Source organism: Eubalaena glacialis, chromosome 1 (assembly GCF_028564815.1).
Source record: "Eubalaena glacialis isolate mEubGla1 chromosome 1, mEubGla1.1.hap2.+ XY, whole genome shotgun sequence".
Taxonomy (NCBI): domain Eukaryota; kingdom Metazoa; phylum Chordata; class Mammalia; order Artiodactyla; family Balaenidae; genus Eubalaena; species Eubalaena glacialis.
In genome coordinates this window covers 65,434,914-65,506,592 of record NC_083716.1, presented here as the reverse complement: position 1 = coordinate 65,506,592, position 71,679 = coordinate 65,434,914, and the positions used below count along the sequence as shown (strand labels likewise).

The 71,679-nt window shown below is 38.7% G+C and overlaps 3 protein-coding genes across 5 annotated transcripts in view; all 3 read left to right on the top strand.

Annotated features, from left to right (window-relative positions):
- SRGN (serglycin) overlaps positions 1 to 2,102 on the top strand; it is a 17,960-nt gene extending 15,858 nt beyond the window's left edge. The window contains exon 3 of the mRNA XM_061197544.1: positions 1,211 to 2,102. Coding sequence (XP_061053527.1) covers positions 1,211 to 1,442 — 232 coding nt within the window. The 3' untranslated portion in view covers positions 1,443 to 2,102. The remainder of the gene's footprint in view (positions 1 to 1,210) is intronic.
- Positions 2,103 to 16,396: 14,294 nt separating this feature from the next.
- On the top strand, positions 16,397 to 42,016 carry VPS26A (VPS26 retromer complex component A). 2 transcript variants are annotated; one of them, XM_061197521.1, is made up of 9 exons: positions 16,397 to 16,482; positions 21,098 to 21,247; positions 28,383 to 28,458; positions 29,573 to 29,729; positions 30,363 to 30,527; positions 32,188 to 32,294; positions 35,509 to 35,577; positions 37,515 to 37,657; positions 40,272 to 42,016. In XM_061197521.1, the coding sequence occupies exons 1-9, from the start codon at positions 16,474 to 16,476 to the stop codon at positions 40,383 to 40,385; spliced, it is 990 nt and encodes a 329-aa protein (XP_061053504.1). In that variant the 5' UTR covers positions 16,397 to 16,473; the 3' UTR covers positions 40,386 to 42,016. The 2 variants fall into 2 exon arrangements, with proteins under 2 accessions (XP_061053504.1, XP_061053514.1); XM_061197531.1 differs by lacking the exons at positions 16,397 to 16,482; positions 28,383 to 28,458 and having other exon boundaries at positions 21,160 to 21,247.
- Positions 42,017 to 45,982: 3,966 nt separating this feature from the next.
- Positions 45,983 to 70,528, top strand: SUPV3L1 (Suv3 like RNA helicase). 2 transcript variants are annotated; one of them, XM_061197513.1, is made up of 15 exons: positions 45,983 to 46,296; positions 52,210 to 52,287; positions 52,978 to 53,085; positions 54,216 to 54,330; positions 55,482 to 55,650; positions 57,751 to 57,862; positions 59,907 to 59,984; positions 61,279 to 61,370; positions 62,353 to 62,533; positions 63,087 to 63,180; positions 63,920 to 64,139; positions 66,147 to 66,227; positions 66,584 to 66,760; positions 69,244 to 69,392; positions 70,051 to 70,528. In XM_061197513.1, the coding sequence occupies exons 1-15, from the start codon at positions 46,023 to 46,025 to the stop codon at positions 70,484 to 70,486; spliced, it is 2,364 nt and encodes a 787-aa protein (XP_061053496.1). In that variant the 5' UTR covers positions 45,983 to 46,022; the 3' UTR covers positions 70,487 to 70,528. The 2 variants fall into 2 exon arrangements, with proteins under 2 accessions (XP_061053496.1, XP_061053495.1); XM_061197512.1 differs by lacking the exons at positions 52,978 to 53,085; positions 54,216 to 54,330; positions 55,482 to 55,650 and having other exon boundaries at positions 46,211 to 46,296.
- Positions 70,529 to 71,679: the final 1,151 nt, after the last annotated feature.

Sequence of the window (71,679 nt, the reverse complement as noted above, 5' to 3'; positions counted from 1 at the left end):
TTCTCCTGTGATTAATATTTAATATGTTGGGGTGGCCCTAGCTCTGTCATGGGCTGCTTTTGTATCTGCATGCTTTTTTTGGGTGACTTCATCCTGTTCCATGGCTTTAAATACTATATGTGTGTGTGTGTGTGTGAGAGACAGAGAGAGAGAAAGAGACAGAGAGAGAGAAAGAGACAGAGAGAGAGAGAGAAACTACCAAATCTGTGTTTCCGGCTCTGATTCCTTTTCCCTGACCCCGCAGCCTAAACTATCCAGCAGGTCACCCTCTATTACATTATTCCACTTTGTTTCTCTGCATAACATTTAGCCCCACCTAATATTTTCCTGATTTACTTATTCACTTTTTATTGTCTGTCTCCCCGCCAAAGTTATAAACCTCTGAGCAGGGACCTCATCCATCAGTCCCCATTCTATCCCAGGCACTCAGAACAGGGATAAGATATTCGATAAATATTTATCAAATTCAGGCATGAAGGAAACTCTAATCTGTTGTATGGCCTGTGGTTTATTATTTTCATGCAGAAAATGACCCATAGGCTTTGAAACTCAACTTCTGTCTCTGATGCTTTGTTGCCTTATTCTGCCACTGATGGGTGGCATCATTGCTCTGGTCCTTTGGTGCTGAGTGGACTTCAAACTACCCCACTGAACCCAGTTGAATGAATGCACTTATTTGCAGAGAGGAGATTGAATGTTAACATGCTGGCAAATATAATGCTTGACTTGTTACAAAGAATTTCTTAAGCGTGAGCTTTGTTGAAGCTCTGTGAAGTTATTAGAGATTTTGCAGAATTTTTAAAATAGGAAAAATATATATCTAGGCTAACTTACTTGTGTGTCCTTTCTTTAGTGGGAGAAAGTGTAAAAATGGGATCTTTTCTGTAAAAAATAAATGACCCCTTAAGTAAATTCCAAATATAGGATTGCTATGTTAGTGATAAGAAAATTATCATTTTTATATGCATCTGCAATGAGTAGATGTGGAACTGATAAAGGCAACGAATTAGATACAGTAAGTATTGTAAATATGTGGAAAGGTCTGACTTATTTTTTGTTTTAAAACATTAAATAACTGGGAAACTTTTAACTTAAAATTTGAGCAACTGAGTGGCTACATTTACTTTCGTATCTTAAAAAATTTATTATGATTATCTTTTCATGTCTCAAACTTTAATGTTTTTTTTTCCATTTTTCTGTCATGCTTCAGAATGATGAAATCCAGGAAGCTGAATGATGTCTTCCCTCTTTCTGAGGATTTTTCAGGATCAGGCTCTGGAAGTGGCTCTGGAAATGGCTTCCTACGTGAAATCGAACAGGAATACCAACCAGTAGAAGAAAACGATGCTTTTTATTACAACTTTAGGTCTCTGGAGAGAAATTTGCCCTCAGACAACCAGGACTTGGGTCAGGATGGACCAGAAGAGGATTTTACTATATAAAAGAGAGGGTTTCCCACCTTGATGCCAGGCAATGTATTTGTGTACCATGGTTAAATGATTAATTTGAGGACAAAAAGCTTTATAGAAAATTTAAAACATCTGAAAAGGAAGTTTAGTTTTATTATCTTTTTTTCCTCATGAATTCTTAAAGCCTCCTTTATCTATCCTAATGTCCTGGAAAATACCTGCATTTCTTTTGTATTGTATTCAACAACATCACTATGAAGTTAACTAGACTCCCCATGTGTATAAAATTGTTTTAAAGAATAAATTATACTGTTCTTAAAATATTTAGTTTGAGAAACAAATTGACAGGCACTATTTCATATCTAAATCTTCAGGAAGCTGACTCTGATTATGAAATCTAGATATGCCTCTTTTTTTGTGAAAAAATACAGATGAAACATACAGTGAATGTACAGAGTGGGTATTTGACATGTTTTACAGTGTGAAGTTAACTGCTCTAACAGTACCCCTGGAGGTGTTTGCAGAGCTAGTGGACAGCGTTTGCTTAGAAGTGTGATTGCTGTCACAATTAGAAACTTAACACCCAGATTAAAGCACAATTGTGCTCTCAATACCTCATACTGCTTTACTTTTTTTCCTGGATATCTATGTATTTTCAAACATTACTCTATTAAAGCAGAAGTATAATCAAAGGGTCAAGCTGTCTGGGCTCTCTTGTTCATGAAGTAATTATTTGTTCAAATGTTTCTAGATTCCCATCAACAAAATATCTGTAAAGTTATTTTACAGTGAGACCAAATTTTGTAACTGGAATCAAATCCTGTTAACTAGCAGATGAAGAAAACAATCATGCTACAGAAAGAGGGTTACTCTTGTCCAAACACTTCCTCTTCTTGAAGGCTATACTATACTCATCTCTGTTCCCCTTAATTCTGAAAAGCCTGTCAGCATCATTGTCATGGGTCCTGTTCTGTACCATCTAGATCCCCTCTTCAGAACTGAGGACTTATTCAAATTAACCTCTGTGGAAGAGAGACACCTTGTCCAAGGCCACACCTCTTCCCACAGCAGCCTGCACCCAATGCCTGGTTGATGTGGGCATATGAGTGCCAGACCCCTTCTCTGAACTTGGAACAATTCAGCAGGGCAATCACAGATTCAGACCTCCCTGAGGAGTCATCTGAGGCTTTGTTGGGACTGTTTTGCAGCTCAGTTTCTTCCTTTACTTAGTCTTGCTTCCTTCCATTCCCCACTGAGAGAGCTCCCTTAGGAACTTTCTGCACACTAGTTTTCATTTCAGAGTTTGCTCTATGGAGAATCCAACCTGTGGAAGTTGGTGCCAGGATGGGTAGACAGCAGATGCTAAAATGGGATTTTGGAGCTGGATCACCTACTGTCTGGCTGGCAATGAGGACCCTATCACTGGCTGTAGGGGCAGAACAAGCACAAGGGAGCATTGCAATTGTTCAAACTTTCACTGATGATGAACTGGGATGGTGTACCAGTGGAAGGAAGTGCACCAGGGTGTGGTATATGAGGTATCTGAGAAATATGGGGAAGTAGTAATTATAGAGACAATGACATTGGATGGCTCTTGCTGGAGGCAATTAATGAAAGACCAAGGATGATTAATTAAAGACTAAATGTGAAAACTAATGGACCTCCTCAGCAGCATATTAAGAAACTCTCTTCTGCAGTGGAAGGGCAGGAAAAGCAGAGGCCCAGGACCAGGATATAATCAGAAGAATAGCAGAGTTCAAGAATGTTAAGTTGCCAAGCTAGCCAAGTCTGTTATGCAACATCAGGGCCCTGACTGGGAAAATACTGGACCCTCAGAAATGAAGACCTCTGGGTAAAAATGTATCTGGGTTGATACATTCAGAATTCGAATCCCCAGACTTCCTCAAACCCTCTGAATATATAGAAGAGGCCCACTCCTTAAGAATTAATGCTTTCCTCTGGCTTGAAGATGATTAAGAAGCCTCTGCCCTTTAAGACCACATGCACACTCCCTCAAGGTCTGCCCTGCCACCCTACCTAGCCACCAGATCCATAACTAAAGTTACAATATAAACCAACAGGAAAGTGTTGGGGCTGCTAAGGAGGAAAGGTGAAGGTTTCTGCAGAGCTTAGCTGTCATGCACCTCAGAAGCCAAGAAAGTGTCTATGTGCCTTAACTCTAAGAGTGCTAGATCAAGGGATGGAGGAAAAACATAAAGTTGGATAAGGAAGTGTTTATCAATATGGAAGTGCTAGGAGAACCAATGACCAAAACCACCTGCCCTGGCCAGGCATGAGAGTAAACACTTGCATGAGTTATCTTACAACAGGAGGTCCTGATAAGGAAGGACCTTACCACTGACAAGCTACCACTGACTGGAAGAATTTGGGAAAGGCCAAAGGAGAGAGGAGATGCCAGTCCATACGTCCCAGTATCCTTCTTGCTGGAATCCATCTTGGCTGAGCAATGTGCGCACCACCATGAAGGACCCTGAGTCAGAATGATTGGCAAGAGACAACCTGGAAACTAACCCCAGTACCCCTGAGACTATGGGCCATGTGGCAGAGCAGTTCTCCTGGGTTCCCTTACCCTGCTGCTCTCTGCCTGGGTGCCCCTTCCCAATAAAGTCTCTTGCTTTGTCAGCACGTGTATCTCCTCAGACAATTCACTTCTTAGTGTTAGACAAGAGCCTACTCTTGGGCCCTGGAAGGGGTCCCCATTCCTGCAACAGAAGTACTCTTCTGGGATAAAGGTTTTATCACCCTGGCAAGAACTCCGGGAGAAGGTGTTGACATGCTTCTAGAATGGCTCTTAGCAGCTTGGAAAAAGTGACAGCTCCTCTTAAGTAGAAATGCTAGAACTACTATGGCAGGCAGTGGAAAAGGGGTCAAAAAGTTTAAGGAAGTTAGCATGCTAGAATGGACAGTTTGTGTAAGCCCTAAAAACCTACCAAATGACTTTGTTCCGAAGGAAGGCCAAAGCAATGAAGAATATGCTGGTAAGAGGGACAGCATCTCTGAGCTATCAGTGGTAGCTCTCCTCTAAAGGGCAGAGGTGATGGTAGAATGTTGTTACAGAATTGGGTTCACAAATAGCAATGGGAATGATGGGGGGGGGGTGTCCCAAAATAATAGAGGACAGGTGGAGGTGTTCAGCCATCAGAAGCCAGGTGGTACAATTATCATAATGAGGAAGGTCAGAATGGAATGCAGGGCAAAGTTATAGAGTGGCATCTTCAGAGGTAAGATAGTTGGTAACAGTTCTGCACCCAATTCCATTGTGTGCTGGAGGGGGTGGGGTTGGCAGGGTAGGGGTGAGGAATTTCCCCACACCAACCAGAAAGTTTCTGACACCAGCTGGGTGTCCTACAATTCAACTCAATTCTGACACTATCTACCTGGAGCTAGCATCAGATTCCACAGGTTAAAGGCTCAGTCCCACAAGGCTTCCCTCCACTTCAGATGCCAATCGCAAACCGAGGTTGTTACCTGTGCTTCTGACCGACTGGCTGTAAAGTGGAGCTTCCAATGACCACCTCCTCAGGTTCAGTTAATTTGCTAGAGCAATTCTCAGAACTCAGAGAAACATTTTACTTACCTGATCACCAATTTATTATAAAAGGGTGTAACTCCAGCTAGATGAAGAGATACACGAGGTGAGGTCCCGAACAAAGGAGCTTCTGTCCTCGTGGAGTTTGGGGCCTGGCACGGTGGCACATGGAAGCTTCTGGTTCCCTAACCTAGAAGCTCTCTGAACTCTGTCCTTTGCGGGTTTTTTGAAGTCTTCATTACATAGGTATGATTGATTAAATCATTGGCCACTGGTAATTGAACTTAATCTCTAGCCCCTCTCCCATCTCTCCCTCCCTGGAGGTCATGGGTGGGACTGAAAGTTGCAACCCTTTAATCAAACAGTTGGCTCCAGTTTCCTTACCTGAGCCAGTTTTCAGACCTGGAACCCACTGACTAAAAGAGAGGTTAGGTGCTCTGGAATAAGACCCTGTGACACCATGGCAAGTATATACAGCACTGATTCCTCTAATGCTTACCCAAAGGGACTGATGGCCATTAACTCAGGTACTATATCCTGGGGAAAGGAGAGTATTCAGACATTTCAAGGACAGTCAGTTACAGGGTCTAATTAACTTTGATACATGGAGATCCAAAGCATCATCATGACCTCCCTGTTAGTGGGGCATTAGGTGATCAGGTATTAAATGGAATCTTGACCCAGCTCACAGTGGTCATTTTTCCAGTCCCTAAATGTGTAATTAGAATGGACATAGTTGGTAGCACAACCCCACATTGGTTTCTTGACCTGTGTGATAGGAGGTATTGCAATGGGGAAGACCAGGTGGAGACTGCTAAAGCTACCCACCCCCATCTGCCAACAAATCAAAAACATTTCATCCTGGGGGGAATGTCAGAGATTAGTAGTACCTTTAAAAACCTGAAGAATGCAGGGATACTAGTCCCCAGTGTATCTCCATTTAATTGACCAGTCTGGATCTTGCAAAAACCAGATGGATTCTGGGGGGTGAGAGTAGACTATCACAAATTCAACGAAGTAGTAGTTGTACTTGCAGCAGCTATGCCAGATATAGTACTTTTGCTGGAGCAGAGTTACACAGCTTCAGGTATGTGGTAGGCAGGCATCGAGCTGGCAAGTGCTTTCTTTTCCATCCCTATCAAAAAGGAGAATCAGAAACAGGTTATGTTCTCTTGGAACGGATAACAGTATACATTTAGTCTATTCTCAGGGCTATGTTAAATCTTCTACCCTCTGCCATAATATAATCTGAAGACACTTGGACTAGCTGGACATCTCAGAATATCACAGTGGTCCACTGTATCGATGGATCATGAGCCTGCATCCAGACCCCCATGTCATGGGCCACTGATGGACTGACATCTCTCCCTCAGCTCAAAACTATGGCCATATGGTGGGGGGTAGAGAGTGTTCTTTATGACTGACAAAGCAGGAATAAGATCAAGCTGGGTTCATAGGTGGGTTGGCCTCTTATATAGGTTCAAGTCAAAAATGGATGGCAGCTGCACTGAAATGCCAATCAGGGGTAGCCTTGAAAATAGCTGTGAGAGGAAATCCTCCCAATGAGCAGAGCTTCAGGTGGCGTACCTGGTCATTTACCCTGTGTAGAAAGAGAAGTAGCCCAAGGTTAGGATATACACAGTTTCATGGGTAGTGGTAAATGTATTGGTAAGTTGATAAGGGGCCTAAAATAGAAAATATTGGAAGACTGGGGAGTAAGAAGTCTGGGGTAAAGGCACATGAATGGACCAGTGAGAGAAGATGCAAAGTGTGAAAAATCTTTGTGTCAAATGCCAATGCCAATCAGAAAGCATCCAGTACAGAAGAGGTACTAACAACTAGATAGATTAAATGACGGGCAGGTATTAGTCAGCCTCTGTCACGGGCTACCCTAATGAGAGCACAATGAATTAATGGAGGAGTAGCCATAACGGCAGAGAGGGAGACTATGCATGGGTTCCCACTGACCAAGGCTACTTTAGCTACTGATGTTGCCAAATGTCCCATATGCCAGCAACAGAGCTCACTGCTGTGCCGCTGATATGGCACCATTCTTCAAGGAGACTTTGGTGGCAGGTTGACTATATTAGGCCCCTTCCATTCTGGATGGGCCAGAGATTTGTTCTAACAGGAATAGACATGTATTCTACGTATGTATTTGTCTTTCCTACCCACGGGGCCTCCAGCAACATCAGTATCTAAGGGCTTACAGAATATTTGATGCACCAACATAACTTCATATATAACATTGCATCAGACCAAAGGACCCACTTTACAGCAAGGAGATTCAGCAGTGGCACATGACGATGGGATCCACTGGTGACCCTAGATGCCACCAACATTATAGAATGATAGAAGGGTCTATCGAAGGCACAGCTGAGGTACAAGCTTGGATATGATATACCGAGGTTGGCACACCAACTGCCAGGATGCAGTATACATGCCAGCTCAGTAACTTCTATATTGTGCTGTGCCCTTAATATGTGGAGAATATATGAGTCCAGGAACCAAGGAGTGGAAGTAGGCTAGGACACACTTAACATCAAGCATACTTGGGGAATTTGTGCTTCCTATCCCTGCAACTGTGTTTTGCAGATTTAGATGTTATGGTACCCTTGGGGAAATGTTTCCACCAGGGGACACGGTAAGAATCCTATTGAACTTTAAGCTATGGTTCTCATCATTCAGGCACTTTAAGCCCTTTGTGCCAAGGGATGAACAGTCAATAAGAAGTAACCATCTAGGTGGGGGAAATGGACCTGATCATCAGGAGGAGAGAGGGCTGCTGCTACACAATGGGGACACGGACGACTATCTTTGAAATCCAGGTGACCTACTGAGGCTTCTCTTAGTACTTCCTTACCCAGTTTTGATGGTAAATGGATAAAGTTAGCAGTTAGGCCTGAGAAGTGCATGGTAACCAGGGGCTCAGATCCTCATGGTTGAAGATCTGGGTCAATCCTCCAACTAAGCCATCTAGACCAGTAGTGGTGTTAGCTACGGATGAGAGAAAACTACATTGATAACAAAGGAGGAATTTGACGAGTTTTGATTATATCTTGTTACCAGTTGCAGCAGAAGCAGCTGCAGTTCATTCCACTGACCCTCCCCTCATAAGTTTTCCCTAAGAACCCTCCAGTGTCCTGAAAAAGCTGCTTCCAGAATTTATATGAAGCAAATGGATCTAAGAGGCACAAAGGTGGACTGTTATGGATGCTGTGCTGTATTGTGTTGCCCAGATTCCCCCTTTAGAACTGGAGGACTTATTCCTCCAGGTACTGGGAAGGTTGGCTGATAGCAACAACTTCTTAGATGAAGAAGCCACATCATCCAAGGTCATGCTCTGTTCCCAGGATAGCTCACAGCCAAAGACTCATCTATGTGGGGGTATAAAGGTTCAGACCTCATGCTCCACTTGGGACAACTCTGAAGGGACAACTGCTTCAGAACTCTCTATGGTGTCACACGAAGACACCATATTGTGATTCCATTGCAGCTCAGTTTATTCCTGTCTAATCCTGCTTCCTTCCAATCCTCCACAGGCATTGATCCGAAGGACACTCCCTGATAAATTTCCTCTATGGGTTTGCGTCTCATAGGACACAACTCATAGGAATTATCTTTAGCATTTTACTTCTGGTGATAGTTGTTAAGTTATACCCTAATCTTTCCATTAATAAATCTATCTGTGATTATTTAACAGGAACTTTGTGAGTTTTTATGCCCAGTAGGACGTTACTGTCATGAGACCTATCTTTTGGGTCCCCAAAAATACATAGCAGAAAAAATAAGGCATGGTTTAGAAAAATATACATACTGTTTTGCATTTTCTAGTTAAGTGATAAGTTTTACACATTTGAAGAAGGGGTAGATAGTCTAGGCTGATTTTTATCTAAAAATGACACTTTTACTAAGAAAGATCTTAAACTTGCCACAAAGAAAATGTTGAATATTTCTATTTTTAGATAGGTAATTAGACTAATAAAAAAAGTACGAGCTTTAGAATTTCAAAGTCCTGGCTTAAATACCAATTTCACTCTTTATTAGCTTTGTAACTTAAGGCAAGTTACTTAATTTTGCTAATATTGTCTACGGAGGGCAATGTTGTGAAGGGGTTAATTGTGTGGCCTCTGAAGCCAGATCACCTGGGTTCAAAGCTGTCACTAACTAGGTAACATCAGATGAGTTAACTCATTTAACCTCTCTGTACCTCAGTTTCCTCCTCTTTAAAATGAAGATAATGATAGTGACTACCTTATAGGTTTGTTGAGATTAAATAAATTAATGTATGTAAAGTGCTTAGAACAATGTCATTGAGTGATGAATAAACTTACAAGCTGTTATCGTTATCTGTACTATAGGTTAACAGTATTTGCCCATAGTGTTGTGGTGAAGATTAAATGAGGCAATACATGTGATACGATTAGCTCAAAACCCCTAAAAAATTGTAATCATGAACATGTGTTATAGCTACTTCATTAGATTGTTTTAAAGATTCCTGGCATGGCCAGGTACTGTGCTAGGCACTGAAGATACAAAGGGGAACAAAGACACACCAGACAGCCTTTGCACTTGAGTTTAGAGCCTTAACAGGCATCAAGTGAGAGTGAATGTAATATGTTAGTCTTGCCTGGCCCAAAGGAAGGTAGATAGATAGAAGTAAATATTCTCAGGCAGGGCTTCCCTGGTGGCACAGTGGTTGAGAGTCTGCCTGCCAATGCAGGGGACACGGGTTCGAGCCCTGGTCTGGGAAGATCCCACATGTCGCGGAGCAACTGGGCCCGTGAGCCACAATTACTGAGCCTGAGCGTCTGGAGCCTGTGCTCCATAACAAGAGAGACCAGCGCACCGCAATGAAGAGTGGCTCCCACTTGCTGCAATTGGAGAAAGCCCTCGCACAGAAATGAAGACCCAACACAGCCATAAATAAATAAATAAATTAAATTAAATTAAAAAAAAATTCTCAGGCACACAGGGGAAATAGTATATAACCCATGTTCTTTCTCATTCTTACTCTTTTACCCTTTGGGTTCTATTTATCAATCAATCATTTGCCATAATTATAGAGTTTGAGGGAAGGGAAGGGGTTGGGCTTCTTTCAATTTGTACCTTTTGTACCTCTCTAACTCACAGTCACTTTTTCTCATATTATACAATCAACAAAAACCTACTAAGGACCAAGACACCAGGAATAAACAGTTAAGACTACTCACGATGTAGGGGGGGAAACAAATAAATAACTGTAATACATTACATTATAGATTTTTTTCCAATTTATAATAGTTATAAACAAAATGCTAAGGCAGCAAAGAGAAAGGGATGATTGATTTTGCAGAAGCTTTTTGTCTCCATTCCCTCAGCACGTAGTCTGTTTTACCACTCAAATCACTGCTTAAAATATTAATACGATTGATCTTTCAGAATTCTGTTTGTCTTCTTAGGTTTATACTAAACCAGGGTTTCTCAGCCTTGTCATAATTGACATTTTGGACAGGATATTTCTTTGTTGTAGGGGGCTGTCCTGTGCATTGTAGGATGCTTAGCAGCATTTCTGATCTTAGTAGCACTCAGCCAGACTTGACAATCAAGTGTCTCCAGACATTGCCAAATGCCCATTGCCCCTCTTGAGAACCACTGCACTAAATCAATGATTATTTGTGGACTACAGTCTTATTAGTTATGTTCTCACCTTATAATGGAATAGTAATTATTTATCAGTTATCATTGGTACATAGGAACTAGGGACTGTACTATCATGATCATTCAGCTACTTGATATGTGATTTGATATAAAGGAAATTACATCAGTGATTTATGCACAAATCTACATTTTTAGATGTTTATATGTTGACTACTGGATGTTTTGTTTCTTTATCTTCACAAGGACAACATGCTATTAAAATGGGACTGTCAGAGAATAAGAAAGAGCTCTTGGAAATCAAAAATATAATAGCATCTATTGGTTATCTATTGCTATGTGATAAATTACCTCAAAACTTAGTGGCTTAAAACAAGAATAAACATGTATTATTTCAAATAGAGTTGCCATATGATCCAGGAATCCCATTCCTGGGCTTATATCCAGAAAAAACTATAATTCCAAAAGATATATGCACCCCTATGTTCATAGCAGCACTATTCACAATAGCCAAGACATGGAAACAACCTAAATGTTCATTGACAGAGGAATGGATAAAAAAGATGTGGTACATATATAAATGGAATATTACTCAGCCATTAAAAAAAAGAATGAAATAATGCCATTTGCAGCAACATGGATGGACCTAGAGATTATCATACTAAGTAAGTCAGACAGAGAAAGACAAATATCATATGATATCACTTATATATCAAATTTAAAATATGACACAAATGAACTTATCTATGAAACAGAAAGAGACTCACAGATATAGAGAACAGATTTGTGGTTGCCAAGGTGCGGGGTAGGGGAGGGATGGACTGGGAGTTTGGAATTAGCAGATGCAAATTATTATGTATAGAATGGATAAACAACAAGGTCCTACTGTATAGCACAGGGAACTATATTTAATATCCTGTAATAAACCATAGTGGGAAAGAATATGAAAAAGAATATATATATGCATAACTAAATCACTTTGCTGTACAGCAGAAATGAACACAACTTGTAAATTAACTATACTGCAATAAAATAAATTTTAAAAAATAACATGTATTATTTCATAGTTTCTATGGATCAGAAATTTGGAAGTGGATTATCTAGGTGGTTGGGGGGGGTCCCTCATAAGATTGCAGTTAGAATGTTAGCTGGGGCTGCAGTCATCTGAAGATTTGACTGGGGTGGGAGGGTCACCTTTCTAAGATGGCTCAAACACCTGGCTGGCAAGTTAGTCCTAGCTGTTTACAGGAGGCCTCAGCTCCTCATTATGTGGGTCTCTCCATTGGGATACATGACATGGCTGCTGACTTCTCTCAGAGTAATTGATCCAGAAAAGAGCAAGTCAGAAGCAGGCTTAGAAGTCATACATCATCACTTCCACCTTACTCTGTTGGTCATACAGACCAACCTTGATAGAATTTGAGAAGGGACTACACAGAGATATGGATCGTTGGGCAGTATCTTAGAAGCTGTTTACCATAACACAGTAATAAAAAAAAGTTCTAAGAGCTGGAACATAAAATCAGGGAAAATCACCTAGAAAGGAGAACCAAAAGACAAATAGATGGAAAATAGTAAAGAAAAAGTAAGAAAATGACAAAATCAATCAGGAAGCCCAATATGACTAATAGAAGATTCAGGAAAAGAGGAGAGAAAAGAGAAGGGAGGACATTATCAAAGAAATTTAACAAGGTTGTAAGTTATAAAGTCAACATAGAAAAGCAATCTCTCTCTCTCTCTCTCACACACACACTCAAGCATTGAACAATTGGAAAATGAAATTTTAAAATTCCATTTACAATATTATTAAAAATATAAATGCTTAGGAATAAATTTAACAAAAGATGTATAAGCTCTCTACACTGAAAATTACAAAGCACTGCTGAGAGAAATTTAAAAAGACCTTAATAAATAGAGAAATATACCATGTTCATGGATTGCAAAGCTCAGTATTGTTAAGATGTCAATTTTCCTCAAATAGAGCTCAATCAATTCCAATAAAGATCACAGCAGCTTAAAAAAAAGTGGATTAACAATTCAAAAATTTATATGGAAACACAAAAATCTTAGAACAACCAAAACATTCTTGAAAAAGAACTAATTTGGAGTAACTACACTTCCTTACTTTCAAAGCTTATTATAAATCTATAGTAATCATGACAATGTGGTTTGTACAAAGATAGACAAACAGATCAATGAGACAGAATTAAAAGTCCAGAAATAAATCCATAATTATATAGTCAATAGATTTTTGACAAAGGCACCAAAGCAATTTAATGGGGAAAGGAAATTATTTTCAACAAATGGTGCTGGAACCATGTGGACAAAAATAAGCCCTCAAATCTTACCTCACATTATTTGCAAAATTTAATTCAAGATGAATCACATGCCTAAATGTAAAAGCCAAAATTCTCAGCTCATCCAAAAACATTATTAAGAGAATAAATAGTGAAGCTACACACTGGGAGAAAATATTTGCAATTAATATTTCTGATACAGAACTTGTATCCAAAATATTTAATAAACTCAATAATAAGAAGACAAACATCCTAATGAAAAATGGAAAAGTATTTCCACTTTTTCCTTTCTATTGAAGTACAATTGACTTACAGTATTAGTTTCACATAAAGAACATAGTGATTTCTTATTTTTATATATTTTATCTGTACATTATAATGCTGACCTGAGCATCAGCAATAATAGCGATAAACTTTAAAACATGTATAAAGATGTTGTCCCGTGTACACAAAAAAGCACATTTAACCATAGTGTAGGGCTAATCCACAGATCACTGTTTTCACAGAAATTTCTGCTTCATAAACCTTAGGATTTTTTTGTTTTCCTTCCTTCTACTTTCTTAGAGTTTAATTTGCTTTTGTGTGTGTGGGGTAACAAAACACATAAAATATACCATTTTAACCATTTTTAAGTATAGAGTTCAGTAGTGTTAACTATTTTCACAGTGTTGTAAAACAGACCTCCAGAACGTTTTCATCTTGCAATCTGAAACTCTGTATCCATTAAACAGCAACTCCCCTTTCTCCTCCCCTCAAATCTCTAGTAACCGGCATCCTATTTTCTGTTTTATAAATTTGACTACTTTAGGTAACTCATATAAGTAGAATCATACAGTATTTGTCTTTTGTGACTGGTTTATTTCTTTTTTTGGCCGTGCTGTGAGGCATGCAGGATCTTTGTTCCCTGACCAGGTATCAAACTCGTGCCCCATGCAGTGGAAGTGTGGAGTCCTCACCTCTGGACCGCCAGGGAAGTCCTGTGACTGGTTTATTTCACTTAGCATAATGTCCTCAAGTTTCATCTATGTTGTAGCATATGACAGGATTTTCCTCCTTTTAAAGATTAATATTCTTCTGTCCATGAACATTTGGGTTGCTTCTATCTCTTGGCTATTGTGAATGAACAGGAACGTTCATATGTGCTGTGAATATGAGTATGCAAACACCTCTTTGAGACCCTACTCTCAATTCTTTTGGATATTCACCCAGAACTGGGATTGCTAAATCATATGGTAGTCCCATTCTCACTTTTTTGAAGAACCTCCATACTGTTTTCCACAGGGACTGTACCATTTTGCAATCTCACCAGCAGTGCATAAGGGTTCTGATTTCTCCACATCTTCACCTAAACTTGTTATTTTCTTCTTCCCAAATATTAACCATCCTAATGAGTGTGAGGTGACATCTTGTGGTTTTGATGTGCATTTCTCTGATGATTAGTGATGTTGAGTATCTTTTCATATGCTTCTTGGACTGTTTAATCAGTTTGATTTTTTTGTTACTGAGTTGTAGGAGTTCTTTAGATATTCTGGGTATCTTATCACATATATGATTTGCAAATATTTTCTGCATTCCATAGGCTGCCTTTTCACTCTGCTGTGTCCTTTGATGCACAAAAGTTCTTTTCTTTTTTTTTTTTTGGCCGCACAGTGGGGCATGTGGGACTCTTAGTTCCCTGACCAGAGATCGAACCTGTGCCCCCTGCAATGGAAGTTTGTAAGTTTGATGTAGCCCCATTTGCCTATCTTTGCTTTTGTTGCCTGTGCTTTTGGTGTCATAAACAAGAACTCATTACCAAGAGCAATGACCTGAAGATTTTCCCATATGTTTTCTTCTAGGAGTTTTATAGTTTTAGGTCTGATGTTTAAGTCTTTAATCCATTTTGAGTTAATTTTTGTATATGGTATAAGATAACGGTCCAACTTCATTCTTTTGCACATGGATACCCAATTTTCCCAACACCATTTGTTGAAGAGACTGTCCTTTCCCCATTGAGTCTTCATTGCACCTTTGTCAAAGATCATTTGACCATATATGTGAGCGCTTTTTATTTTTTAAATAGACTTTATTTTTCAGAGCAGTTTTAGGTTCATAGCAAGTACATAATTCCCATGTATCCCCTGCTCCCCTCCACATGCTAAATATGCTTTTAACTTCCTGAGGCGAACATAGATTGCAGATTTTAAACCTTTCTTCTTTTCAAATATATGCATTTAAAGCTACAGATCTCCCTCTAAACACTGCTCACTGCATCCCATAAATTCTACTATGTTGTATTTTCATTATCCTTTAGTTCAAACTATATAAAAATTCCCACTGAAACCTTCTTTGAAGAGGTTTAGAATTATGTTGCTCACCTTCCAAACATTTGTGGATTTTCTGGCTTTTTGTTATTTCTAGTTCAATTCTTCTGTGGTTAGAGACCAAACTCTAATTTCAAGCCTTTTAAATTTGAGACTCGCTTTAAGACCTTGCCTCACAAACTTGATGCTGTTTTGTTATGATGGGAAAACCGGTAGGTTCAGACTCATTTTTTTTCTGCTTTGGTTATGTATAGAGTGCACTGCGGTGGCTCAACGCTAAGTTTTGAGATCTTAAAACAGTATTCCTAACACACCACTGTAAAGCAATTATACTCCAATAAAGATGTTAAAAAAAAAAAAAGAAAAAAAAAACCACCAGTATTCCATTCAGGGCCCGTCCTCTAGGCTTACGACACAGTGATTAGGCTGCGGTTAAAGACAGAGTACTTTTGAGCAGCATCATTGCGCTTTTCAGGAACGCCTTCCACCCCTCACGGAATAGCAGGGCGGTACAAGTGATTTCTCAGACCTCCACAGCTCGGGGCGGATAGTTTGGGAACTATCTGTGCACTTTACGAGGCAACGGATATAGTATACCCTTTTTTTTTTTTGGTCTCCTCATAGGTGACAAAGCTTCTGAGTTCTCAAAACTCAGAAGCTGAGGGAAAGAAAGTAAGTTGGGTAGAGTTCGAGAATGGTGGCAGAATGCCTCATCCCCGAATTGACAGAGCACGTCTCTTGCGAGGCCTAACGAATCAGGGCCTCGGGTAACAGCGCCCCTTCAACTCCTCGGCCTAGTAACCCACCCGCAGAGATGGCCTCCCGCACGAACCTTTTCTTTCCTCCTTTCTTCTTTCCCAGCTGCTCAAACTTCACTGGAAGTGGAACTGGGTGTGGCAAAAAAGCCCGTCAGCCAACCGCCGGTCAGCGAACCGCCCGTCACGTGACAGACAAGAGGGCACGGAGGAGCTGGGGAACCTACGTCCGCCCTGGCCCCACCCACTTGACGCCACTCAGTGGCCCCACCCCCTCCGCCGTGGGGTGGAGCACGAGGCCCCGCCTCCAAACGGCCTCTCCTCGGAGGGCCAGGCTGACCAGTAGGGCGGGGCGAGAGGCCCGGAGGGGGCCAGTGCTGGGCGAAGGGGAGGAAGGGAAGGGAGGGGTCACGTGCGGCGAGCGGCCCGAAGTCACGTGACGAAGACGCTGGGCGGAGGGAGCCGGGGCTGGGAGTTCTCCTGAGGGAAGAGGAGTGAAGTGTGGGGCACGCGGCGGCGGCGATGACAATGGTGAGTGCGCGGCGGCCCGCGCGCTCGCTTGCAGCCCTCGCCCCGGAGCGCGCGGCGGGACGGCCAACGGCGGGCCAGATGTGGAGGGAGGGGCTGCGGGGAGCGGCTGGAGGGGACAGGCGGGCAGGGCGGGGGGCCGGGTTAGGCCTGTTTGGCCGCCGCGGGGTCGGGGACAAGCGGGCTGCGCCGCCCCTTCCCGGTCTCGGTGATGCCCGAGCACCTGCGGGTGGCGGCGCGTTCTCCTGGCCATGTCGGAGCCTCTGCCCGCGTTCCTCGATCGGCTGTGGGGGCCCTGGCTGGGTACTCGGACCCCGCCTCTGCGGGGGCCCGCCGCCCCCTCCCCTTCCAAGGTAGCCAGCCCCTCTGCTCCTCCCGGGCAGCTTCGCTTCCTTTCAGGTGGGGTGACCCAAGAGTCCCCCAGTTCCGGACTCGGGGGGACTTGGTCACTCTCTTCCAGTGTTGATCAGGAGCTTGATAAACTCCGTGATTTTTTTTTTTTTTTTTTAAGCCTGCATACGGTGATATTCTGCGATTTCCTGAACCCAGTTCAGCCTTGACGTTGACACTTGTAGAATGGGAGAAAAAAAGAGAAGGACGTTGGCGGGGAGGAGGTTTTTAATGCAAAAGGCAGTAGTTTCTTGCGCGCTGTTTTAAGCGTTGGGTCTCGTTTCCCTCACCAAGCCATTCTGGAAACTTACCGCTTTGGGATGTTGAAATGGCCTAGGGAGCAGAGGAGGGAGGGAAATCTGAGTACTCTCACCACAGTGGGAAGCACCAACGTGGGCACGATGGCGTTTAGCTTTGTGTGTGTTGGCGATCTTCTCTAGATTTGATCTCATTTGGCTCATTTTATGGTAGTATTCATTTACTCGGTTCACTTAGCAAGCTTATGTTGTGAGCGCCTACTGTGTGCTCTCCTTAATAGTACCTGCTTTCCCAAAGCTCACCCGGTTCCGTAAACTGCTTGAGACTTTTGGCTTATAGACCAAGCTAGGTTTATTTAAAAAAAAAAAGTTACTTTGAATAAATACATTTTAAAGTCAGAAATCGAGTTGTTTTAATTTATAAAAGAAAGTGAGGACAGACATGTTCATTCTTAAACTTGGAACCTTTTTCTCTTTTTTTTAAACAAATAATTACAATACTTAGGTGCTCCCAGGGGCCGTGAGCAAGACCGAAACAGCCCTTACTCTCTTGTAGCTTGCAGTCCAGAGGGAGATAAACATTTATTTGTGTAATTATTTGTTTAACGTGGAAACAAATAATTACAGTTGTGATAAGAAGGAAGTATTGGGGGACCTTGCCTTGTCAGGGAGTTAAAGAAGGCTTCTTTAGTTGAATATAATTTGCAAAGAAAACTTAAAAGGCCCTCCTACCTTTTGCTTACATTTAAAATTATTACTTTTAATGAGCTTTTGAATTATGTTCAAGAGCAATTTTTATTTTCAAGTTACTCTTGAAACAAACACAATTGTAAAGCTTTATAACACTGAAATGGGCACAAGTGTAATAATATATGTATGAAAATTTGCTGTTTCATTGTTCGTGTATGCCCTAAGTGAATAAATTTTGAGAGCCTCTCTTCTGCCTCACCTTGAGTTGCATTTCTTTACAGCCACTGGATGTAGTGAAATTTCTTTAGCGAGGGCTAAAAAGTTTGTATTTTAACATATACACGTGTAATTTTGCTAGATGGTAATGCTCAGTGTTAGGTTTACAAATTATGTGAAAAATCTTAAATTAACCTAAATTCAGTGATATGTAGTTTAGGCTACGATTGGAAAACTGTGAGAACAATTGCTCTAATATTTAAGTAGTCATATATATTGCCCTCTAGTTATTTAAAGGCCGCCTAAGAGTTTGAACCTGTATATTGTCTAGTATTGCTGCTGAAAATCCCCTATTTTGAATGCTCACTTGAAGATACCTTTTCTAAAAGAACTTGGTAGTCTTTCTCTTAAAAGATTTCAAAACTGCCTTCTGTAATTTCAGCAGAAGTATATGTTAATATATCCTAACCCTCTTTACAGCTTTTATTCCTTTTCCTTTTTCTGGTCTTCACCATTCTGACCATTTTTTTCCTCTTTATATATCAGAAGTATTATAATTTGATTGTGAATAATTTTAAGAAGATTTTAATTTTGTGACTTTTTGTTTGAAATACAGAAGATGCACATCTTGAAATAAAAACTTTATTTATTTATTTGGCCACACCATGCGGCTTGTGGGATCTTAGTTCCCTGACCAGAGATTGAACCCACGCCCTCAGCAGTGACAGCGCAGAGTTCTAACCACTGGACCACCAGGGAAATCCCTTCTTTTTTTTTTTTTTTTTTTTTTAGAAATAAAAACTAGAAGACTTTGGGTAGAGAATCTTTCTTTCAACTCCTTCTAGAAGGAAAACAAGACAAACTTTTTTCTCAGATATTTTTCTCTCTGTTATCTACATGCACAATTTTCTGGAGGCTTTTACTAAGACTAGTTCATTTTTGATGTGTCCTGGTGTAAAAAACTGGATGTTAACCCAGTGCTAAATTCTCATGGCCTCATTAACTTAACCATGTTAAAGTGCTGTAGTTTATCATTCAGCCTTTTGTTTTTCTGCATATGCTACACTAGGCTTTTTTTATTCCTTCTGATCTCTCCCAATCTTAGTGTTTTGATTGTGTTGAAAAGTCAGTCCATTTTTAATTTTTAGTTATGAAATACTTCATGCACACAGAAAATAATAGAGGATAACACATAGTTTTTACATATTTTTAATGCCTAAGACTTACATTTTTACATATAGTGTCAAAATAAAACTTATTGTTTACAATTACTCATTGTTGTTAGTTAATTGTGAAGTTTTATGTGACTTTTAAGTCTGTTTTATACCATTTTAATTAGTGGCAATTTTGATTTTGTTATTTTATTTTTGATTATTTGATCTTTTAATATCAACTTTCAAATCCCAGTTCAGCTGTATGCGTTAAGTATATGTATATGGGAAAAGTTACCATAATATTTCCTTTCATTTGTAAAACAATTTTTATAGTTTTCAAATCTCGTTTTCCTGCAACCAGCTCTAGGAAGTATTAAGGGGGAATGAGAAAATTAAATTTTATTTTCCTGCTTCTATTTTATAACCTGAATTTTGGACTGTCATCTTCTACCCTTTCATAATTGCTCCTCCCACAGCAGCCCCCTCCCCCCCTTTGCTGGCTCAGTGCTTTGCACATAGTTGATAAATAGTAACTGATTTTCAGCTGCTATACATTCTCATATTTGTAACTCTTAGGAGAATGTATACCATTTTGAGCAAGTTTTGAATTTAAAACTTAGGGTATGAAAGCTAACTAGGAAGGGACAGTGCACATGCCCTATCTTTGATGTTTTTCATTGTAAGTTAGTTCAGAATAGTTTTCTAATTAAAATTGTTTGTCATTTGTAATATTGCTAGGAAAGATTAAAACATCTTGCCAAAAGGAAAATTTGCTGGTTGTGTCTTTGGAGTATGTCATAAGTACTAATCTGGCAATTCTTTGAGTTGATTTCTTGAAATTATAATCCTTTTGTTAATAAAGGATTAATAAAAATAAAGAAGTGGGAATTCCCCGGCGGTCCAGTGGTTAGGACTCCGAGCTTTCACTGCTGAGGGCCCGAGTTCTGTAACTAAGATCCCACAAGCTGCGTGGCGCTGCCCAAAAACAAAGAAGCAAGCTCAGAATTTAGGAAAACACTATCTCCTTTGATCATAGTATCACCCTATGACCCACATAGCCTTAGCAGGATCATTAGCTTGTTTGCTGTCCTCCTGAGGACAGAACTGAGCCTTAACGCAAGTTCCTTGCTCTCGATTTTGCTACTGCACCAATACTAACTTCCTGCGGGAGGGCTGGTCTTAACCAAACATGCCTAGTTTTAGCTCACTTCTTTTGCGTATTCACAAAATTTACAGAAATTTAATTAGTCTCCTCCATTAGAGCCAGTTTTATTCCAAGGGCTTACACAATGTAACACATGCTGTTCAGACCTATATAGCAGTAGATTTTACCATAAGTAGTACATTGTAATAACTCATGAGTAATTGGGATTGTATGAGTTTCATTATAGCAGTATAATGAAAGAACCTCATAGATGTATTACTAAAGGTAACCTTTCAAATCCAGATGTTAGGATTAATTTTTTAGCCACGCAGCATGCATGCGGAACTTCCCCAACCAGGGATTGAACCTGTGTCCCCTGTAGTGGAAGCGGGGAGTCTTAACCACTGGACCACTGGGGTAGTCCTTTTAGATCTTTGGTATATGTTAGTATTTGATTATTTATGGTGGTTACCTGTGGAAATGATTGAAATTATAGCGTGTTTAAATTTGTTTTCTTTTTTGTCTTTTTATTTTATTGTGGTAGAAAACATATAACATAAATATATCCTCAGCAAAATTTTAAGCGTACAGTACAGCATTAACTGTATGCATATTGTATGAAATTTTAGTTTTGATGTAGTTTTTGATATAAGTTCTTATTTCTTTGTGAATTCATAGATTAACTGTAGGTTATAGGTAATTAAATTTGAATTAAAAAATGTAGTGACTGACAAACCATAATTATGAACATTTTCCTTTTATTTCAGAGTTTTCTTGGAGGATTTTTTGGTCCCATTTGTGAGATCGATGTTGTCCTTAATGATGGGGAAACCAGGAAAATGGCAGAAATGAAAACTGAGGATGGCAAAGTAGAAAAACACTATCTTTTCTATGATGGAGAATCTGTTTCAGGAAAGGTAAATATTTTGTTTGGAGAATTACCTAGTTGTAGAGTATTAGAATTAGCCATGAAAGTGGCTTGTGCTGTATCTAAATTTGAATGATTTTATTAGAGATGGAAAATTTTTTTCAGAAGGTCAGTTAAATCCTTGATTCAGTAGAATATTTACAGGAAAGATTCTTAAACTGGAAGGGTTATAGGGGCAGAGTCTAAATTAAACTGTGTGCAAAATTTTGTGTGTTTGTGACTATGTGCATCTGTTTAACTTCAGACAGTTTCTACAGTGGGGCTGTGATCCACTCAAAGTTTGTTTCTCCTTTAACATAAAGTTGAGTTGTGGAGATTGGGAATAATTCTCTAGTATAGCTTTCTAAAAGTTTCTTTCTCATTCTTTATAGCTTATCTGTCTGTACTACTGTCATTGTGTCTGTTGATCTCATTTCTTGATACTCTGTAGAGGACTTAAGTACATTTGGAATGTGTCCATGCATGGTCAGATACATTTATGATACCTTCTGTGGTTTAACTTTTTCCTCCTTTTCCTTACCAAGTTATGTATAAGATTGTTCTTATACCTTATGGAACATGATTAGTACTCATCAGTTTGTGATACTGAAGAATGGTAATATCCTAGATAAAATCAAGTCATAAAACATTTGAAATAATTTTTCTAAATATAAAATATTAAGAGTTTCTCTTCCCTGCTTGTTAAGGTGATACATACACATGGTAGACAGTTTGGGAAATAAAATAATTATCTATATTCCCATCATATGGAAATAATTCACTGTTAAAATTTGAATGTGTTTCCTCCTAGTCTCTCTGCATTAGTTAATGTATGCATAATATATTAAGCATACCTTTTCCCTATTATTGGATATTTAAATAGTTTCTACTGTATTTTTCAGACTGCTTGTAGTATATCACTGTATCTTTAGTAATACAGACATGTTTTTAGTAATAAAACTTTAGTACATAAGTTTTTCTCCAGATTTCTGTAGGATAAGATTACTTCCTTAGAATGAATTCCTGAAAGTGAGTTGCTGGACCAGAAGACATGAATATTTGAAGGGTATCAATACATATTAACCTGGAGAATTTGCATCAAATCACATGTTCACTTAATGCCTTGTTTCACTCAGGGTAGTACTGAATACGGTCACTTTTTAATCTTTGCTATTTCTATAGGCAAAAATGATATTCTTTGATAGCATTTGTTTGGTTACTAGATAGGTTGAACTTAGGTTTATTAGCTATTTTACTGCATCGTCTATTCTGGTCCTTTGCCAGTTTACTTACTGATGTCTTAGTGTTATATCTGAAATAAATTTTTTGCTTTTCTACTTTACTCTCCCTTTAAAATGATGGGGAGAAAGAGAAGAGGCCTGAAAGAGAGCAGACAAAATCATTAAAAGGATGGAACATGTCAAACGAGTAAAGGAAATAGTGTTGGTTCTGTAAGAAACTGCCAAACTGTTTTCCAAAGTAGCACTACCATTTTCAGCAATGAATGAGAGTTCCTGTTGTACCCCATTCTAGCTAGCATTTGATGATGTCAGTGTTGTAGATTTTGCCCATTCTAATAGTTTTGTAGTGGTATCTCATTGTTTTAATCTGCAGTTCCCTAATAATATGATGTTGAACATCTTTTCATATGTTTATCTTCAAATATATATCTTTTTTGGTGAGGTGCGTGTTCAAATCTTTTGCCTAATTTTCATTCGGGTTGTTTGTTTTCTTCTTATGGAGTTTTAAGAGTTGGAAACAGCCCTTTTTGGAAAACAGCCCTTTCTCAGATGTGGCTTCTGCAAATATTTTCTCCCAGTTTATGGCTTGTCGTCTTATCTTCTCATTTTCTCGTTACATGTGTAAATTCCCATTTCCCTGACATCTAATGAGGTTGAGCGACTGTTCATGTATTTATTGGCTATTTGATGTCCTTTGTGAAATGCCTATTCAAGGCTTTGGGTTTTGGTGGGGGTTTTTTTTGGCTCATTTTTATACTCAGTTGACTTTTTTTCTTATTGATATGTAGGATTGTTTTTTTTTTTTGGTATGTTCTTGATACGTGCTTCTCAATATAGAGTCCTTTGCATATGTATTATAAATATCTTTCTGGCTGGATTTTTCACTATCTTAATGGTGTCTTTGGATGAACAGGAGTTCTTAATTTTAATACTCTACAAATGTTAGGGTTTTTTTTTTTTTAACAATGATGTTCTTTCTTTAAATTGATTTATTTATTTATTTTATATTTGGCTGTGTTGGATCCTCGCCTTTGTGCAAGGGCTTTCTCCAGTCGCGGCGAGCGGGGGCCACTCTTCATCGTGGTGCGCGGGCCTCTCACTGTCGCGGCCTCTCTTGTTGCGGAGCACAGGCTCCAGATGCGCAGGCTCAGTAGTTGTGGCTCACGGGCCTAGTTGCTCCGTGGCGTGTGGGATCCTCCCAGACCACGGCTCGAACCCGTGTCCCCTGCATTGGCAGGCGGATTCTCAACCACTGCGCCACCAGGGAAGCCCCTGTTAGTGCTTTTTGTATCCTGTCTAAGACATCTTTGCCTACCGTATGGGCATGAAGATGTTCTCCTGTTTTTCCTATAATTTAAAACAATTTTACATTTCACATTTAGATCTTCAGTTTTTTGGAATTGATTTTGTCTTTGTGATATGGGAGTCAAGGCTACTTGTTTGTTTGTTTTTCCCACATGGATATCTTATTAACCCAGGACATTTATTGAAAAAGGCATCCTTTCCCCCACTACACTGCAGCATCACCTTTGTCATTAGCCAGAGGTTGTATGAGTCTGTTTCAACATCTCTGTTCTGTTCCATTGGTTTATTTGTGACATATACTTTCATTTCTTTTTTTAAAAATAGCTTTATTGAGTTGTAATTCACATACCATAAAATTCACCCTACTAAAGTGTACAGTTCAGAGGTTTTTACTATATTTGCAGAGTTGTGCAACTGTCACCACTATCTAATTCCATAATGTTTTCGTCACCCCAGAAGAAACACCATACCATTAGCAGTAACTCCCTTGGTGCCATAAACTGAATATTTGTGTCCTTATAAGATTCATGTGTTGAAAACTAATCCGCAGTGTGATGTATTGGGGGGGTGGGGCTGGGGGGGTTTGGGAGATGATTAGGTCATGAGGGCAGAGCCCTCATGAATGGGGTTAGTGTCCTCAGAGAAATCCCGTGTGCACCTTCTGACATGTGAGGACATAGTGAAAAGACAGCCGTCTGTGAACCAGAAAGCAAGCTCTCCCCGGACACCAAATCTCCTGGCGCTTTGATCTTGAACTTCACAGCCTCCAGAAGTGTAAGCAATAAATTTATGTTGTTTTTAAGCCACCTAGTCTATGATATTTTGTCATAGCAGCCCGAATGGACTAAGACACCTAGCATCCACTAATCTATAAATGTGCTTTCTTTCTCTATGGATTTGCCAATTCTGGACATTTCATATAAATAGAATCATAAAATATGTGGCCTTTTGTGTTTGGCTTCTTTTACTCAGCATGATGTCTTCAAGGTTTATTCCTTTTTAAAAAAATTTTGGTAAAAAATATATATAATAAAATTTGCCATTTTAACCATTTTTATGTATATAATTCAGTAGCATTAATCACATTCACAATGTTGTGCAATCATCACCACTATTTTTCTTATATAAATTTATTTTATTTATTTATTTTTGGCTGCATTGGGTCTTCGTTGCTGTGCTCGGGCCTTCTCTAGTTGCGGAGGGCAGGGGCTCCTTTTCGATGCGGTGCATGGCCTTCTCATTGCAGTGGCTTCTCCTGTGGCAGAGCACGGGCTCTAGGGCGCACGGGCTTCAGTAGTTGTAGCACGTGGACTCAGTAGTTGTGGCTCCTGGACTCTAGAGCACAGGCTCAGTAGTTGTGGCACACGGGCTTAGTTGCTCCGCGGCATGTGGGATCTTCCTGGACCAGGGCTCGAACCCGTGTCCCCTGCATTGGCAGGCGCATTCTCAACCACTGTGCCACCAGGGGAGCCCCCATCACCACTATTTTAAAAATTTGTTCATCACCCCAAACAGAAACTTTGTACCCATCAAGCAATAACTACTCTTTTCCCTTTTCTCCCAGTCCATGGATACCTCTAGCCTACTTTTTTTTTTTTTTTAGTAAGTTTATTTATTTATTTATTTTTGGCTGCGTTGGGTCTTCGTTGCTGCTCGCAGGCTTTCTGTTTGCGGCGAGGGGGTGCTACTCTTTGTTGCGGTGCGTGGGCTTCTCATTGTGGTGGCTTCTGTTGTGGCGCATGGGCTCTAGGCGCATGGGCTTCAGTAGTTGTGGCATGCAGACTCAGTAGTTGTGGCTCACGGGCTCTAGAGTGCAGGCTCAGTAGTTGTGGCACACGGGGTTGCTCCGCGGCATGTGGGATCTTCCTGGACCAGGGCTTAAACCCGTGTCTCCTGCATTGGGAGGCGGATTCTTAACCACTGCTCCACCAGGGAAGTAAGTCCCTCTAGTCTGCTTTTTTTCCTATAAATTTGCCTGTTCTGGGCCTGTTCTATTTCATATAAGGGGTCATATAAGATTTGTCTTTTTGTGTCTGCCTCATTTCATGTAGCATAATGTTTTCAAGGTTCATTCATGTTGTAGCATGTATCAAAACACCATTCTTTTCTATAGCGGAATAATATTTCAGTATATATCTGTGTAGTATATGGATGTACCACACTTCTTCATCCATTCATCAGTTGAGGACATTTCATTTGAGGATATTTGGGTTTCTATTTGTTGACTGTTATGAATATTGCTGTACATTTGTGTGTTAAGTTTTTGTGTGACTGTATTTTCATTTCTCTGGGGTGTATACTTAGGAATGGAATTGCTGGGTCATACGTTAACTCTATGTTTAACTTTTAAGGGAACTGCCAGGCTTTTCCGATGCAGCTGCACCATTTTATATTCTCTCCAGCAATGTATGCGGATTCCAGTTTCTTCACGTTCTTGGCAATACTTATTATTGTCTGTATTTTTTATTGCCATCTTAGCGGGTGAGAAGTGGTCATAATGGTTTTGATTTTCATTTCCCCTAATGATGAATAATATTGACATCTTTTCATGTGCTTATGGCTATTTGTATAACTTCTTTGGAGAAAAGTCTGTACCTATCCTTTGACCATTTTTAATTGGGTTGTTTGTCTTTTGATTGTTGAGTTGTAAGAGTTCTTTATATACTATAGATACAAGTCTTTTTTTTTTTTTTTTTTTAATTAATTAATTTATTTATTTATTTTTGGCTGTGTTGGGTCTTCGTTTCTGTGTGAGGGCTTTCTCTAGCTGTGGGGAGCGGGGGCCACTCTTCATCGCAGTGCGTGGGCCTCTCTCTGTCAAGGCCTCTCTTGTTGCGGAGCACAAGCTCCAGACGCGCAGGCTCAGTAGTTGTGGCTCACGGGCCTAGTTGCTCCGCGGCATGTGGGATCTTCCCAGACCAGGGCTCGAACCCGTGTCCCCTGCATTGGCAGGCAGATTCTCAACCACTGCGCCACCAGGGAAGCCCTAGATACAAGTCTTTTGTCAGTTATGTTTTGCAAATATTTTCTCTATTTCTGTGAGTTGTCTTTTCACTTTCTTGGTGGTGTCTTGAAGTACTAAAATTTTCTGTTTGATGATGTCCAGTTTATCTTTTTTAAAATTTCATTTCTCATGCTTTTGGTATCATCTGAGAAACAGTTGCCTATCCAAGATAATGAAGATTTACACCTATGTTTTCTTCTAAGAGTTTTGTAACTGTAGCTCTTACATTTAGGTCTTTTATCCATTTTGAGTTAATATTTGTATATGGTGCAAGGTAGGGATCCAATTTCATTCTTTTTTATGTTGAGATTGAGTTGTTCCAGCACTATTTGTTGAAAAGAATATTCTTTCCCCATTGAATTGTCTTGGGACTCCTGAAGCATATACTTTTTAAAGTTAAATTTAATTGCCGTCTGTCAAAAAAAGCTACAGAGAAGGAAACAAAATTACCCATAAGCATACATTCCAGAAGTAACTCCTGTTAAGAGTTTTTTCTGTAGTTTAAAAAATATAATTGGCATTATACTTGTATACAGTTTGACCATGCTTCCTTCATGTGACATACCATGCACATCTTCCCACATCATTAAATATTCTTTGACCTTATTATTTTTATACTTTAATTATACTCCATCATATGATATACTACAATTTGTTTAATTATTTACTTGTTTTTCTGAGATATTAATTTGGAAAGCAAGTAACTAACTCATCCTGGTCACAGATATGGAAGATATAGAAACATGAATATTTTAATTATGTAGTTTACAAACAGAAGTAACCGAACTTTAGTTTTTATTGGTCCTTAATTTCTGTTGTGTTTTGAAAACACTATTTGGAAGAAAAGCTTTTAAGAGTCATGCTACCAATATTTTTTATAGTAAAGAATAAACCCGGAAGTATGCTTTTTGGTATGTTGGCTAATCCTTAAATGTTTCAAATTTTGTTTTTAATATGTATGTACTTTATAGATATTTTGTCAAATTAAAATGTATAAAATTAAGGTTTCCATTTGGCACATATGAATTTAGGGATTTTAGATTGTATATTTAATTTGAAAAGTACGTAAGATAATCATACTCAAAATTTAAATCTTTAGACATTCTGTTTTTAGGATGAGTAGCAGACTCAGGGCAATAAGCATTGCTTTTAAGATAGGAATTATAACAATATATTGTTGGTTATAAAAGGCTGAAAGTGATCTTTAAGATCAGTTCTTGGAATTAGTAATAACCTTACATTAAAATGCTGTTGTAGAATTTTTTAACTATTTGACCTGAAAACATATTTGAATAGTTGAAAGTTTTCCCTTTTATTGAGTCTTTATAGTTTTCCAGCTCTAAAGAAGGATTCCTTACTAACAAAGAAGATGCTTTAAGTGTACGTATAAGTAATAGGTTCATTACTGATTGTATATGAGTAGGTTTTACTTTCTCTGGCGCTATAAGGTCTAGGTAGGATCTAGGTATGTGGTGGTGTCTCAGACTTCAGAACTGAATACCTGAAATATTTATATATTGTATTCATCTGGAAGCAATCTGCTAGTAGGCCCACAAAGGATTGTTAACATCTCTTACAATTTCATGTTTTGGCAGGTAAACATAGCCTTTAAGCAATCTGGAAAGAGGCTAGAGCACCAAGGAATTAGAATTGAATTTGTAGGTCAAATTGGTGAGTTTTAAAATAGTATTACTTTTTTTTCTTTGATAACTGAGTTTGAAGAGAGTTTGATTTGGCACTTAGCTTTATGGAAAGAAGGAATTGATTTTGCATAATAAAAGAGGATTTATTTTATAAACATTAAATCATGTTTCTTTTAATTGTATTAAATGATATTTGACTAATCCTGCCTTTATTTGTGATTAAACTTAATTACTAAAAGTGAAAGGAGTTATGTAAGCTACCAGCCTTGAAAAATAATTCAAGTAAATTAGTTTACTCACTGAAATTTCCATCTGCCTACATTTTTCACCAGCTTTATTCACAATTAGCAGTGTCACCTTCATCCTTCACTTTCTAATTACCCATGCCATTTGTCTTCCTAACTTAGTGTGTACCTGTAGCCAGACTCACTTGTCAATAGAAAATTCCATGTGAAAAGGAAAAGTGTAATTTCTTTTTGACTTAGATCAACTTGTGTATGTTTCCATATGTGTATTTCAGAGACATTCTTGATTTAGTAGGAGTTAAACTGTATAAATCTTTTGGTACTGCAGATTCGGAAAAGAGAAAAGAAAATAGGTCCTAGCTTTCTAAGTTTTACTGTACATTTATAAAGTATCAAAATTGGAATGGGTGGATATTTATTTACATGTCTATTTTGGATGAGATTATATTTAAGGGGCAAATTATAGTAATTAACTGATAGTTGATTTTAGTCTTTTGCGTATTATAGCTTTATCAAGGTAATATATTTGCCTAACTAAAGCAAAACAACAAGACAATACATTTTTTGCCTAGAAGGGAGGAAGTTCAAATAATTGCTGGAAATATGTCTGTTAAAACAGCTTCATACTGGGCAAACCCTAACTGCATTAAAGGAATGAATGCATTTTTTTATAATAGAAATTTTCATTTTGCTATGCTGCTTGAATTTTTTTATGCCTAAGTAGAGCATAATAGTGAGAAGGATAATGGAATTCAGATCATAGCTCTAGTATTTAAAGTGGAGACAAATCCAACTAATTCTTTTTGTAAAAATTATTTGCTTTGGAAGTAAAAGTTTGGGTTTTAATGAGATGGGTATTAAATATAATTGGTCTTTTTGCTTTTTAAAATTTCTTAGAACTTTTCAATGACAAGAGTAATACTCACGAATTTGTAAACCTAGTGAAAGAACTAGCCTTACCTGGAGAACTGACTCAGAGCAGAAGTTATGATTTTGAATTTATGCAAGTTGAAAAGCCATATGAATCTTACATCGGTGCCAATGTCCGTTTAAGGTATGAACGTGTATCAGAAACTGTAGACAGAATCAAAACCAGAAAGTAATGACTACTATTGAATGTCTTATTAGAACTTCTAATTATAATTTTGGACTGGAAGACTTAAGATTTTTAAAATTCTGTCAAATATTTTGTTTTTTTCTGGCTAATGCTCATCTGATGTAGTAAGAGCCTTCTGTAGTTTTAGAGAATCCTATTATGAGAAGTTTTAGTCATACACTTCCCTGTATGAATCGTTCTTAGGTACTTCATTTGTCCTGTAAATGGAATTACTCTCTAAATCCATTAGTTTCCCAATGAATCTCATTTAGTGTATGGTTAAGAAGTGATCTAGAAAAAAAGAAAAAACAAAAAGCAGTGATCTAGAGAGATGTCCTCAAGTAGGCTTGATCATGGTACTTCAAATTGATCTAAAAAGTATGTACACTATTCTTAAAATTGAACTTTGTATTTTTTCCATGGTGGGGGCATTTATTTAAAAATTAAAACTTCGTCATGAAGTAAATGGAGTAAATTGATCCCTAAGGAGTTCCAGCAAGGAGAAAGCAGAGTTGCAGTTAATGTTTGCTTATTTAAAACACTGAGATATATCACAGGAGATTTAACTTGTCCTCTCCATTAATTTTGTAGGTATTTCCTTAAAGTGACGATAGTAAGAAGACTGACAGACTTGGTAAAAGAATATGATCTTATTGTTCACCAGCTTGCTACCTATCCTGATGTCAACAATTCTATTAAGATGGAAGTGGGCATTGAAGATTGTCTACACATAGAATTTGAATATAATAAATCAAAGTAAGTACCTTTCACAAACAGATAACATAAATGTTCAGGGAAAATTAAGAAATAAACCTTTTATGTCTTTGTAAATTGGTCAAGGTAAGGATAGAATCAACATTAATCTGATGTTAACAGACCAACAGAATCTCTGAGCTGAAAGAAACTTTAGGAATTTGGTTTTGTTTCTGACTCAGTGCAGATGTCTTTCTTATTCTATTCCTGGTAATCGGCCATTTTTTATAGAGGATCTCACCATCTCAGAAGGCATCTAATCCTATATGTCTCAAAAAACTTATCTTTTTGTCTTGAGATCATTTTAGCTGGTCATCTCTTTAAAAGTAAGCAAAAATGCTCTTTTTCTGACTACATGAGCAATACATTTTTATTATTAAAAAAATTGACAATGTAGAAAAGTCAAAGGAAGTAAAAATACCACATATTTTCACCATTACTACTTAACCACTATTAAATCCTCTTGTATATCTTTCCATGGGAGGGGGTATATATGTTTATATATGTTGTGCATTTTCAGAAATGGGCTCTTATTTTATTTATTAATGCCTTTTAAAGCTTTATTATGGAAAATTTCAAACATATACCAACAACGTATATATCTAAAAATATTAATAATTTCTTAACCTCGTCACATATCTAGTCTGTGTTCACTTTTCCCTAATTTACTCATAAATGTTTTTTCCCCATATGGTTTGTTCAAATCAGTATCCAAACAAGACTTGCTCAAATTCAGTGGATCCAAACACACTACATTTGGTTTTTTTATTCTTAAATCTCTTTTAATTTATAGGTTTTCTCTTTTATTTATTTATTTTTCATTAAAGTTTATTTGTTGAAGAAATGGATGTTCATTCTTTTATCCCCTTCCTGTGCACTCTTCTGTTACATTATTTTTATTACTTGTCATGTCCCAGTTTATATCACTGAAATTGTGATATACACACATTCAGGGTCTTAAATTATATTGTTGATAAAATTATTAAATGTTTAGGACCTAAAACTTGTCACTGGAAGCCTCCCTTCAGACTAACATAATTGCATTAATCAACTCTTGGGATATTATTTTGAGATCCAAACCTGGGAGAAGTTTAAAAAAAAAAAAAAAAGCCCTCTGGGAATTACAGGAATTCCTAGGTTTGCTACCATATTATTTCAAGGTCCCTGGGAAAAGTCTTTGATTAGTAGGTATTACAGCAACAAACTCAATTTATGGAGTCTCTCTTTGTGGCCAGGTGATTTGTTAGCTGCACTATTCTAGCACTTGGAGTAATACTGACACTAAACCCATGTGTAGAGTTTTTAATGTTCAAAACATCTTCATACACCAAATAAAAATTTTCAGGCATAAAAATCTTAATTTTCCATGCTTAAGTTCTTTGGAAACTAAGTTAACCTCTACGTAGGGACCAACAATTCATCAGGCTAATTCTTCCCTCTGAGGTGTATCGATGGTCAAGTAAAGTTTGCTTCCTTATTTTTATAGTAGAATGATGAGTACTTTTTTGAAAAAAGAACATTAAACACATGAATAGTCAGAATGGTATTCTTAAATAGTAATTATCCTACAGATATATAATAAAGCCTTTCAGGACATATTTCACTCTTTTTGTTTGTTTTGTAAACTGATATTTAGTAAGTGACAAATACTCTTTCCCCAAAGGTATCATTTAAAGGATGTGATTGTTGGAAAAATTTACTTCTTATTAGTAAGAATAAAAATCCAACATATGGAGTTACAACTGATTAAAAAAGAGATCACGGGAATTGGTAAGTTGAAGAGTATTTGAACTGAAATTCATTTTAGTTGAAATTTTGAAATCTTAAAATATTGTTTAAACTTAAAATAAATATCCACCTTGGATACTAACTTTGATAATTAATATTGCTGGCAGTGAGTTACTCATGTATGTTTTTAAAAAAATTAATTTTTGAATAGATAAATTCACATGGTTCAAAAATAAAGTGTGAACGATTATACAGTAAAAAGTGTCCTATTTATGTACTCCAGCTACTCATAGGTGATATGTTTATAAGTTTTAAAATCCTTCAAGTATTTATCTATATACGTGCAAGTGCCTCTATATTACACCCCCCCTTTTTTTTTAGTTAAGTGGTTATATACAATACATACTTTAGACTTCTTTACATATCAATGTGTGGAACACTTCCTCATCTTACAGTATTCCATTCAATGGGTGTACTAGCTATTGGTGGACATACAGGTTGTTTCTAGTCTTTTGCTATTATAAACAATGCTTTAGCTAATAATATCATTTCACATATGTGTTGGTTTGTGTGCAAGATAAAATCTTAGAAGTGGAATTGCTGTTTCCAAGGGTATATTCATTTGTAATTTCGATTCATATTATCAGTTTGTCCTCTTTATGGACTGTACCAGTTTGCATTACTACCAGCAATGGATGTAGGAGGGTGCCTCTTTCTCCTTGTATTCTCATAAGCATGATGTTTTAAAACTTTTAGCTGATCTCATGGGTAGGGGGAAAAGTTGAATTCATTTTTCTCATCTGAGTGAGGGTGAGCATCTTTTCATGTGTATAAAAGCCATTTGTATTTCTTTTCTGTAAACCACCTATCCATATCCTTTGCCCCATCTCTATTGGATTATTAGTCTTTTTCTTTTGATGTGTAGAAACTCTTTATATATTAGGAAAATCAATCCGTTTTTCTTCTTTTTTTTTTTTTTATATTTTCTTTTTTGGCTGCATTGGGTCTTCGCTGCTGCATGCAGGCTTTCTCTAGCTGCGGCGAGTGGGGGCTACTCTTCGTTGTGGTACATAGGCTTTTCATTGCGGTGGCTTCTCTTGTTGCGGAGCATGGGCTCTAGGCGTGTGGGCTTCAGTAGTTGCAGCATGTGGGCTCAGTAGTTGTGGCTCGCGGGCTGTAGAGCACAGGCTCAGTAGTTGTGGTGCACGGGCTTAGTTGCTCCATGGCATGTGGGATCTTCCTGGACCAGGGATCGAACCCATGTCCTCTGCATTGACAGGCGGATTCTCAACCACTGCGCCACCAGGGAAGTCCCTCTCTTTCTGTATTAAAAGCAGCAAAATTTCCCCAGTTTGTCTTGCTTATGGTGGTTTTTGCCATCTAGAAGTTCTTGATGTTTATGTAAGTCAGATTTATCAGTTTTTACTCTTATGGATTCTGGGTTTTATACCACAGTTAGAAAGCCCTTTTTTACACTGAGGTTCTAAAAATAATTTTCTGTGCTTGATTCTACTAAAGTAATACATTATAGTTTAGGAATTTTGTTTAAACTTTTAATTCATTTGGAATTTGTTCTGATGTAAGAGATCAGCTATGGATCCAACTTTCCTTTTCTCCAGATAGCTGACCAGTTGCCCCCAAATCTTCTATTGGTTCATAACTGCTTTTTGATTTTAATTATTATTACTTTTTTGGCCACGCCATGTGGCTTGTGGGATCTTAGTTCTCTGACCAGGGATGAAACCTGTGCCCCCTGCAGCGGAAGTGCGAAGTCCTAACCACTGGACCGTCAGGGAATTCCCTGATTTTAATTAATATTTAGATTTAGTTTGTTCCCTTTAACTTTGCTGGTTTTCTGCTAAAAAGAATTTTAGGCAACACTTTTTAAGAATTTATAATTGGTAGTCATGATTTTAAATATCTGTAATTTCTTAATCTCCATTTTTCCCCTGCTAATAAAAGTTAAAGTGATTAGGGACTTGCCTGGTGGCGCAGTAGTTAAGAATCCGCCTGCCAATGCTCAGACGTGGGTTCGAGCCCTGGTCCTGGAAGATTCCACATGCCGCAGAGCAACTAAGCCTGTGTGCCACGACTACTGAGCCTGTGTGCCACAACTACTGAAGCCTGCGCGCCTAGAGCCCGCACTCTGCAACAAGAGAAGCCACAGCAATGAGAAGCCCGTGCACCTCAATGAAGAGTAGCCCCTGCTCGCCGCAACTAGAGAAGGCCCGTGCACAGCAACGAAGCCCCAAGGCAGCCAAAAATAAAATTAATTAATTAATTAATTTTAAAAAAACCCGGAAAACTGTCTATGGTTTAGAGAATAAAAAGACAAGCCACAGACTGGGAAAAAAATATTAAAAAAAAAAAAAGTTAAAGTGATTTAAAGATATTAAAACCAAACTTCAGGTTCCCATTTGTTGTTTAAAAAGAAATTGTTTATTTAAACATTTTTTTCTAGTTATAAAAATTATGTTCGGTTCTGGAAAATTTTAAATAAAAAATAATTTGTACTCATAATCCAGAACCGACCTTAGCCTTTGCATATTATATATTTTACAACATTGGGATCATTACTATATGTTTTAGTGTTCCTTTTAAACTTATATCATTGACTGTTTAAAAGAACTGTATGTCAGGTATTCACTTTGATGTTTTGTCTATGTTAAAGTTAACAAGAGAAAACATTTTGGGTGTTGCAGAGAAAACTAGCATGTCAGTGCACTGCTATGCATTGCTAGTTTCTATTTTAGCAGATATTAGAAATGATAGAAGGCAGTCTGTGAAGATTATTTCTGAACTGTATACATACAGTTGACTCTTGAATAACATGAGGTTTGAACTGCATGGGTCCACTTATAGCGGATTTTTTTCAGTAGTAAATATTACACTACTACATCATCTGCAGTTGGTTGAATCCACAGATAGGGAGGAACCGTGGATAGGGAGGAGTGGAGGATACAGAGAACGGACTATAAATTATACACAGGTTTTCCTGTGTGTATGGTCAAGCGCCCCAGCCCCTGCAGTTTTTCAAGAGTCTACTGAATTACCTTTGGGAGGAAGGAAGTGAGACCTTCAGTTGGGTGGTAAGTAAGTGTAGATCAAGAAATAGAAAAGAATGATCAACATTTTCACAAAAGGGGAAAGTAAATTAGTACTAAAATAATGTAGTCAGAAAATAGGAAGAAGGTATAAGTCTGGAAATCATATTCTAGCAGTATTTAAATTAATATCATTTACATTATTGCACTAGGACCCAGCACCACAACAGAAACAGAAACAATCGCTAAATATGAAATAATGGATGGTGCACCAGTAAAAGGTAATACACTTTTCATTTACTTTTAAGTTACAGGTAGTGCAGATAGCAGTGTTCATGGCAGATTAGTTTGAAAGTATTTATTCAGTGTGAATATATCTGTGAATTCTTAAAATGATTCTTAAAATGATTTTTAAGATCATCTTTGTATAAATGCTGAGAAGACTATAGTAGTACTTTCTAGTTTGAAATAAGGTTTAATTTTTTACTCAGTTTAAATTTAGAATTTAGAAGAGACGTTTATGGATATCTCTTCCCTAGTTCTGAATTTATAATATTTTAATTATCTTTTGTTACAGTAGTTTCTCTCTGTAAATCTTTTTTACTCATGCTGAACATAAGGTGCAGTATAATTGAGTATTCATTTCTGTGGGATTTTGGAGTTCTTATATAGCCCTCAAGAAAATAAGCAGTTCTCTTACTAGATAATTTTCGGCGTCTAAGATAATGAAGCCACTATGTATCATTTTAAATTTATGTCTTTGGCTTTTTCTTACTCTGTTAGTAATTACTTCAAAGAGTAGTTACCATTTACTGAGTACCAACTATAGATGAGGCATTGTATTCTCAGGCGCTGTCAAGTTCCCTACCATGCTTTGAGTTAGGTAGTGGTAGCCCTTATTTTATACATGAAACTGAGATGTAGAGGTTAAAAATTTGTTAAAGGTGATATACTGTAGGGGAGGCAGAACTTTCCCTCTACCCATCTTAGATTTTCAGCTGGAATTCTTTAACAAAAAGATTAATAAGAGAAAAACAGTTGATAAATGCATGCAGTATACATCACCCAGGAGAAACCTCAACAAAAAAGTAACTCAAAGCTGTGACTTAGAATTTTAGCTTATATAGCATCTTGAAAAGAACAATAAATTTGGAGAGAAATGACTGGGCAAAGGAGAGCAGTTTAGGCTTCCCAGGGCGGCAACTACGGGCAGGTAAATATGTGGGAGAAAACCAATGGAGTAGGCTTGTTTGCAGATTCCTCTGGTGCCATCCCTGGGCTGAAAAGAGGCTGTCTCCAGTAAAAGGAGAATTTATATCCTGCCTTTAGGCAGAACAGGGGATTCTTTTCTGCTTTTGCTGCTGCTTAATTGCCTTCAGCTCAAAATAATCTGTATGTCAAAGAGGAATATTTTTCAGTGACATATTCTGGTTTCCTTCGATAGCTAATCATTGCACAGTTGGAGTTTGAGTCCAGGGGTTTCTGACTCCAGGACTCTCGTGTGTGTACTCTTATGTTATGCAACATAACTTTGTAAAATTCCGGCAGCCACAAATTTTTATGTAAAGTGATGGGTTGTACATCTTTAAGGAAATAGATATACATAAGAAAAGTATTACATAAAAAGGATTCAAAGCAGAATATGCAAATAATCATTCTTAGAGAAGCCATGAGAATCTGAATAGCAATCTTTTTGGTAATGAAGGAATGTCATCATTCTGAACATGTTTGTTGCTTTGGGTGAATTAGTAATAAGTATTCAATAATTTATACACATGATTAGAAATTATGGTACAGATGAAACAGATGGTTAAGTGACTTGGCTGGAGTTGGGATTCAAATCCAGGCATTTTGGCTCTAGAGCAGTGGTTCTCATCTAGGGGCAATTTTGGTCCCCCCTCCCTGGGGACATTTGGCAATGCCTGGAGACATTTTTGGTTATCATATTTGGGGACTGCTACTGGCATCTTGTGGGTAGAGGCCAGGAATGCTGCTGAACTTCATACAGTGCATAGGACCTTATCCACGGCAAAGAATTATTGGGCCTAAAATGTCAATAGTGTCAAGGCTGAGAAACCCTTGTCGAAAGCTTTTGTTATGCTGTTGTGAGGAACTGAAGCATTAATGTCTTCTCTATGATGCTTAGTTTTAGGTGTTATGTAACTATTGATATATTTAATCATCCTTTAGAATTAAATGGAAATTGCTTTTCTTTCAGGTGAATCAATTCCAATAAGACTGTTTTTAGCAGGCTATGACCCAACTCCAACAATGAGAGATGTGAACAAAAAATTTTCAGTAAGGTACTTTTTGAATCTAGTCCTTGTTGATGAGGAAGACAGGAGGTACTTCAAGCAGCAGGTATGGTGCCACCCAGATGGTATTTTGTTCTTTGTCAATTCTAAAAACACCTGGAAAGCAGCCACTTTTCTAAGCTTTATTGTACGGAGCAAGTGGGGGTTTCTAAGTAAGTGAAAACACTGACAGTATGATATAGAAGTAAGCATGAATGGAACTATGTTGTAATCCATCTCTTCCCGGTCATTCTGCAGGACTCCAGAATGGGCTATAATTTGGCAGGGTTTTTTTTTTTTTTTTTTTTTTTAATTTAATTTAATTTTGCGGCATGCAGCATCTTAGTTCCCCTGCCAAGGATCGAACCTGCGGCCCCTGCAGTGGAAGTGAGGAGTCTTAACCACTGGACTGCCAGGGACGTCCCTGGCAGGGATTTATTTTTCTCTTGAAACCTTTGTTTTTTATAAAAACAATACCTGCTATTTGTTTAAAAAAAAAAATCGGGAAATAAAAAACAGAATGAAGTAAAAGGTCAACAAAAATTCTGCCACCATTGTGATTAGTTTTCTAGACAAATTTGTATATGTGCTTTTAGATCATTATTATGCATTTTTTTTTTTAAATTTTTATTTATTTACTTATGGCTGTGTTGGGTCTTCGTTTCTGTGCGAGGGCTTTCTCTAGTTGTGGCAAGCGGGGCCACTCTTCATCGCGGTGCGCGGGCCTCTCACTATCGCGGCCTACAGGCTCCAGACGCGCAGGCTCAGTAATTGTGGCTCACGGACCCAGGTGCTCCGCGGCATGTGGGATCTTCCCAGACCAGGGCTTGAACCCGTGTCCCCTGCATTGGCAGGCAGATTCTCAACCACTGCGCCGCCAGGGAAGCCCGCATATTGTTCTTTAATTTGTTTTTTCAGTCAATAGTGTCTTGAACAGCTTTCCTTTAGCAACAAATAAAGATTTCCTTTATCACTTTTAATGACTGCATCAACTTGATGGATTTGGGGGTTTCCATTTTTCCATAATTAAACAATCCTCTTATAAATGTCTTTGAGATGACCCAAATCTAATACTTCTTAAAAAAATTTATGGCTGCGTTGGGTCTTCGTTGCTGCGTGTGGGCTTTCTCTAGTTGTGGCGAGCGGGGGCTACTCTTCATTGCGGTGCGCGGGCTTCTCATTGCAGTGGCTTCTCTTGTTGCAGAGCACGGGCTCTAGGCGCGTTGGCTCCAGTAGTTGTGGCTCGCGGGCTCTAGAGCACAGGCTCAGTAGTTGTGGCGCACAGGCTTAGTTGCTCCGCGGCATGTGAGATCTTCCCGGACCAGGGATCGAACCCATGTCCCCTGCATTGGCAGGCGTATTCTTAACCACTGTGCCACCAGGGAAGTCCCTAATACTTTTTAAATATAAGATGTTTATCATAAAACTTGTTCTCATTTGAAAATCAATTAAAAGCCTTCGGTGAATTTTGAATAAAAGATTGTGATTAAAATGGTCTTCTGTATTCTGAATCAGATTAATAAATATTTGAATGTCAGTTGAGTGTTCAAAACTAAATTAGAAATTATTCTGGAAAAAAAAAGAAATTATTCTGTGTTGAGTACTGTGACGAATATAAAAGCTACCTTTTTAAACATGGTTTGTCCTGAAGGTCCTCACATTGCCGATATGTGGAAAGAGAGAGATTGTATAATTAACAGAAAACTTAAGTAATAGTTTGACAGTAATTTGGAAGAGAGAAAAGTTACTCTGCTAATGCTGCCATAATGCTATATAATTAAACATAGGTGATTTATAATTTCAAATTAGATTATATGAAATTTACAATTTCCAAATCAGTTACATATTGTGGCCCTATTGAGTAAGTATATGCTTCCCACGGGCATTCATTTGGATGTTTAAATTCTGCTATGTTGGTTAAAAAACAGCCTGCCATGACTTTATGAAGCAAGTAATTTTAAGAATTTAGAAGAGAAGAGATCTCAGGATGTATTGGTTAGGGTAAGACTTAGATAGGCAGAGGAATAGGGATTTGAAGAATATAAAGGGGAAGATGGAGGGAAAGTTTAATTTGAAGTGCGTTAGAGGCAGAGAGTAACCCAGTTTGGCTGGTGGGGTACTGGGGTCTAGGTGGGGAAGAGAGTGATGTTGATAAATTGGATAAAGGTTATGGAGGGCTTGAATGCCGGGTTGGAGATTTATGCTGGAGGAACTGAGAACTATTGAAGAGTCATCCAAGCAATGTTTTAGACTAATCTGGAAGTGATAGGAAGGATAGCTTAGAAAGGGGTATCAGGCAAGGGAGGGAGAGCCATCTACCAGGAAGCTATTTTAGTATCTAAGGTTGACGTGACAAGGGCTTGAATTTGGATAAGGGCAGTGGAACAACAAACAAAAGATAGATTTTAGGAATTCTTTAAAGCAGTAATAGCTAGAACTTTGTGCCAGATTGGATTCATGGTGGTGGCATGCATGGGTGTTGGTGGGGGGGAGCAGAGTTGGCAGAAGGGGAGGCCCAAGATTAGAATTGGAAGAAAGTGAGTCAATAAGGAAAGAGGAGGGCTTTTGTAGGGAAGAAGTTAGTTTTGTTATGGTTAAAATTGAAGTGGCATTATTTCCATGGTGAAAATATAAGGAATAATATGAGGACATTAATTTGTTGTCTTGCATTTGTCTTCTAGGAGATAATTTTGTGGAGAAAAGCTCCTGAAAAACTGAGGAAACAGAGAACAAACTTTCACCAGCGATTTGAATCGCCAGAATCACAGGCATCTGCTGAGCAGCCTGAAATGTGAACTGAATAGGAGAAAAAAAAGAAAAAAACTCCTATATCTGTTGAGATTTAAGTTCGGCAGGTTAAAGATGGTTGCAGCGTGTAGGGCGGGGAAAAGGCCAAAACTCCATTTATGATAGTCTTCCTTTATCTTACAGTGCTGAGCTTATTTTATGACATAACTAAATGTTCTTCATGTATATACATTTAAAAAAATGCTTTCTTTGAAACACTGGAACTTTCTTAAACTGCCGTGTTGTTTTTTTTTTAACCACACACTTTCATTTAATGATAAGCACTCAGCTGTACATCAGCATAAACATTAAAGATTTTCATGTGAGTGGGTTGGTATTTGTAATTTTGCTTTCTTTCTGCATAATGTTGATTACAAATTCTTTTATTCTCCTTTTTCATGCTAATGATTACCTCTTATTCTCTACATGCAAAAAATTAAACATTTTGTGTTCAAATAAAATTAGAAAAACCTGAGTGGCCCTTAATCCTGCAAAGATTTAAAACGTGGCATCTCAATATTTTTGAAAACTACATTTTTGTTTTTCCATACGTGTTTGAGAAATACATACGAGTGTTTCGCTGTAGGTGCCTCTGAGTCTACCATTTCATGGCTTCCTGAATTTTGTTCTCTTTGAAGTCTTCTGTGGTGTGAATATTAAATTTTTTTCCATAAGAGATTATGTGGCATGTCATTGCAGCTTTTTTTTGGGGGGGGGTACCATATTAAGTAACCATTTTGCTACTACTGTCAGATAGGTACCACGGTATGTTTTCTGCAATGTGGAGTTGACTCTATGTTGGCATTTTAGTTTGTTAAAACTATATAATTTTTCCATAAATATTTTGAAAAAAATTTTTTTTGATTTAAGGAATCTTTTTAGCACATATATGCAAATATAATTTTCTTGCAAATATTCTCTTCCCTTTTCAGGGGAAAATTTGAGGATGGGGGACTCAGGAGAACTGGTGAAGTATGTAGTTACCCAGATCTGGACAATTTCATGTTTGTTAAATTGGAAACTTGACTAGTTCAAACTCGAATTTAAACTAATTCATCCACTCTGTTTAAATTTTCTTAATATTAAATTCAAGTATTATTCAAAGCCTCTAAAAAAGAAGGTTGCAGTCATCTGTTTTTATGCTATGCATGGGGTCTGATCGCAGATACACTAAATGTGGGGTGTAGGAACTAAAATGAAGCCTGTTGTGTGAAACTACTTTCACTTATGGTTCATTGGTTTTTGTACCAATATTTTTTTATACACTTCAGTGCAAGTCTTGTCAGTTAACCTTACTTTATGGGTAAGCTAAGTAACCCAAATTACATTTCTTTAAGCCTGTTTTACTACTATGGCACTTTGAAAAATGGTCAGTAACCAACTTCTTAACTGGCAAAAGGTTCCAGGTACCATGTGCTGGAGCATCTATTTTAAATGTGGATATCTGTGAATGGTAATGTTTTCCTTCATGTAAGTGCCTGTTCAGAGTTTCAAAATTTTAAAATGCCAAATATTTTCATGGTCACTTGCATGTAGTAATCTGGAAAATATTCAAAGAAAAATTGAAAAACAATTGTATTTAACCAGCCTCAAATTGTGCAACCATGATGTATAATAAAGAATTTGAAACAGATACTGAGCTTGCTATTTGAATCATTAAAATATTTATATTCTCAAATCTCTTCTCATTGTCATATTTATCTTTGGGGACAGGATTGCTCAGTAGTTTAGGAAGCTATAATTGTGATGATTAGAAGTTTTTATAAATATTCAATTTCAATTTTAAATATATAATGCTTTTAATTAGGTGGCTTAAAACACTGTCATAAATAGGATGCTTACTCACTTTGCTTGAAACTTTGTTGCATAACCGATTTAAAAAATAAAAATTTGAACTCAGTATTTGGTGAACTGTAAAAAGTTGGCCAGTTAATTAGAAATGAACTGAAAAAGAAATTTGTGTCTTTAATAAAGAGTACAATATCTAATCCAGTGGTTCTCAACCCTGGCTGCACATTCAAATCACTTTAGGAGTTTTTAAAAATAATCATGCCAGGTCCTATCCAGGCCAATAAAATCAGAATTTCAGGGGCCCGGACATCAGCATTTAAAAACTACCCCAGATTGGGGCTTCCCTGGTGGCGCAATAGTTAAGAATCCGCCTGCCAATACAGGGGACACAGGTTCGAGCCCTGGTCTGGGAAGATCCCACGTGCCACAATTACTGAGCCCACGTGCCACAACTACTGAAAACCGAGTGCCTAGAGCCTGTGCTCCGTAACAAGAGAAGCCACTGAAATGAGAAATGAGAAGCCCCGCTCCGCAACAAGGAGTGGCCCCCGCTCGCTGCAACTAGAGAAGGCCCGTGCATGGCAACGAAGATCCAAAGCAGCCAAAAATAAATAAATTTATTTAAAAAATAAAAACTACCCAGGATTGAGAACCACTGTTCAAACCATTTAATTAGTTATTTCTCTTGCTGGTGAAGAGAGAAATAACTATTTCATTGTTTTGAATTGTTGGGGAGGAAAAACTTTACCCACTTTTGTGTTTGAGAGCCTACTAATTAAACTGACAGATTAGCAAAAGAAAAGACAGTTCTAATCGAGTTAGAGGAAGTTCACAAAAGTGTGACTTAACGGGGTGGTTAGAATTTGGGGCTTATATATCATCTTGCTAGGGGAAAGGGGGTGAAGTACGCTTATAAATGACTTAGAGGAAGTTGTGGGGAGAAAGAGCACTAATGGGAAAGCAAATGATTTTTAGGAAAGATAAAAGGATCCTTAGGAAAATAGATGGTAGATATATGATAGTTCTGTAACGAAAGTCTGTTTAGGTGTCGATTTCTCGCTGTCTCTGGTGATGAGTTAATCTTCTCTGGTTGCTCCCTGTGAGGGGATTTATGGCAATGGAGTTCTTTTGGGAGGCTCTGCTATTAGGCAGACAGAGGATTTCAGGAACTCCAATGCCTTCTACTAAAAATTTTATGCCCCAGTGGCATATTCTGGACCCCTTCAATGTGGATCAAGTAGTTGGAATACTCAATTCTAATTACCATGTGAGTCAGTAAAGTCTTAAATTGTTCCTTTTATATTCAGCTAAATCTGTTGAACACATATACAGGCACTCTCTAGGGGCTTTATACTAGCCTGGATTGAAATGTAACACATTTTACAGTTTCAAATCAAAGATATAGTGAGGAAAATGTGCACTCTTAAATATGACAGATCCCTTTTTAGGCTTGGGATCTTCTATGAGCATAATTCTTATGTCTCTCCCCTATTTAAAATCTTTCAGTGACTCAATTCCAGGAAAAGCTTAAATTCCCTATTACAAAACACCTTCAGCTCCAGTTATGCCAGACTCCTTGGAGAATGCTTGCCCTTGTGCCGGCACTTCACTTAAATTCTTGTAAGACTCTCCAGGCCACTCTTGTCTGACACCATCTCCATCTCTAAGTCAAAGAGATGTCCCTTTGTTGTGCTGCCAAGGCATGCTGTGCACACCTCCAGGACTGTTTACCACACTTCTAGAAGACTTTTTAATTGTATGGACTTAATAAGCCTCTTGAGGGCTCAGCCTGTTTTGTTTTGGTATACTTTGTGCTTATCACATAATACATTCAATATCTGAATAAATGGATGAAGCTTATTTTCCTAGTGCTTATAAAATTAAAGGTGTCCTCCTTTAGAAAAAAAAATGTGTCTAAATGTAATAAAATTTCGGACAAGAACTGTTATGCAACTTAGTATTAGAATAAAGAAAATAGACTAGGCTCTCTAGGAGTCTTATCAGGCTGGGGAGAGAAAGCAAGACAGCAAAGCAGGACCATGTGGACACTATCTACAAGTTCTACAAATGCATTTGATAGTTGCTCCCTCCCTAGGTCTGGGGAAACTGGACCAGATAATCTCTAAGACCCCTTTCCTGCTCTATTACTCCATGATTCTAAGGGATAAACAATTTGTTATCCAGATCATGATAACCTTACATTAGAAAAATACTCTAGAAATGTCAAATTACAGAATTTGTAGGCAAGATGTGAGGGGGAGAAATCTACTAGAATGTGCTTTTGAGAAAACTTATAAACCAGGTTTTGTTAATAGCAAAGGCAAAGAAGAGAGAACTTAGTTTATTCCCTACCGCCAAGGATATCTTTACTTCTCCCACTTCCTTTCCCTGTCTCCCATTTATTTCTCTATTTATGCATTCATTCAGCATTTTCCTGAGTGCTATTTTATTGCCCTACCCTGAAGGAACTATAACCCAGAGCAGTGGTTCTCAAAGTGTGGTTCCGCAGACCAGCAGGGTCAACATCACCTGGAAACATGTTATAAATTCGTACTCTTGGGCCCCACCCCAGACCCTATGAATCAGAAACTCCAGGAGTAGGGCCCCAACAATTTTAACAAACTTTCCAGATGATTCTGATGCACCCTGAAGTTTGAGTACTACTACTCTAGAAACACAATTATGATACAGTTTTAGTGCTTTGATAGCAGTTGTACTAGGCACCCAATGTATTCAGAGGTATGTAGGTGAGAAATGATGACATAACAACTGGCCTGTAGTTCTGGCATGAATAGTTCTTTGAACTCTCATTAGCCTAAGAATAATAAACATTTTCATTACTTAACGTTAACCGTTCGTATGACCAAAACCAGATCAAAAACTCTTGAGGGCAAATGGCCGTCTACTTGAATCCCTGATGTTTAAAAAGTATTCGGTGAATCAAAGGCACAATAGCAAATTGTTACTGAAATCTTATTTGACATACAATATTACAAATCATATGCCGTGCTCCTTCAAGTTGCAAGACCTTAATGTTTTAAGTATAATAAGAGATATGGCAAATCCAACGGCATATCTTGAACTTAAGATGTTGCAACCTCAAATGAAACAGTATCCAACTAATGCAAAAGAAATTAAACTTTGCCCCGAGTACAGGGAACATATTTTTGCTACGCGGCTGTGACATATCAGCTGCTAGGATGATGTATACAAACTGCTCATATTAAAGTATAAGTACCTACACACGTCATACAAGGAGTTTACCTAAGAACTTGTAGAACAAAATTCCTTAACAACGGTCCTGAAGGGCAGATCAAGTTATGTTCTCTAACGCCTTCTATCAGGAAACGAAAGTTAATAGTCTAAGGAACTTTTGGGAAATGCTCTTCAAAGCTTCGAGTCCGCAAGCCACGCTGGCGCCACAACCTAGAGAGTTGCGTCTCCACCAGTCGCACCCACACGGCTTGGCCGCACTGCCCACGTGCTTCCGAACACTTACCCGCAGGGCCAGCTTGCGTCATGTGACACACCTCGCAGGCCCCGCCTCTCATCTGTGACATCCCCAAAGGTGCCAGATTAGTTTTTTAAAGAAAGCTGGCTCCAATCTCCACTAAAAGAGAGAGAGAGGACAAGGATTTACAAGCACTTATCTTTTGTGATTTTCGCTTCTAAGCTTTTCCTCCCCTTTACGAGCAATCTTCCGGCACTCCTTTTTCCTTATTGATCGGGCGTCTTCCTGGGCAGCTCCGCTGTTCTGGGTCTTTGCGGGCTGTAGGCACTGGCGCTGTGCGTCACTGTCCGCCGCCGTGTCCGCAGGCTGCTCCAGCCAGCCTCCTCTCGAGCCTGCGGTCTCAATGTCCTTCCCCCGGTGTGCCCTGCTGTGGGCTCGGCTTCCCCCGGGGCGCCAGCCTGGCCCCCGGGCAGCCGTCTGCTCTGCCCTTCGCGCCCACACTGGGCCCTTTCTTGGGACTCTGGGGCGCGTTCCTGCCGTTGCCTGCGCCTCTTCTTCTGCTTCAGGAGGCTCCAAAGCTCCGAACACGTCCTTGTTCGTGCCGCTGACTGTGAAACCACAGGGCCGCAGCGCGGATGGCGATGTCGGGGCCGAGCTAACCCGCCCTCTGGACAAGAGTGAGTGCGGGAGCTGGCGAGGGCGGTGCGGGTGGTGTTGCAGGGCCCGCGAAGAAGCTTACCCCCGGCCCCACCCCCCACCCCCCCACCCCCCCACCCCCGCCCTTCCCCTGGAGACCCGAGGTCCCCTCGAGCGTTGTCATCGTGCCTGTCAGTGTCTGCCTCCCTTTATTGGCGTGTGAGCCCTTCAAGGCTTGGGACTGTGTCTGATTGATCCTTTGATGTGCTGCCCCAGAAATGGTCTTCTCCCTTTCACTGTTGTCCTGTGAATGGTTTAAGCCCTCTTGTGATGGGACGATTCACGTTTTTTGAGTCGTTAGGTGGACGACTGATTTCCAGCGTACTCCTTCTCCTCCCCCGCTACCCAGAACTATTGCTCGGAGAAGGGACAAGGGAGTGGGGCATTGAAAAGCCAGAGGAAGGTTTCTTTCAGGAGTTTTTGTCATTGACTGGGTACCTACGCAAACCAGACACTGTGTTAGGCTGTATGGTGGTTGCCAAGAGGAACCAGACTCACATCCAGATCTCTTCTGCTCCAGAAACTTACAGTCTCGTGGGGAGGAAGGACCTACGGATGACCAACTGTACTACAAGGTAGAACATGATAAGGGTGTGCTCACCAAAGGTGGTAGGTTCCCTGGTCATCCGGGGCTCCAGAGGAAAAGGAATCGCTTAGCATCAGCAAGTGGCAAGATCTAATCCTGTTGCTCCCCTGCAAAACATTGTTTAATGTTTTTCCATTGTTCCCAGTTTAAAAGGGTCTTCAGTCCCTGCCTGATCTGGCGTGGGTACCTGTTGGAGAAGCGTTGTTGCGCGCCACTCTCCTTGTTTCAGTCAAACTGATGAAATGTGCACTGTGCTCCAGGGCTTTTACACATGCTACTCCCTCTGCCTAGAATACCTCTGTAATTCCATCTTCTTCTTCTTTTTCTAAAAATAACAATGGCTAATACTCAGTGTTTGCTAGAGGTAGGTACTGTTTTAAGCAAGTGACCCATTTAATGTTTTCAGTAACTCTTATGAAGTAGACAGTGTTTACCACTGACAGATACTTATCTAGTCACACAGTAGCACATACATAATATTTATATATTATGTAAACATATATATAATATATATATTTTTTCTGGTTGATTGTAACACATACATATATGTATATAAGTATATGTATATATATTATATGTATATGTGTATTTTTTCCTGGTTGATTGTAACACATTTAGACATGTGAACACGATTGACTACAAGTAGAAAGATGGTGCATATTTGTGATAGTCATTACAGCACTTAAGTGACTGGCCCGATTTACAGTTTACTTACCTTTTCTCCATTTCCCAAATGGTAAAATGAGAATAATATTTTCTTTGCTTACATCTCTGGATTGTGAAAGTCATGATAACGTGTTGGGCAAAGCACTTTGAAAAGTGTAAAGGGGTGAACAAATGTAAACTAGTATCACTTGTAAACATTTGCTATTTGAAAAATGGAATTACCCTGCAGTAGAATCTGTGATGTGTGGAAACTGGGAAAACTATTCCCCTAGGAGCCCAAATAATCTATCCCAACTATATAGCATAGGTTAATGTGAGGATTTAACAAAATACGTATTTTTGGGTTATCGTATAAATAAAGGTTCTAAGCCTCTCTTTCTTTAGGGTGTAAAATAGCTGGTGTAAAATTCCTTGGATGTATTTTTTCTCGTGATCAGCTGGTCCCACCAGATTAGTGTTTTGAAATCTTTTGGGCACTGTTACGAATTTTTAAGTGTTTGGAAGTTCTAACAATGAAGTGCAGCTACCTTTGATGGCAGAGTGGCCCTCGCCTTTCTTGGACAGCTGACTAAGCTGGAAGTTTTGGGTGATCTCAAGTGGAGCAGTGAAGGAGGAAGGTAGCACCCAGGCACTGAGGTAAGCTAGGTGAGCCCTGGCTGACCATGGGTGATTGATGCACCTCACATGATCTCTTTCTGATTTTTGATTGATCACTGGTATGTTTACGGGATGTGACAACAACAAATAATATTCATGGTGAATTTTATTAGCAGTTGTGACTCCTAGGGAAGGTATCAGATTAACTGAGACAGGTTGTGGTAGTTTCCTCATAGATGCTAGTAGTGGTAGATGGGTAGATGCAGATTGGAACTTGGATTCGTAGGGTTGAAGCCACTCAGCTCCATATTAGTAAAGTGAACTGGAGTCAGAGTTTTGGGGGAAGCTTGCTTGTCAAAACACCTGGATTGGTATGTTCTGGCAAATCATTCATGAAGTACAGAATTACGGTGTAATGCTAAGGGGATCAAGATTATGGAGACAGTTTCTGCATAGGGTATTAGGCGACACTTTTCTGACCAGAGCACAGCTAGCTTCCTGGATGAGAATCATGCTGTTGATTACAAGGGGAACCTTAAGAAAGAACAGAAGCCTAACGAAGTCATTGTAATTTGATGTAGGTATATCAGGTACAGATACATCTGAGGATGTAGGGAATAGTCATCTCTCACAGCCATCACCTGAGAGAGATGCAGAAGGGTCGGAGGCATTTGGCCTAATGCAGCTGTCTGCTGCAATAGGGGCAGTTTCAGTAAATCTAGTAGTATTTTTTATAATTCCCTTTGTGATGATACAAAAGGTTCATCATGAGTTCAGCCACTACTAGAACAGTATTTCAGTACTTCTTCATATTCAACAAGAGTGGTAATACTAGTTGTAATATTAAAGGGGTGGAAACTAAATGCCACTACTAGGTGGTCTTTGGTACAGTCTCTTCAGGATTGATTCTCCCTTTCCTTTTTGGATCCTAGAGATGTTCTGATCTATTCTGATCACTTCTCTCCACCTGTGTTTCCACTGTGACTTTGGCATTTCCAATTCTGTTTTGAAGAGGTTGAGTTTTGTACCTTTCCACCTGCTTCTCCAACCCTCAAGTGATCATAGAGCTTTGATGTATTAAGAAATGGGCTTCTAGTTAATTACTGATAAGTACAGTGGAACAAGCGAATTAAAACATTTTAACAAAATGGGTAAATCATAAGGTTTAAGCAGTCCCAACCATTAGTAGTAGCTACTTCGTTCTTCATCGAGATGTACGTGGAGTGAGTAAAGTGGATCATTTTTGTGTAAAGACTCATGTGAGGTACATTTACATCTTAGAAGAGAACCTGTTATTAAATCCCAAACTCCCATTGTAGGAAGCTGGAAGAAAGCTATTAACTGGTTGAAAGTTGTAGTACTGAGTCATTTCTACTGTGGCTGAAATCTAGAGAGTCTCCTTTAATCACCGTTAATTTCAATGAGAAGTAACTGTGATCCCCAAATCAGGTCATTCTGTTAAGAACAATGAGACAGGGCTTCCCTGGTGGTGCAGTGGAAGAATCCGCCTGCCAATGCAGGGGACACGGGTTCGAGCCCTGGTCCGGGAAGATCCCACATGCCGCGGAGCAACTAAGCCCGTGCACCACAACTACTGAGCCTGCGCTCTAGAGCCCGTGAGCCGCAACTACTGAGCCCACGTGCCACAACTACTGAAGCCCACGCGCCTAGAGCGTGTGCTCTGCAACAACAGAAGCCACTGCAATGAGAAGCCCGTGCACCGCAACAAAGAGTAGCCCCCGCTCGCCGCAACTAGAGAAAGCCCACGCGCAGCAACAAAGACCCAACGCAGCCAATAAGTAAATAAATAAATAAACTCTTAAAAAAAAAAAAAAGAACAATGAGACAGGGACTTCCCTGGTGGTGCAGTGGTTAAGAACCTGCCTGCCAATGCAGGGGACACGGGTTCGAGCCCTGGTCCGGAAAGATCCCACATGCCGCAGAGCAGCTAAGCCCGTGTGCCACGGCTACTGAGCCTGTGCTCTAGAGCCCGCGAGCTACAACTGCTGAGCCCGTGTGCCACAACTCCTGAAGCCTGCGCACCTAGAGCCCATGCTCTGCAACAAGAGAAGCCACCACAGTGAGAAGCCTGCGCACCGCAACGAAGAGTAGCCCCCGCTTGCCACAACTAGAGAAAGCCCACGCGCAGCAGTGAAGACCCAACGCAGCCATAAATAAATAGATAAATAAATAAATAATTTTTAAAAAGAACAATGAGACAGTTAAAGCTTAATTTTTATGAAAAACAAAACTATGTTTCCATATACTTCTGTAGTAGATTAAGTTTTCTTCAGTGCTATTTCCATTGTGTTAATGTTTTTGCAGTTATCTTTTAAATTTTAGATAAAAGAAAGTATTGATACAGAGAAACTTCACTTTTAGTATGTGGGTAGTATTCATTTTTTAAAACAGCTGTACAATATGATTTACATATCATAAAGTTTATCCATTTAAAGTGTAATTAAATGGTGTATTTGCAGGGTTGTGAAACTATCATCATAATCTAATTTTAGAACATTTTCATCACCCCCAAAAGAAATCCCATACCCAGAAACAGTGACTCCCCATTCCCCTAGCCCCCAGTCCCCTCTGCCCAGCCCGTGGCAACCACTAATCCACATTCTCTTTCTGTTTGGACCTTTCATATAAATAGTATACAGTACGTGGGCCTTCCTGACTAGTTTCTTTCACTTAGCATGAGAAACTTCATATTACTGAAGCATTTTAAATTGAGTGAAGTATCATAATTCTTGCGTAACACTGGAGTATTAGTTACAGAAACTGGATTAATTCTAATAAATGTGATGTCTTCAGTTTGTATTGAGTTTATAGGTCAGCAGAATTTCCCCAAGCAATTGCATGTGCCTTTTTTGTCACTGATTTTTCCACTATTGTAAAGAAACTGTTGCAACCACTGGGTACAAAGTAACAGAGACCCAGAAATATCAGGATAGCTGCCTGTGATAGTAGATGTATTTGTATGCATCTTACATTTAGTTGTGGGCAAACCTAATGGCTAAACCAGCGACTTTGAAATTCCCTCATTGTGTAAAACAGAGTTTTGATAGTGAGATGCTTTATTCAGGCTTAATTTCTTCAGTGAGTGTTGTGTGTGTGTTGTGGTTGGATGAAAATGCAGGCCACCTGGCCTTTCTGTGTTTCATGAGCAAAGACTGTATCAGTTTTAGCCTGCCTTCCCAGAAATGTAGAGTGTATGGCTGGATTAGTAAAATGTTTATCTCTACAGAATAATGCAGTAGTGTTTTAACGTGTGCACTGTTAATACAATCTCAGCTTGATTAAAGTATTTTCACCTGTAAAATTAGGGACTCATAGTGGCATGTTATTTCAGCAGGTATCTAATTCAACCTCCACTATAGCACAGTAATTTCTCTGCTGTCACCCTTGAAATACAGTCATCTAAGCCTTGCTTGAGTACTTTCAGTGACAAGGAGCTGGCACTTTTGTGAGGCAACCCCTTTTCCCCGTTCTAATTATTAGGAAGTTCTTGTATAAATTACACTGAAATCTGTTTCCTTCACTTCCCACTGACTTTAGTTATGCCATCTAGAACAAAATATGTATAATCTGTTCTCCCTAAAATCATCTTCAAGCTAAAGATCATCCCTGGCTCCTTTAGTCATTCACATGAAAGCATAATGATCTGGCCCTCACAGTATTGGTTATCTTTCTAGGTACCTTTAGCTGCTCACTATTTGATGTTCAGAATGGTTGTAAGTAAACAAAACAGAACAGGGTTATCTAAAAGTGGTCTGATGGAGGCTAGGGGTGATGCTAATCCTGTAGCACCTTGCTTCGTCTTCTGCAGTATTACAGGAATATTGCATTGTTTGACTTTATACTTTTTCTAGACACTATTAAACTGCAAAGAGTTTGTGATCAACTAAAACCTTCAAGTTCTTGCAACACTCAGTAGACTGCTGCCTTGAGTGTTACGACTTCAGGTTTCTTTTGCTCTTTGGACATTTCTCTATCTGGAAAACAAATGTTAAACATATGTTAAATTTTTATATCTTTCTTCCAGATGAAGTAAAGAAGATCTTAGATAAGTTCTACAAGAGAAAAGAAATTCAGAAACTGAGTGCTGATTATGGACTCGATGGTAAGGCTAATAAGATTTCCATTAGAGACATTACTGCTTAGATTACAGCTTTGTCATTATTGTGTGGGACCTAGTGTGGCCTGGACATACGTATTAATACATAGTTGTAATCTAGAGAATGTCCCTGACTTTTGCTTCTCTCTAGGCAGGAGCTCGGCAGGATGCACCTGGGGAGCCAGACACACGGCAAGGGAGCTGTGTGTTCACCTTTCCTTCATGCTCTACTAGAATATCAGTTTTAGCCCAGATCATAACAAGCCAGCTGTACTACAAGAAAAGAAAAAGACACTTTGAGGAGTTAGGTGTGACGTGTATATGTATTTTTTTTTAATTTAATTAATTAATTTATTTATTTATGGCTGTGTTGGGTCTTCGCTTCTGTGCGAGGGCTTTCTCTAGTTGCGGCGAGCGGGGGCCACTCTTCATCGCGGTGCGCGGGCCTCATCGTGGCCTCTCTTGTTGCGGAGCACAGGCTCCAGACGCGCAGGCTCAGTAGTTGTGGCTCACGGGCTTAGTTGCTCCGCGGCATGTGGGATCTTCCCAGACCAGGGCTCGAACCCGTGTGCCCTGCATTGGCAGGCAGATTCTCAACCACTGCGCCACCAGGGAAGCCCCTGTATATGTATTTTTTAAAATGAGAAATTAAATGAAAACTAAGTCCTACCTATTTTGATTTTGTGTTTCCCACAGCTCGTCTCTTCCACCAAGCTTTCATAAGCTTTAGAAATTATATCATGCAGTCTCATTCCCTGGATGTGGACATTCACATTATTTTGAATGATATTTGCTTCAGTGCAGGCAAGTGTTTAGAGATTTTTTAAAATTCTGTTGAGCATACTTTCTATTTCTTCCTATGTTTATTTCTCTAGTTAGGGCTTATTTGCTTTAGAATAAGCCCTGTTAATATCCTCTGTAAATAATTCAGTGCTTTCATAGGAGGCCTTCTAGGTCCTTTTGCTTTTATAGTGGGTCCCTGAACTGGTTATTAAATCACCCGTATGTCTTAGGCTGGAGGAAGACTGGGGTCTTGATCTGTCATTATCTGCTCTTCACTATGTAGTAATATAGGCTACAGTGAAATAAACTCTCACACAAGACAGAATTAATACATAACAGATTCCATCTGTTTCTGCCACTGGCTTGTTTCTCCCTCATATTAGGACAAAGCTCTTGCTATAAAAGAAAAAAATGTAGGAACATCATTATTTTGTTCCCATAGGCAGTTTGGCTTTGGTTATATTTTTATGTATTTGACTATTAGACTTTTGCCCTGGGCCAGGCACTGAGGTAGAACCTGGACACAAAGCAGAATTGGACACAGCCCCACCCTCATCAGAGCCACTAAGGTGTGGAGACTTCTTGCTGAGGAGTCAATTCACTTTCATGTTTTGTCTCTTAGTGGTCTCTGTAGTTTAAAAAATACTTGCACCTGTATTTCTCTTCAGTAATCACAGGCCTTCTCTCTAATGTATATTCCCAGGTCCTTTGTTTTTTGTTGTTGTTTGTTTGTTTGTTTTGGCCGTACCATGCCACTTGCGGATCCTAGTTCCCCAACCAGGGATCGTACCTGGGGCCCCCTTGCAATGAGGTGCCGAGTCCTAACCACTGGATCGCCAGGGAATTCCCCCAGGTTCTTTGTTTTTAACTTAACTTTCATCAATGCTGATCTTTACCTGTTTGCATAGAGGAAGTGGAACATGGTTGTTGAAAACCAATTTTCTGTTTTCCTGGAAAATATAAGTGAAATAAGGAGGAAAATGTAAGACAAAGCAGGATCTCAGGAAAGGATGGAGTTCCTTGTTTTAGGGTTTTTCTTTTTATTCTGGCAATGTCCCCTTAATTTAGCTCACTAAGAGTAAAATTCTCATTCAGTTCAGTTATGGATAACATTTAGATTGCACATATTAATGCAGTGTTTTATTTTCCAGCTCACGTGGATGATTTATTTCCATTTTTCTTGAGACATGCGAAACAGATATTTCCTGTGTTGGAATGTAAGGATGATCTACGTAAAATCAGTGACCTAAGAATACCGCCTAACTGGTTAGTTTCTTTATTTGTGGATTTGAAATGTTCAGTTTCTAATCTTGGGAAATTAGTGATTATTATATATTTTTATTGTATGCTGGATGATAAATCATAAGCCGTCTAGATTGTTTTCTCTAGAAAAGTGGGCAGTTTTGGCAGGCAGTTAACTGGTATCTCCCCTTGAATCCTAATCAGGTTTGGTTTAAGGTTTTATTAGGGCAGATCTAGAGTAGCCCTTTAGGGTGTCATCCTTACAATTCAGGTGTGGCCTTTCTGGTGTCTCAGCTCAATACGCTATTAATGAGCTCTCCCCACCACCACTGTGGCTGGAACTCCAGCATCTCCTAGCACTTTGCCACCTCTTTGAGACTTTCCACTCAGACTCTTAGCAAGCTGTCCTCTGTTAGGCCCTGCACATGCTCAGCCCAGCCCTTGGCCAAGGACCCAAGGAACTCCCACACAGACTTCAAGGCTCCCCCTCTATTGCACCCTTTTTTCTCTTTCACACTCTGGCCTTCAAATTCCAGCTGCTTCAGCAGCTTTGAACTTGATCTCTACTGCTCAGCTCAGTGGGACTATTTTACCTTGCTTGGGTTCCACCTCCCTATGCCTTACCGGGGCACAGCAGGGCTCATCTCAGGTGTTCCTTTCTTTTGGGGCTTGTAGTCCTGCCCTGCCTCCTGTCCATGTCCCCAGGCAGCTGCTGGATATATTTTGTCCAGTTTTGTACTTGTTTATGGTGAGAGGGCAAGTGCTCATGGCCAGAAGCAGAAGACTCAGTCATTTTATTGTATATGCTGAAATTTAGAAGCCTAGGAATATTTATTTATAGGGCATATGTAGAGCTGTGGAAATAACGTGGACAAATCTTTGGAGCTGTTAGCAGTTTCAACTTATTTTAGGTAACTCTTGGGGAAGGGGATTTGTACAGTGGCAAGAATATCCAATAAATTAATTTGCATTTGGATTTTTCTGTCCTCTAGTTAGTAAATGCTATTCTTGGAAAGCAGTCATTTTAGTGTGGATATGAAACTCATCATTTAATTTTTCAAAGATGCTATCTTATGAATGTTAAGAGGATGTTTCCTTGGAATTTTTTTCATTTAATACCTTTGCCAGGATTTTGAGGTTAATGGAATTAAGCTGTTTACCTACTCATGTTTTAGGTACCCAGAAGCCAGAGCCTTACAGCGGAAGATAATATTCCATTCAGGTCCCACGAACAGTGGAAAGACTTATCATGCAATCCAGAAATACTTGTCAGCAAAATCTGGAGTATATTGTGGCCCTTTAAAATTACTGGCACATGAGATCTTCGAAAAGAGTAATGCTGCTGTTAGTATATTACCAAATATTCTCTCTTTTTCTTGTTAATTTGGGGGAGAGTAGAGTGAAGGGGGTAGAGGGGGATGTAGTAATTTACTGTTAACAAGAAGTGCCATATTGCATTGCATCTAACAAGCCATCAAGTGTAAGATGTACTGTTATTTTATGTAAAACTGAGAAAGATGATGATGCTGCCGACTGAATTCTGACATGCCATCCATTGTTAAGAGGTATCCTGGTTTCAGAGATACTAAAATGTGAAAAAACGTGTGTATTAGAATGAGTGAAATACAATATTACAGAATATTTCACATATACAGAGAAATGCAGGGAATAACTTTCAAATAACCTGAGTCCACTACCCAACTCCCATCAGATTCTAATATTTTGCCATACTTTTTTTTTTTTTTAACTTTTTTTAAGAAATAAAATATTATTGGGGAATTCCCTGGCGGTCCAGTGGTTAGGACTCGGTGCTTTCACTGTGGAGGGCCCGGGTTCAATCCCTGGTCGGGGAACTAAGATCCTGTAAGCCACGTGGCACAGCCAAAAAAAAGAAAAAGAAAATATTGATACAGATGAAACGCCCTCTGAACCCCTTCTTTGTCTCCTCAGAGTTACCCACCTACTCTGTTGTATTCAATTTACCTTTTTTTAAGATTAGACCTTTGGGGCTTCCCTGGTGGCGCAGTGGTTGAGAGTCTGCCTGCCAATGCAGGGGACGCCGGTTCGAGCCCTGATCTGGGAGGATCCCACGTGCCGCGGAGCAGCTAGGCCCGTGAGCCACAATTGCTGAGCCGGCGCGTCTGGAGCCTGTGCTCCGCAACAAGAGAGGCCGCGATAGTGAGAGGCCCGCGCACCGCGATGAAGAGTGTCCCCCACTTGCCACAACTAGAGAAAGCCCTCGCACAGAAACGAAGACCCAACACAGCCATAAATAAATAAAAAAAAAAAAAAAAAAAAAAAGATTAGACCTTTGATGCTGTCAACTAGAACTAACGATAAAGACTGAGAAAAGGACTGAATGTCCTGTGGTCTGAGGCATCATTTCAGTAAAGGGGCCACATTTTAGTTCATTATTTTATTATGACTTTATAATGAAAGATTAACCCGTTTTGGTAGGTGATTTGCATTCTCTTTTATTATGTTCTGAATAATTTGTGTAATTTGCATACATAATGCCTCCTTATTCATAAATAAAGTATTTCCACAGAACAAAGACTTTCTTCTGCATAGCCTCAGGATATTCATCTAAAGTAGGACATTTAATATTGATAGAATACCATTATTTAATCCACAGTCCATATTCAAATTTTGCCAATTGTCCTATAACACTGCCACCACTCCATTTCCCCGTCCGCACCCCCCCACCCCCGCCCTGACCCCAGCATTCTGTTCAGGGTCTCCCCCTGTGTTTTATTGTCATGTCTCTAGTTTCCATTAATCTGGGACAATTCCTCAGTCTTTCTTTGTCTTTCATAACCTTTACATTTTGAAAGACTACAGGTCAGTTGTGTTGTATATTGTCCCTCAGTTTGGATATGTCTGATGTTTCCTCATTAGTTTCAGGCCACTCTGGAGACCAGCTGTTCCAGTTTGCCTGGACTCTCCCTGATGTAGCATCAAATGTTCTTCATCCTGGGGAACCCCTCAGTCCTGAGTGGACCGGGGTGGTTGGTAACTCAGATACACCGTAGCATTGATGTTGGTCCTTCTCAAAGAAATATATTAGGAGGTCTTTATATTCTTAAATTTTATTTATAATATTCTTCTTGAACATAGAAACAATTTCATTTTAATAAACTAAAATGGTACAGAAACTATTGAAATAGTACAAAGGTAAAAAGTGAAACTGCTGAAATTTCTCATGCTTTTGTTACCTGAGAATTTAGCTGATTTGAGATGTTTCCAAGTTTATTTAGGTTATAAAAGAGAGTGGCTTTTATTTTCTTATTAAAATTTTTTTTACAGGATTGGGAATATTTTGTTTCAACTATTAGACAAATAAATTTGACGTAATGGAGAGAATACTCTATTAAACATCCAAAACTTCTTTTTGCTATTGTTTTCAAGGTGGAAATAATTCCAGTTTTCTTTTTGTCATCTTAGGGTGTGCCATGTGACTTGGTAACAGGTGAAGAACGTGTGACAGTAGAGCCAGATGGGAAACAGGCTGCCCATGTTGCTTGTACTGTTGAGATGTGCAGTGTTACAACCCCTTGTATGTATACACCATTTTAAAAACTGTATGGTTTAGTATTTTTTTATTTTAAAATTCAGATGAACATGTGGAATGTGTTTTTTATTGTGAAAAAAGTTTTAAATTGAAACAAAGAAAAGAATAGTACAGCAAATACCCAGGACTTACCACTACTTAAAAATGCCAAACTTTCTCTTATGTTTGCTTTTGAATTTCATTCCCTTTTTCTCTTAAAAGAACTGAAATGTCAATAAGTATGAATTTTCCTTTGTATCACTCCCCAGTTCAATTCCTCTCCCCTCTTTTGATCCAATCGCTATCAAATATTTGGTATATACCTTTCCCTTTTTTTGGTATCACTGTTATGTATTGCCTATCAATACTGTGGATTGTGTGTTTTAAAACATTTACATGATTATCATATTGCATTATTATTCCACAACTTGCTTTTTATTTTACACAGGTTTTTAGATCTAGTCTTGTTTACATATATATGTATCATGAATATATATCACATTTATTCATTTAAATTGTTATGTAGTATTCCATATTATGACTAAAATTATTCATTCCTCTATTAAAGAATATTTAGGTTGTTTAAAGTTTTTCACTATTACATATAGTACCACAGAGAACTTCTATTTAAGCACTGTAGTTTTGAAAGTATTTTAAATGAAAATTAACTTTTTTCCTTATTATGTAGGCAATCATTTCTTCATTATAGAAAACATAAAAATAAATGCAAAGAGAAGGAAAAAAAATATTTCCCAATTCCACCCATCCAGAATCAACAAGTGTTAACCCTGTGGTGCATATTTTCTAGACTGTGTTTGTATTGTGTATGCATATACTTACATGTGCATCGTGGGTGTGTATGTTAAATAAAATAGGGATTATATATTATGTACTATTTGGTAGCTTGCTTTTTTCATTTTAATAATCTTAACTTTCTGAGTAAATGGATAGTTTTCAAAAAAATCCATTTATTCTATAAGTAATACATTGTAAAAATTAAAATAGCACATATAAATCAAAATTCCTTCTTCTGCCCCCTCTTTTCTAATCTTGTTTGTATATGCTCAGATATGCTAGTAATATTTAATCTGATGGTTTTTCAGTATAAAATTAGCTTTCTTTTGTTTGTTAAATGTCATTGTGGGCATATTAAATTTTTCCTTTTTTAAAAATATACTCCTTGCAAATCCTTGGTATTTTGGGAAGCAAACTAAAATATAATTTATATGACTTAAAAAGAATAAAATAATATGGTTGGAAGCATTTTGGCATTAGAAAATAAAATGAGCCACTATTTGTTTTACCATAATAATAAGCTTTAAAACCCCTAAGAAGGAGCAGAGCTGGAGCTCAGGGAATTACACGTTCTTCTCCGGTTCTCCTCCTGACACCCGTCTGGGTTCCTGAGGTGCTTCATTTTACTGCAGGGTTATCTACTCCTTGGTCCCAGGAGCTACTTCAACTGCTGTGTGGATGTGTTCTTATTAGGCAGATTCTCCAGGCTGCCTCTGAGATTGCAGAAAATAGGACAATTGAACCTGTTCAGTTTGGGAGGCAGTGCAGTAGAGATGGTCTGGGTTTGAATTTCATGGTTTTAAATCTGACACTAGGGCCAGTGACTTAACTTCTCTGGGTCTCAGTTTATTCTTCTGTAAAATGTAAATGTAGGGGAATTTCCTGGTGGTCCAGTGGTTAGGAGTCCTCGCTTTCACTGCCGACGACGGCATGGGTTCAATCCCTGGTTGGGGAACTAGGATCCCGCAAGCTGCATGGCGTGGCCAAAGACAATTTTTTTTTAATTAAAAAAAAAAAAAGATGAGATTAAAAATAAAAAAAAAGGAAATGAGGTAATAATGATACTTACCTAATGGATTTGTTGTGAGGATTAAATGAGTTGTAAAGCACTTAGAACAAGCCTGCCAGAAACAAAGCACCTAATAAGTAATGATGATGATTATGGTGGTATTGAAAGTTTGAATTTTGTTATTGTGATTTGTTTATAATACTATTGAAGTAGATTGTCTTGCTTATGATAACTTTTTATTTCAAGATGAAGTGGCCGTGATTGATGAAATTCAAATGATTAAAGATCCAGCCAGAGGATGGGCCTGGACCAGAGCACTACTAGGTTGGTGGTCTTATTGCTATAAAACCTGTGCTTTGTGACATCTGCACTGGGATTTATCTGCATTTATCTGCTTGACATTGCCAAATAGAGCAGCTAGATTCTCTTTTGACACAAATCAAACAAAAAAGTCAGCTAAGTGTGAGCTTTAATTTTCTAAATATTGTTCTAATAATGGGAAGTCCATTTTTTCTATGATAAAATTAGCATAATCACTTAATTAAAGTGTTCAAATCTTGCCATATTTACACAACCACTATTAACATTTTGGTGTTTCATGACAGTCTTTTTTCTCATGTATATGGTGTTTTGTGAATATATAATTTTTATCTTGCTTTTTTTTTCAGTTCTGTTGTTTCATAGACTTTTTTTTCATACCACATATTAATGTTGCATGTTCTCCATTGAAGAACTGTACTACACAGTCGTCCTTTGGTATTTGTGGGATGTTGGTTCCTGGACCCCCACAGATACCAAAATCTGCAGATCCTCAAATCCCTTACAGTTGGATGGCTTCTGCATCCATGAATTCAACCAGCCGCGATTGAATACGTTCAATCCGCGGTTGGTTGAATCTGCAGATGCGAAACCTGTGGATGTGGGAGACCAGTTGTAATTTGTCCCAAAGAGTCGAACATTTTTCCCTATGATTAATGATGCAGTAAAAATCTTTGTAGGTGTAACTTTTTATTCATTTTATTACTTCTTTAGGATAGGCTCCTGGAAGTGAGGTCCATAGACATGAATGAACATTTCTCCTGCTTGATATTGGAGTGAATTTTTGATCAGCATGTTGTAGGGCAAGTGTTTTCAAATTTTAAAGCATAGGAAATCTTTGTGTAAACAAAGACTATACACTAAAGTCTGTAATATAAATAATGAAAGTGGATATGCTCAGGGGTAAGGAGCTTGGAGTTTCTTCTACCCACCAGCCCCCCAGCCTCTGAGGCACCTCAGTGATTCCATGGAGCCTAATTTGAAAAAGAAAAGTATAGGACTAATGTTCAGTATTAACCATCAAAATGCAGGTTCTAGTTCAGGCTGGCTTCATCCTCTAGTAGACTCAAAACCTTGGCCAAAGCAATTTAAAAACCCCAAGATTTATAAAAGTGGTGATAATTTTTGCCTACTAGAAGGTTTTGTTTTGAGGTTAGAATCATAGGGATAATATGAAAACACTTGGTAAAGTTGTAAAGCAATAGGTAAGCAAACTTAAAGTATTTTTGGTATGTAAAGTATTGCATATTTAATTTTATATCTTTAAAATTTTAAAAAATGCCAATTTTGCATTTAACAGGACTCTGTGCTGAAGAAATCCATTTGTGTGGAGAATCTGCTGCTATTGACCTGGTTACAGAGCTTATGTACACAACTGGGGAAGATGTGGAGGTACTAGATTATACACTTTGTTCTCAAGGTGGCATAGCAAATAGCCCAGAGTACCCAGGCAGTGGCTTCATAGGCCCCAGATGGTGGCAAAATCAGAACTTGAAAGATAAGCTTCATTTCCTCGTAGTTGACTAGATCATACATAGTTGGTTGACCCTCATGAACTAAAGTTCTGACTGCGTGGCTGTCACACCCTAAGTCTCCAAAAGTATAAGGAGATTCCTTACCTTTTCTTGACAAAACCTTTTGGAGTTTAAACAGAACTCTTTAGAATTAAATAAATCAGGAATGTTGGAAGTTGGAGTCTCCAGCAAAAGTTTGTGATTTTCAAAGTCTCAGATGTCAGATATTGGGGACTTTGATATATATCTGATTGGTAGAGATAGTTTGTACCCTTTTTCAAATTCCTAGAGGAGGAAGCAACTCATTTCCATTTAATCCTACTTTTTGTTTTCTTTACCAGACTTCTGTAATAAAATGAAGAAATATTTTTAAATTGGTCCATTACTTTAGTTTTGTGCTCAGCTTTCAGGGAGAGATAGTGGAATGTAGTGGAAGAAATTCTGGGTTCTAGTCTTGGCTTTGCTGTTATTCACTTTGTGTTTTTAGGCAAATCACAGAAGGCTAGAACTGGAAAAATCCTCATCAGACCTGATCTTTTATTAGACTCTGTTTTATTCTTTCATAAAAGGGAAATAATAGTTAATAACCCTTCTGAAATTACCACGTTGCCATAAAAATCAAATATATATGAAAGTGCTTTGAAAATTTATGAAATCCTCTGTAACATTTTGTTAATTTAGAAATACCAGTGAGAATGGATGGTAACATTTATAATATCAAAATAAATGTTTTTCTGTATTTTCTCTTGAAAAAGTTGGAACTTACCAGTTTCTAGCTACTCTTGATTGTGAGTTTTTCACAATATTAGAAGAAGCTGAGTTAGGTATGTTATTTTACAATATCATATCGTTTATTGTAGGTTCGAACCTATAAGAGGCTTACCCCCATTTTTGTGCTGGATCACGCATTAGAATCTTTAGACAACCTTCGGCCTGGGGACTGCATTGTCTGTTTTAGCAAGAATGATATTTATTCTGTGAGTCGACAGATTGAAATTCGGGGATTGGAATCAGCTGTTATATATGGCAGTCTCCCACCTGGTAATTATTGGCTTTCATCATGACAAGATATGAAATCTCTTGTTTTTGCCATTTATGTTGAGATACGTCTAGAAAACACAGTAAAAGATATGAATTATGTTGCTTGGTGTGTAATTTGTTATAGGTCATATAAAATAAATATTTCTCTAGTCTTTATGGTGATAGAAGTATTTTAATTTATTTTAATTTAATTTATTTATAGCTCTTGTTACTTGCTATTATTAGACTGTATTTTTAAATGTTGAGCCGATGATTTTCTTACAGAAATGTCATTAAAATATGAACTTGGTAATATCCTTAAAATATTACCAGAAATCTATTGATAAGTGTCCTCAGAAATGATAAGAGGATTGTGTTGCTCTTTGTGGGTATAATTAAAGGAATGGAAATAAAGGATAAGTGGCTCCTTGAGAATGTAAAGAAATAAGTTTGAAACAATAAGAGTTTTATCCATAAAAATGGAGAGTAGGAGGTAAGGGTTTCCAAGATATATTTAGTGTGATGTAGTAAAAGATTGAGAATACTGATTTAACATAAACTGTTCCTATTTTAGGGACCAAACTTGCTCAAGCAAGAAAGTTTAATGATCCTGATGATCCATGCAAAATCCTGGTTGCTACAGATGCAGTTGGCATGGGACTTAATTTGTAAGTAATCTGTTTTTAATAATCATGGATATTCAGTGGGTTAGATGGAAATTTAAAAACTTATAATTGGCATTAGAATGACCAGACACTTTGGTTTAGGAGAATGGATATTATAGTATAGATCTGAGATTTATCTTGCTCACACCTGTTGAGGGAATAAAATGAAAATATCACATAACACTTGGACTTTTGAGTGCTGCTTCCTACCACTGCTAACCTATTACATTACCTCACTTTATTTTCAGTGTCTCAGTCAACAAGGGTGTGTGCCTGTTGGGCGTGCAGGGCCAGCCACTATTTTTAGGGGTTAGCAATATTAAGCCTGAATATTCCTCTCCGGGGAATGAATGCAACTGTACCTTTATGCATGAAAGAACTAGTCAAAGCCGTTAACAGCAGTCAATGTTTAAAAGTAGCCTAAGAAGGCTTTATGTGGTTTATTTGTAAAAAAGTTATTTTCTAGAGCCTTACTGAGGTATAATTTACATATTATACGGTTCACCCATTTTAAATGTATAATTTGATGATGATTTTTAGTAAGTGTACACAGTTGTTAAAAAATGCTATCTAAAGGGAAGAAAAAGAATTACCAACAAACCCTTTTACCTTACTTTGTAAACAGTGGGCAATATTGCAAGTAGGCCTAAACTAGAATTAGAGTGAGCATTTCTGTAATGAATCAAATGATGGACGGTTTTTCAGACAGCAGTCCGTGAGGTCATTTGTATTTCTGTTTCAGGAGCATAAGAAGAATTATTTTTTACTCCCTTATGAAGCCCAGTATCAATGAAAAGGGAGAGAAAGAAATAGAACCAATCACCACCTCTCAAGCCTTGCAGATTGCTGGCAGAGCTGGTAGATTCAGTTCAAAATTTAAAGAAGGAGAGGTTACAACAATGAATCGTGAAGACCTCAGTTTATTAAAGGAAATTTTGAATAGGCCTGTGGATCCTATAAAGGTAAGGTGTAACATAGTAATTGCTACTTCTCTGTGGAGGACAGTCATTCCTTCCTTCACTTACTTTCCAGACTTTTGCCTCAGACACCTGAAAACAAATAAGCAAAAGAAAATTTTGTGCCATGAAAATCATGTCAAAAAAACCCTGCTTTGGGCTTCCCTGGTGGTGCAGTGGTTAAGAATCCGCCTGCCAATGCAGGGGACATGGGTTCGAGCCTTGGTCCGGGAAGATCCCACATGCCGCGGAGCAACTAAGCCCGTGCACCACAATTACTGAGCCTGCGCTCTAGAGCCCGCAAGCCACAACTATTGAGCCTGCGTGCCGCAACTACCGAAGCCTACGCGCCTAGAGCCCATGCTCCGCAGCAAGAGAAGCCACCACAATGAGAAGCCCGCGCACCACAGCAAAGAGTAGCCCCCGCTCGCTGCAACTAGAGAAAGCTCGTGCACAGCAACAAAGAACCAACGCAGCCAAAAATAAAAAAAGTAAATAAATAAAAAAATAAAGAAGAGAAAACCCTGCTTTATTGCTTTTGGAGGCCTAATAGAGACCCCTTGGTTAGAGAATGGTATGCAAGTGAAAGATTCAGATTTTACAAATGTAGCCATAATATAACAAGTTTAGTAAACCTGATTTTCCTTTAGTTCTTCCTATAATCTAGCAGTGGGTGGGGATAGGGGCACGGTTGCTTCAGGTGGGCACACAGCTATGTCAGCAGACTGCAAATTGTGCAAAGCTTGGAAGTAGAAGAAACCTTTGTGTGTGGGGCAAAAATAGCATTAAGCTATACAACTTCGAACCAGTAAGGACAGAGTTACATTTTGCTTAGTGTAGTTAATGAGGCAGAAGTGTACATGTTTTAAACAAACTGTTAACAAATTAAAGTTTGCCTGGAAAATTCACTAATTAAGGCTCATCTGATTTTAGTGACCCCACGTAAAAGGGTATATAAATGAGAGAATGCAAGGAAGAGTTCCTGGAGGAAAGCTGTGGTTGAAATCATTTCTGTAGCTTTTGTTAAGAGTGCAGCTGAGGGCTTCCCTGGTGGTGCAGTGGTTAAGAATCCACCTGCCAATGCAGGGGACACGGGTTCAAGCCCTGGTCCGGGAAGATCCCACATGCTGCAGAGCAACTAAGCCCGTGCGCCACAACTACTGAGCCTGCACTCTAGAGCCTGCGAGCCACAACTACTGAGCCCACGAGCCACAACTACTGAAGCCTGCACTCCTAGAGCCTGTGCTCCGCAACAAGAGAAGCCACTGCAATGAGTAGAAGCCTGCGCACCGCAACGAAGAGTAGCCCCCGCTCGCCACAACTAGAGAAAGCCCGCGGGCAGCAACAAAGATCCAACCCAGCCAAAAATAAATAAATAAATTAAAAAAAAAAAAAAAAGAGTGCAGCTGATAATGAATCTCCCCCATCTCCCTCCTGTGTAGCTCCTTTCTTGTGTTCATCGTCTTCCTCCCTCCCATGACTCATCTCTCTCTCCTCCTTTCCTCTTTCTTTTTCCCATTCCTTTTCTCTCTTATTTTCTTGCTTATACTTATTGTGGGCAGTTCTTAACATTGTAAATATACAGGTAAAGAGATAGCTGACCTCCAATTTAGACATTTTCTCTTTTATGTATGTATGTCAGTTTTATTGCCCTGGTTAAAGTGATTGGGTTTTCCTTTTTCGTTTTTGTTCAGTGGAGAGAATTGGGACCCCGGAAACTATTTGTGGTACTCTGTCAGATCATCATAGATTTTAGAAATATAACTAAAATATAAGCAAAAGATTAATTACTCAATGGGTATACTTGGTTAGTTTTACTAAATCATCTCGTCAGCTTTCCCAGTTGGTAATAAATGGCACAGTATGATGCTTTTCTCTGTTTTACTCAAATTCTTGTCCCTTAACTCATTTGGCAATAGCTTAACCTGAATATAGGACTTATCTTGAAATAACTTAAGAAAACTTATCCTTAAAAAAAAAAAAAAGCTCATGGTTGTTTTTTCTTTACTAAAGGCAGCTGGTCTTCATCCAACTGCTGAACAGATTGAAATGTTTGCCTACCATCTCCCTGATACAACGCTTTCTAATCTCATTGTAAGTAGAAACTCTTACATTGCTTTTCTAAAAAGGTCAGTATGTCAGACAGTTACTGGTTAACCTTGTGGACATGAATGGATAGTCTGTTTTTGTGAAGTTGCTGTTTATGAAGTTTATCTTGAAAGCGGAAACTTTCTCTCAAAATCTTTTGGGACTTTTGTCCTGAGGAATTTTCTGAGTATTTCAGGTCGGGAAGGCTATGGGGGAAGTCTGTTAGCTTGAGGAGGCAGTGAATTAAGCAGGCCTTTCTGGAAGTCTGTTAATGGATTAAAGTGATTGTCATTTATAGACTTGAGTACTTTATTCATGCCCAGCTAGGTAGTCCAGTAATTTAATATATTTTTCCCCCCCAGGATATTTTTGTAGACTTTTCACAAGTTGATGGGCAGTATTTTGTCTGCAATATGGATGATTTTAAATTTTCTGCAGAGTTGATCCAGCATATTCCATTAAGTCTACGAGTGAGGTATGTTTTCTGCACAGCCCCTATCAACAAGAAGCAGCCTTTTGTCTGTTCTTCATTGTTACAGGTAAGCCTTTATCTTTGTGATATTTTGAGTTGTTTCAGGTTGCATTTTCCCCAAACAATAGTTTGTTATTCAAAATAAAGAAATAAGAGAGTACCCTTTAATATGAGATACTGTGTACGAACTTAAATAAAAATGGCTCTTTTTCCTTACAGATAATTTTTTGGGGGAAGGAGAAGTCTTGCTTTGTATTTGGGCTTATATGGTAGCCTTTTTGAAGAAGCTAAAACAAATAAACAGTTTTTTCGAGGAAAGGGGTCTCTGCCTGATGATATACTTTTTCCTTATTGGTGTTGGGTAATATGTTTTGGAAGGGAGGTGGCTTTGGGGTCAGTAGTGGCAATAGTATTCAGTTTTCTTAACTATCAGGCATTGGGCCAGGGATGGCTGTCTTGTGTGAATTTGGTGCCAAGGTTCCAGCCTCTTTTCTTTTAACTCATTTGGGTAGGGATACAAATCTCTAACTTCTGAGCACAAGATTCACCCAAACAGGGGGACTAGGCAAAGGCAGTAGAAGCTGAACTTCCAGTCTCCTGCCATGTCCTCTCACATCTCTGGGCCCTTGCTCTCCCTCTTGCTTCTGCTTGGAGCGCCCTCCCCACTAAACCCAAAGGTCTCCTCTTTGAATCTTTTCCTGATTCATTGTTGTAGTTTCACTGCCATCTTCTTAATAGATGTTAGCTTTCTGCATACTAGCTCTGTTCTTATCAAATCTATTTATAAGCTTATGTTTTAAATTATTTTAAAGTTACATAAATAATACATAAGTACTTTTTTTGTGTGAGCAAAATTAAAACATTAGAGAAGGTTAAATTGGGCTACCGCCTTCAGTCTCAGTCCTCTGGCATAACTACTATTATCAGCTTTGTGTATCCTTGCAGACCTTTTCCGTTACATTTGCTTACATACCTGTATGAGTAGAAATTCTAGTTTTTGTTGGGTGGGTGTGCTTTCCCATAAATGTTACAATGAATTAGTCTGTAGCTTGCCTTTTTATTTTTTCCTTAATGTGTCTCAGAGGTGTTCCGTGTCCAGCTATTTACCGTGTCCAGCTATTACCAGCTCTATGTTTCTTAGAGCTGGCGTTTGTGAGAGAGCTAACTAGCATAAGGTTGAAGTTTATGGAACAAAGTCTTAAACTTAAAAAACTGGCCTGGATGGAGCTGGAGCCCATGGCCCTGACCCCATTTACACCATCCTTCAAGCAGCTACCCTAATAAAGCGGAAGCATATTACTAAGGAGTGGAGTCTGGAACAGTACAGGTCAATAGTTGTTATGTGTTGTGTTTACAGATTAAAATGTGAAATCTAGAGATATTTCTTTTTTCTTGATCTCCATTATTACTGAAGTATAAAGGAGCTCAATCCCACTGATGGTCTCTGATGGCCCTTAGGAAGTTGTTTTGAAACTGTGTTTCATGGCTCCTGCATGGGCCTCTCTCCCTCCCCGTCTCTGAGCAGCTCCATGCTTAGCTCTTTTACATATTGGGCTTCCATTAGTTGTTTGTGGCCAAAAGTATTAAAGCCACTGCCTTTATAAGAGAACTTTTTGGCATGTCCTGCTTATTAGTAAGTTAGCGTGGTCACATTTACATTCTTCATGGCTGTCCTACTTGGCATTCATTAAACCTAGCAGAATGCACCAGACTGAAATTAATAAAATTGTAACATTATTTAACCACAATTATTTGAAAACTGCCCTGCCTCTCTATAAAGTATTGACCTTGCTTAGGTTGAGTATTTAGAGATAATTTTCCCTAATTAGGAAATGAACCATTTGAAATCACCTTATCCTTGAAGCTAAAGATTTTAAACTTCTGCTTGATAGTTCTTGCATGGTTTTATTTCTGTCTCCTGTAGTATATTGTGATGCATAATAATGCCTAGCATTGTCTGGGAGGCGGCATATTCTCCAAGAGTGTCTTGTGGTTCAAGAAGGAGGTATGGTGGTCTTATGGTAATGAGGAAGCTGAAGCACAGTGGTGACTTGGCCAAAACTATATAACTAGTAAAGAGGCAGTCTCTTTACTAGTTTGATTGACTCATGACCAACCTTGCAGGAAGCCACCTCAAAGAGTTTCTTTATAATAAGGGAGGATATTAAAAAATACAAGCTCATATTTGAAGCTATAGGACTATTGCATGAAGGAATGAGAGTCTTCGGGTACTGTCTACCTGGAACTTAGAACATTAATTGTTCATAAAAGTTAATAGATAGTCCCTGGAAAGCTAGTTCATGTACATATTGTTGCCCTGGTTTTGGAAAAAAGAAGGAAATCATCCTTTTTTTAAAAAAAAATACCTTTATAAGATATTAAATGTTCTCTAAAATACAGAAAAGTATAAAGAAGGAGAGAAACCAGCCTGCCTATTGAGATATAGCCACAGTTAACATTTTGTTGTGCTGTTTGTTTTTTTTTTTTCTGGTCACAGACTGAAGTGAATTCTGATTGTTTTACCAAATTCGTTTCTTCTGTTTCTCTCAGTTTGCCAGGCAGTATAGCAGGAATGAGCCCCTGACCTTCTCATGGTTACGGCGATACATTAAATGGCCGTTACTTCCACCTAAGAATATTAAAGACCTCATGGATCTTGAAGCTGTCCATGATGTCTTGGACCTTTACCTGTGGCTAAGGTACCAATTTTTTTCCTGTATGTGCTCTCATTTTTTAAGTAATAGGGCGAATCAAAGGTTTTATGATGGTCTTTTGCACTTTCAAATTAGGGACATATTTGCAGGGTGCTCTATTTTATGTTTATTGTCCATTAAAGCAGTTGAGCCTGGTTTATACCTATTCCAAAAATGACTTAAGGAGTTCTTACGATTCTAGTTAAGATAGGTAGGTGAGAAAGTCCCCTAGATCCTTGTTACGCAAATGGTGATCCCTGGACCAAAAGCCTAGTTATCAACTGGGAGCTTGTTAAAAATAGAGAATATCAGACCCACCCAAGGCTTAATCAAATTCTGCATTGTAACAGGATCCTGAGGTGACTCATGTATACATCGTGATTTGAGAGGTACTGCTGTAGATCAGTGGTTATCAAAGGAGGGGCATGTCCCACTAGGGGAGCATATTGGAATCATTTAAGATATGAGCAATGACCAACTCTCATAACAACATCTTCCTTAGGTGTGTTGGACAAAATAAAGGTTGAGCAAAGGCACTGGACACAGTTTTGCAAAAACAGAATATTTGGAATGAGTCAGTGTCAAGATGTAGTTACTTCATTGAGATTAGTCCAGCGACTGCGGTAAGAGCTGTTCCTATAATGTAATATGTCTTTTTTTCCAGCTACCGGTTTATAGACATGTTTCCAGATGCCAGCCTTGTTCGAGATCTCCAGAAACAATTAGATGGGATTATCCAAGATGGTGTACATAACATCACCAAACTGATTAAAATTTCAGAGGCACATAAACTGCTGAATTTGCAGAGCTCATCAGCAGAAAGCCAGTCCCGTTTGTCAGGAACAGTAAAGAGCCAAACTAGAAGGAATCATGGCACCAAAGCTTTAGGGAGTAAAGCTGCTGAACCACTTGGCCCTGGTGCAGGAGAGAAATCCCTTGCTTCCAGATTGGTGCAGCAAGGACTCCTCACTGCAGACATGCTGAAACAGCTAGAAAAAGAGTGGATGACACAACAAACTGAGCATGGCAAAGGAAGAACAGAATCTGGGACTTCCTCAAAAGGGACAAGAAGAAAGAAGAAGGAACCCGATTCAGATTAGTTTTATTTTTATTTTTGCAAATAAAAATCTATTTTAAAATCCTTTTTTTCTTCATATGCATTTACTGCCTGCTATGGTACTGTGGCTGTCTTTTACTGGTCTTTTTTTTTTTTTTTTTTTGCTAAGAAAAATTAACTGTTAAGGATAACTAAACTGCTGTTTGTTTTGTGTCTTTGAGGATTTATTTAAAGATTTATTTAATGGCCATTTGTAGTGTAGCACTAAGACAATGCACTATAAGGAACTCTGCATGGGAATAAAATCAGTTTGGTGAATTGTTTTGACCAGTTTCCTATACCTTTGCTGAGGATGTCACAGGTAGAATTCTTTGACAGAGATTGCTGTCTGTTGTACCCATGTACCCGAGGCTGTTCTAGGTGCTGGAAATATGCAGTAAATGAGACAGATAATGTTCCTGCCCTTGTGGAGATTATATTTTGGTATGGTGACAGACAGGAATAAGTTAAATAAATAATGTCAGCTCTGTGAGGGCAAATATTGTTGTCTCTGTAATTCACTGCCATATCTATGGTGCCTGGAATATAGTAGAAGCGCAAATGAATGTGAAATTAATAGATGTGATTTCAGAGATAAGTGCTAGAAAGAAGTAGAATAAGGGAAGAGAGTGGTAGTGGTTGGTGGGCTATTTTACATAGAGTGAGTGGTCTTCCCGTGTCCAAAGGCCAGTCTGATGCATAGTGGCCTTTACTTGAATAAAGTTTTAAGCCTTGGTTAGAGATATAGCTAAAAGGAGCTTAAGGACATAGTTTTGGGAGTTGGATAGATCTTGGTTTAGCTTCTCTCATCACTACCAGTTAGTTCAGTAATCTTACCCTCTCTATGGCTTGGTCTCCACATCTGAAAAAGATGGACAATAACACCTACTTAGAGTTGTTTGGGAGGTTAAATGTGATGAGATGCCATATAGCACAGGACTTGGTATACAGGAAGTGTTTTATAAATGAACCTGAAGGTTTGGGTTCATTCTGGGCTGTGAATTGAGCTCTTAGGTCATTCGAAGAACTAAACTAATTTCTTGAGCAACTGCTAAATCGAGGCTGACTTCAGACTAGGGATTAAACTGATTTGGTTGCAGTTGGGTCAAGGAATAGCCAAGTTTACAGTTAGTCATCTCTCTGACTTTTTCTTCAGTAGTTCAGAGTTCAGATGATATTTAATTGATAGCAGTCTTT

Coding starts and splice junctions, on each gene's coding strand:
- SUPV3L1 (XM_061197513.1), top strand. CDS start 46,023: ATGTCCTTCCCCCGGTGTGCCCTGCTGTGGGCTCGGCTTCCCCCGGGG. Junction 63,181..63,919: donor GTTGGCATGGGACTTAATTT/GTAAGTAATCTG, acceptor TTTCTGTTTCAG/GAGCATAAGAAGAATTATTT. Junction 66,761..69,243: donor TCTGTTCTTCATTGTTACAG/GTAAGCCTTTAT, acceptor TGTTTCTCTCAG/TTTGCCAGGCAGTATAGCAG.
- VPS26A (XM_061197521.1), top strand. Junction 32,295..35,508: donor AAAAGAGATCACGGGAATTG/GTAAGTTGAAGA, acceptor TTATTGCACTAG/GACCCAGCACCACAACAGAA. Junction 35,578..37,514: donor GGATGGTGCACCAGTAAAAG/GTAATACACTTT, acceptor CTTTTCTTTCAG/GTGAATCAATTCCAATAAGA.